The sequence below is a fragment of the Miniopterus schreibersii genome, assembly GCF_964146895.1.
Source record: "Miniopterus schreibersii genome assembly, chromosome: 1".
Classification (NCBI taxonomy): Eukaryota; Metazoa; Chordata; class Mammalia; order Chiroptera; family Miniopteridae; genus Miniopterus; species Miniopterus schreibersii.
Genome location: NC_138101.1, coordinates 67,217,579 through 67,278,526, shown reverse-complemented (window position 1 = coordinate 67,278,526; position 60,948 = coordinate 67,217,579). Strand labels below are relative to the sequence as shown.

The 60,948-nt window shown below is 42.0% G+C and overlaps 2 protein-coding genes across 2 annotated transcripts in view; one reads left to right on the top strand and one right to left on the bottom strand.

Annotated features, from left to right (window-relative positions):
• The first annotated feature begins 750 nt into the window (after nucleotides 1–750).
• Nucleotides 751–19,863, top strand: ETNPPL (ethanolamine-phosphate phospho-lyase). The gene is made up of 13 exons (XM_081161919.1): nucleotides 751–997; nucleotides 3,903–4,021; nucleotides 4,287–4,446; nucleotides 7,360–7,434; nucleotides 9,938–10,028; nucleotides 10,872–10,988; nucleotides 13,313–13,395; nucleotides 13,999–14,224; nucleotides 15,099–15,253; nucleotides 15,888–15,977; nucleotides 16,209–16,339; nucleotides 17,351–17,421; nucleotides 18,583–19,863. Exons 1-13 carry the CDS (start codon nucleotides 942–944, stop codon nucleotides 18,709–18,711), a joined length of 1,503 nt encoding a protein of 500 aa, XP_081018045.1. The 5' UTR covers nucleotides 751–941; the 3' UTR covers nucleotides 18,712–19,863.
• A 35,632-nt stretch (nucleotides 19,864–55,495) lies between these two features.
• Nucleotides 55,496–60,948, bottom strand: part of OSTC (oligosaccharyltransferase complex non-catalytic subunit) — a 13,050-nt gene continuing 7,597 nt past the window's right edge. The window contains exon 4 of the mRNA XM_081131696.1: nucleotides 55,496–56,081. Within this exon, the coding sequence (XP_080987822.1) occupies nucleotides 56,063–56,081 (19 nt within the window). The 3' untranslated portion in view covers nucleotides 55,496–56,062. The remainder of the gene's footprint in view (nucleotides 56,082–60,948) is intronic.

Sequence of the window (60,948 nt, the reverse complement as noted above, 5' to 3'; positions counted from 1 at the left end):
GATGTGTCTGTCTCACACCAATGTTTCTCTCTCTCTCTTTCTCTCTAAAATCAATAAAACATATCCTGGGGCAAGGGTTAAAAAAACAAACAAACCAGCTGTGTTTGGCTATGAAGTTCCTCTTATCTGTTGTTGGTAGGAGGGACTGGTGGGTTAGGGCCTGAAAGATGGAGCAGTGTCTATTTTTGGTGGAAGTGGTGTCATAAGGTGTCCCATACCAGAGACTTGTTACTTTTCTTGAGTTATGGTAATGGAATACTCTGTTCAGTCTTGGTATCTGCAAAGAATGCCTATCTTTGAATGTTTACAAGAAAATAATGAGAGCCCTGGCTGATTAGCTCCGTTGGTTAGAGCGACCTCCCCATAAGCCAAGGTCGAGGTTCGATCCCCTTGTCAGGAACAAATCAATGTTTCTCTCTCTCCCTAAAAAACCAAAAAAAAACAAAAAACAAAAACAACAACAAAAACTTTTTTAAAAAAGGAAAGAATGAGATGCACACAAAGAAACAAAAAAGAAAGTGGGAAGGAGGGAATTCACAGGCAGAGGAGGAAGAAAGGCGAAGGCAAGGTTAGGGAAATAAAAGGCGAGTCCAAAGAAAAAACAGGGATGGGGAGGGGAAGTGAGAATCAGCAGGGAAGGAACAGGAGCCAGTTAGGCTGGGGGAAGGGGTGGGTGGCGAACCAGTGGATAGTCCAGTGACTTGCCAAGCAGGCACCGGGCGGAGGAGGGTGGGGCTTGGGGAAGGGTAAAGGCAGGGCGAGACTTAAAAGCAGATGACCCCAGCTAGTTGATGCCACCACTGACCTCCGAAGCCCAGGGCAAGGGGACCCAGCGCGGGATAACCGGAGGAAAGGCCGGCCGCTGAGGCAGCCCGTGGGCTCGCGAGGAGGGGCGCAGGCAGGAGAGGGGGACCCCGGGAGCGCTTGGCCACGCCGCCACCATGTGCGAGCTGTACAGCAAGCAGGACACTCTGGCGTTGAGGAGGAAGCACATCGGGTAAGGGGTCCCCAGCCCCGAGGGAAGGCGCCCAGAGGGGGAGATAATGAGTGCAGGGCGCTGAGAGCGAGCCCGGCAGGGCGCGGGCCAGCGGGGAGCGCAACCCGAGGCTCCGCTAAAGCCGCTGCCCGCGGAGGGCGAGCCGCGCAGCCCGCCGCACCGGCGCACGCGCGCCCCCTCCCGCCCGGGCGCCTCCCAGCCGCCTCCCCGCGCCTCTCCAGCAGGGGCGCCTCCCAGCCGCTCCCGCGCCGACCCTCCCGCAGGCGCGCCTCCCAGCCGCCTCCCCCGCGCCTCTCCCGCAGGGGCGCCTCTCCAGCAGGGGCGCCTCCCGCCTCTCCCGCGCCGATCCTCCCGCAGGGGCGCCTCCCAGCCGCCTCCCCGCGCCTCTCCAGCAGGGGCGCCTCCCGCCTCTCCCGCGCCGATCCTCCCGCAGGGGCGCCTCCCAGCCGCCTCCCCGCGCCTCTCCAGCAGGGGCGCCTCCCGCCTCTCCCGCGCCGATCCTCCCGCCCGGGCGCCTCCCAGCCGCCTCCCCGCGCCTCTCCAGCAGGGGCGCCTCCCGCCTCTCCCGCGCCGATCCTCCCGCAGGCGCGCCTCCCAGCCGCTCCCCCGCGCCTCTCCCGCAGGGGGCCTCCCGCCGCGCCCGCACGGCTCTGGTTCTGCAGTCCCGGGGGAACAGCGAGGCTGCGGGGCGGCCGCAGGAGTTGCCCTGTGAAGGTTAATGGCCCTGGAAGAACGTTCGCCCTTCCAGGGCTGGGCGCTGGGACGCAAAAGGGTACCTCTCTGCCGCTCCCACCAACTCGAACGGTTTTCAAAACTATAAACTCAGAAATCTTTTTTGATGATGGTTCTGGAAGCAAACTAATTCTGACATTTTGTTTAAAGTGAACTTTTTCTCATTGCGTGCTTGGTTCAGAGGTAAAGGGTTAACCCAACGAGTAGAAAAACTTTGAAACCGCCGTCTGAGGGTAAGATGCTACTTACCCACCTGGGTGTATCCCCAACGGTGCCCTCACTTCAGGGTAAAGTGCGCTGTTCTCTCCCGGGCGCGTTTGTTTGGCCCGTGCTGTAAGTGACTTGGTAATACGCTGGGGAGCCGTGAGCACCGGGACTGAATTGTGTGGGACCTGGCCTCTAATCCTGGTAGGGTCTCCTGTTACCTGTGTGACCTCTGTCAAATTAATTTCCTCCTCTGTGAAAGCAGAGATAACGTTCAGCTTCACAGGTGCAAGCAAATGAGATGAATGAGTGTGATATGGTTTTTTTGGTGGTGGTGGTGTTTTGTGTGGTTTGTTTTTTAGGTGTGTTTTTTTTTAAGTACACGTGAAAAAGGATGATGACTGGGGCCACTCGTGACCCCTAGACCCTGTAAAATCAAGGATCTGCAATGTGTACAAGTAATTAAACAAGCGCTGCAGCGGGCTGGCATGAGAGAGGCCCAGGGTTAGGACTCTCTCAGCCCTGCTGTACCGTCAAAATAGACTCCTGGTTACCTGATCGCCCCTTTTCCTTTCTGTGGTCACCACTCGGTCTGGGAGTTTTCACTCCTGTGTAGTTAGGTTCCAAAGAAAACCTAATGATTTCTGACGTGAGCAGAACAAATTCTGTGAAAGGAGGAATGTAGCCGTGAACTGACTGGAGGAGAATTTTACCCGAAGTCTGAGGGGCAAGGTGGAAAGTACATTATATAACAAGGGAAGGTGAAGTCTGCAGTTTTCAGCCCACATTTATACAAAGGCTTTCTCTGGATTTTAATTCTTAGGCATAAACTAACAGCTGAGCATGAACCAATAAGAAATTCACATTAAATATTAGTTTTACTTCAGCAGCCGATGCTTCATCTTAGGCACTTTTAAAATTTCAGGTGACCTATTCACAATAATCAAAATACTTTCTAAAGAACTGCGTATCAATTTAATATGTAGGGATTTAATTGCCTTCTAAATGACCTTTAATGTGTGTGGCATTTTTTTGTGCATGCAAAATTACCAAAATAAAAATAACATATGCAGTTGTTTTAGTTTCTAAATGTCCATAGAGCCAAGATTGGAAACCCGATCTTGTTTCTACATTGCTAAAATGTATACTCCAGACAGTCATCCAAATAACCAAAAATATAGATGACTTTATTATGCTCAAAAGAGTGGGTTAAAGGGTTAGAAGAATAATTGGATTTTATTATTTAAGAATGGAAGATCCATTGGATACAGAACAAGCACCACTCAAAGTAATCTCCTTCACAGTATTTAACACTAAGTTATTTGTATTTAGCCTTTAGTGCTATTAATTTTTTTATATAAATTAGGTTAGAAGGAGAGAGAGAAAGCAAGAAGCACTAACTTGGGCTATGGCCTAAGACAGTCTACCTACTTTCAAATTCTGGTTTTCTCGCTTACTAGCTGTGTAACCTTAATCAAATGTCTTAATTTTTCTGTGCCCTAGTTTCCTCACCTATAAAAATGAGAGTGATAACCCCTATTTCGTGTAATTGTTGGCAGAATTAAATGAGATATTTGTAATATCTGTCAGTTCTTGACACATAGTAAGCCTCAAAAAAAAAAAATTGGGTTTTTCTTATTTTTCTTGGTAGAATAAAGTTTCCTAAGGAAAATTAGTTATTGGTTCATGTAATTAGAGCTGTCAGAGTTGATCTATGTGCCTCTAAATAGCGTCAAAACATGGCAAATTTAATATAACAAGAATAAGAAATGTGAGCAGTGTCATGAGTGGGGGATTAAGATAAAAGGTTCCAGGCTGATATGAAATGAAAAAAAAAAAAGCATGTCACCCAGGTTGTTTTCCCTTTTCTTTATGTAATTATAATTTTCCACTTATCGTGACCTTCATTGAGAAGGAAAAACACTGAGCAGCCTTAGCAGACTAGATTGTTTCCTTTCATTATTTCTAGGCCCTCGTGCAAAATTTTCTTTGCTGCGGATCCCATCAAAATAGTGCGCGCCCAGAGGCAGTACATGTTTGACGAGAAAGGTGAACAGTACTTGGACTGCATCAACAACGTCGCCCATGGTAACTGTCCTGTCCTGTTGTGCCTTCAGGGATACCTTTATGGAGTAAGGCAGACTTGGCACAGCTGGTATTTGTCCCCGGGATTACCGAGGCTGCAGTTCCTTTGCTGGACAGGGCCGGTAGTCCCAGCAGGGAAAAGTTGCAGCGAAATGTGGAACAGAAAGCAGCTCAACTTTTGTTAGGTTTTCTTGCTTTAGAATCCCCCTCACTTGACAGGCATTAGCATTGTAACTTATTACTTTGGCTTTTGTCTCCTAAATTTTAGTGGGACACTGTCACCCAGAAGTGGTCAAAGCTGCCATGAAACAGATGGAACTGCTAAATACAAATTCTCGATTCCTCCACGACAACATCGTGGAGTACGCCAAGCGCCTCACCGCGACCCTGCCAGAGAAACTCTCTGTCTGTTATTTTACAAACTCAGGGTATGTTTCTGGGTTTCCCACCCGTTCATTTCCAGCAACCTCTTTGTTCACTCGCTCTCACATACCTTTTCATTTTGACTCGTGGTGGAGCACAGATGTCTAAAGGTTTCCTGACATTGCTGCCCTTTGCTAAGTGACCGTACACTGGGGACCTGACCACTCTGGTCCCTGTGCTTTACTCCATGAGTCTGTTGTGGACAGGACACCGGACAGCATGTTCCAAGGCTTCTGAGCACAGCCTAGACCAACAGCCCGATGAGTAATGTGCATGCCACTCAACTTTTCATTACCGTGGTTTCCTCAGTGAAAGATGGGAAGGGACCCCTATAGTATCCCAAAAGGGTTGGTAATTAGGTCATCCACTGCAGAAAATATTCAAGTCTGGTGTTGATGTGAGAAAACCTAACTAGTCAAATGACACTCACCTCGTCCAGTGGTAGAGTAAGTAGCTAACGAATCCATGGGCTTAGTTCTTTCAAAGCATTAATGAGGAAATTTAGCAAAGAAAGAATTCTACTGAACAAGCTATAACTTTTGTAAGATTTTTTTTTCTTTTTGTTTTTATTGATTTCAGAGAGAGAGGAAGGGAGAGGAAGAGACAGATAGAAACATCAATGATGAGCATCATTGATCAGCTGCCTACTGGGGATTGGGTACAAACCCCATATGTGCCCTGACTGGGAATTGAACCTTGACCTCCTGGTTCATAGGTCGAAGCTCAACCACTGAGCCACGCTAGTGGGGCTGTAAGATTTTTCTTTTAACCCTTACCCAAGGATATGTTTATTAATTTTAGAGAGAGAGGGGGAGAGAGAGAGAAATGTTGATGTGAGAGAGAAGCATTGATGGGCTGCCTCCCTTATTGGCCCCGACTGGAACTTATGTGTGTACCCTGACCTGGAACTGAACCCGAAACCTTTTTGGTGCACAAGGTGATGTTCCAGCCAACTGAGCTGCTGAGTGGGGGCTTTTGTAAGATTTTTGAATGATTTGTTTTCTTAGGCAATTGAACATATTTCCACAACACAAACATAAAGGAAGGGAGGAAAAAATTGAGGTAAACAGATACATTCCAACTTTTAAATTTGGTAAATTCAAATTATTATATATCTACTCTATGAAATATTGTGCAGACATTAAAAAGTATGCTTTGAAAATACATGCCTAATGGCATGTGAAAAGCTCACAGTGCAATGTTGTATTGGGAAGAAGCATAAATTTATATATTAAAAATGATATTAAAATATATATTTAATTTATATATTAAATATGTATATATTCATGGGTTAAAATTAGCTATTAGAAATTCTGTCAAAGTTTGATTATATGATTCTGTAATTCACTTTTCTATTTTCAATGAGATATTTTCAAAGCAAATTTTTAGCCAGAAGATCATTCTTTTTTCTTTGTAAAGAATTAAGATATTTTATTATAAAGCAGTCTTGCTTTTAATAAACTAAATATAATAATTGACTTCTACTGCTAAAGACTCCTATACCATCAAAGAGGGATTCGCCCCAAAGAACACTGTCCTCAAAAATGGCTGGAGGCTTTAGAGCCTGGGATAGTACACAGAATAATCTTGAAGTTAAACAGGCTTCAGTCTGAAACCTGACTCCACCTCTTATTATCTGTGAGAACTTATTCTGGTCACTTTACCCTCTCTGAGGCTGTTTCCTTATTCATAAAAAGGAGATGGTAATACTTGCCTGTTGGAATACTTATGAGACTAAATAAAAGCAAAACACTCAGCGTGATGTCTAGCAGACCGAAAGCATTCCACAAATGATTATTTTCTTCCCCTGTGTCTGAGTAGTATAGCTAGATTTTTTGAACCAGATAGAAAAATAATGATCTTCACTTTATAGATAAGAAACTAATTCAATAGTGGGCCCATACAGCAGAGGTTAGTAGCCAAGTTAATGGACCCCACACTCCCATTTCTCCCAAGGAGATCAGGTGTAAGGCAGGCTTCTGAGTGTCCTCAAAGCTAATCACCTACGGATGGGGCTGAAATGGGCAGCATACCCTTCCTTTGTATTGTTCCTTCTGTGGCGCTCACCCTTTATTGAGGGCATCTGGGGAACTTGCATTAGAAGGATCAAGTGAGGTTGCTGGGGCAAGACTGAAGGTGAAGGAGAGGAATTCAACTTATGTATTAATACATTTCTGAACACAATGCTCCCACCCCTTATTCAAGATTTCCCTTTCTGCAGTTTCAGTTACCCATTGCCAATCACGGTCTGAAAATATTAAATGGAAAATTTCAGAAATAAGCAATTTATAAGTTTTAAATTGTGGGCCATTCTGAGAAGCATGATGAAATCTCCCGCCATCTGTCTCTGTCCCACCTGGAACAAGAATCGTGGTTTTTCCCAGTGTATCCACAATGTATATATTCCCTGCACATTAGTCACTTAGTAGCCCTATCAGTGATCAGATTGACTGTCTGATCACCCAGGATATCCCAGGGCTTGTGTTCAAGTAGCACTGATTTTACTGAATAATGGCCCCAAAGCCCAAAGAGTGGTGGCAGTGACAGTTCAGACATACCAAAGAGAGTGAAAAGATGAATACAGTACAGTAAGATCATTTTAGAGAGAGATCACATTCACATAACTTTCATTACAGTATACTGTTATAATTATTCTATTGGATTATTAGTCATTGTTGCCAGTCTCTTACTGTGCCTAATTTATAAATTCAACTATCATAGGTAAGTATGTATAAGAAAAAACGGTAGAGATAGGGTTCGGTACTATCCACGGTTTCACACAGCCACTGGGATCTGGGAACGCATGCCCCTCAGATAAGGGCTACTACTGTAATTAGAATCTTACAACTATTTAATTAAAAGTTTGAAATATTTTTAAAAAGCTTATATCACATTGTTCCCTCTGTGTTATGTTACAGATCTGAAGCCAATGACTTAGCCTTACGCCTGGCTCGGCAGTTCAGGGGCCACCAAGATGTGATCACTCTTGACCAGTAAGCCTTGGACGCGAGATTTCTAAGCAATAAGTTCCTTCAGAGACAAAATCGTATTTACCCTGCCCATACTAATACCATGAGCACATGTCGAGGAGGGTGGCTCTATGGCACAGTGATTTTTACGTGTATTAGGGCATCAAGGCCAGTTTAGGTCGGCAGGACACTTCATTCCATCCAAGTACCTGTGAAGAGGGGAGGCTCTATTGGCTGCTGCGGTTATGGCTTTGCATGAATCAGGGCTTGCTTTTCACACATTAACTATTTGTTGAGCCACTACATGTATAACTCAATCTTTTTCAAAATAAAACTACAATTAGTTTCTTAAATATCCAAGCATTCACCTCACTATTGTGATTATGCACTATAATTGAGTTAAAAGATAATAATTTAGAGCAAATTTTAAAGAAATCAAGAAGCCAAGTAAAAGTTAGTTTATGACCGTTAATAGTCACTGTTTAATTTTGCCTCTCAAACATGAATTTATTACATTTCAAATAAGAAATCTAACAACTTCAATGTTTACTAAGATTTTTTCTTTTAATTTTTTTCTGCCTCTCCACCCCACTAATCTCAGACACAGAGGGCTGCATCGAGCATGCACCTTATTTCTTGCCCTCTATAGGCTTCTCTCTCTTTATGTGTTGGTTGGTATATTAGTTTTCTATTGTTGCTGTAACAAATTACCACTAACATAGTGGCTTAATCAACACAAATTTATTCTCGTATAGTTCTGTGCGACACAAGTCCAAAATGGTTCTCACTGGGCTAAAATCAAGGTGTCAACAGGTCTGGGTTCCTCTGGAGGCTTTAGGGGGGAATCTGTTCCTTGCTTGGTCCAGCTTGCGGAAGCCGCCTGCATTCCTTGGCTCATGGTCCCTTCCTTTATCTTCAGTGCCAGTTTTTATATTACTCCAGCCTCTGCTTCCTTCCTCATGTCTCCACCAAAGTCTCTGAGCACCATCTTCCTAGCTCCTTTCACTTATAAAGACTTGTAATTACATTGGACCCTCCAGGATTCTCTCTCCATCTCACAATCCTTAATTCAACCACATCTGCAAAGTCCCCTTTGCCATGTAACATATTCTTAAGTTTTGAGGTTTAGGACATGGGCATTTGGGGGCAGGGTGGCTACCACCGTTGATTTTTTGGTTCTCTTTAATTCCCGTTCTTTCCCACTTATAAACAACTATTCTAATGTGTCTAATGTATATCTTTTATTTTTGTAAAATGTATTTTATGTGCATCTGCTTTAATTTTGCAAATATTGCTATAGATCTCTTTCTGTTTCTGACTTTTTTCCCTCAACACTGTTTCAAGATTCTATGTTGATGAGTGCACATCTGTGCTTCTAATTCAGTGCTGACCCACATAATTTGAGCCACATAGGGAATTTACAATTTTCTAGTAGCCATTCTATCCAAAATATCATTTCCACATGTTATCATTAGAAAAGGTATCAAGCATTCTCTCTCTCTCTTCTTTAAAATCTAATGTATGTTTTGCACTTACAACACATGTAATTCAGACTAGCTGCAGTTCAAGTGCTCAGTAGCTACATGAGGGAGTGGCTGCCATAGGGAACAGCACATCTACAACTATCGCATATCATTCCCCCCAGTGATGGATACTGTGACTGCCCTTTACAGCTACCGCAAACAGCTCTGCAATGAGCATCCTTGCACATGAGTCCTCATGGACCTTTCCAAGAATTTCTTCTTCTCCCTTTAAGAATATATTTTTATTAATTAGAGAGAGAAACATCAATGATGAGAGAGTCTCTGATCAGCTGCCTCCTGCACGCCCCCTACAGGGAATCAAGCCCACAACCTGGGCATGTGCCCTGACCAGGAATCAAACTGGTGACCTCCATGGGAGGACGCTAAACCACTGAGCAACACTGGCTGGGTTCCCAGAATTCCTTAGGGATAAACACTCAGAAACAGGTTGCTAGGGCATAGGGGTACTATAAACATTGCTAATTTACTAAATACTGCCAGATCCACCTCCAAAATGGTTACAACACTACGCAGTGCATGAAATTTCTCATTTTTCCATATCCTCACAAAAACCTAATAGTATGCTGCTTTCTAATTTTTTCTAATTTTTGCCAGTCTAATAGATATAAAATGATACCAATGTTGTTTTAATTTGCAAGTTTCTAATTATGAGTTTGAGTATCTCTGTATACATAATTATGCATTTGTGAGTTCTTTTCTGAAAATTACTGTTCATATCCTTTGCCATTTTAAAAAATTTGGATTCCACCCTTTTCTTGCTGGTTTGCAGTTGCTTATACATCTAGATCAGAAGATCTCAACCTTGACTGTGCTTTAGAATTACCTGGGGAATTTTTTTTTTAATGTCAATGCCGGGTTCCATGCCAGACCAGTGAAAGAGATTCTCTAGAGGTAGATTCTAGGAAACAGCGTATATTCTTCATGTGCTAGAAAAACACCCTTCTTTGAACAATTTTCTTTACTGTGTTTTTTTTTCTTTTCAGTGCTTACCATGGTCACCTAACATCTTTAATTGAGATTAGTCCATATAAATTTAGAAAGGGCAAAGATGTCAAGAAAGAATTTGTGCACGTGGTAAGTGTTTTAGAATCCAAGAATGAGAATGCTATTTCTGGGAGAATGCCTAGTGATAATCCAGTCCAATCCTTTTATCGAAGTGAAACCATGAAAAAGAAACTAAGATCTAGAGCAGTATGTAACTTGCTAAAGTCAAAGAGCTAGTTAATGACAGGATGTGGTTTAAAATCCGTTGACGAGTACCACAGTGGGCAAATTTGTACAGTGGTAGTGATAGCTGTTGCTCATCACAGATGCCAGCTTGAAACTCAAAGTTGAATTAAGTGGGTATGACTGTCTTAAAAGTAAATTGCTCTATGCTAAATTATTACATATTTATTGAGTAAAAGAAATAAATAAAATAAACCAATTAAATTGGTGAAACTCATTCAGTTTAATTATGGAGCAGTAGACTTTCTCAAGAGAATCATCAATACCTTCTTTCAGAATGTCAAGACCTGGAAGCAGTGCTAAGGCACTCAAGTTTTCTGAATGATTACAATTTGCTATAAAATTGATAAATGTTAGTTTATTTTCAATCTAGAGTAGTTAATACATTTTCCATTCATTGAAATATTCAAATGATATAATCACACTGTTCATTTGAATTTGGTCCCTATGTGGTTAGGGATGCTATTGTGACGTAAAGGGTCTAGAAGCTAATCCAAGCTCCTGTTCACAATGAAAAGATTTCAGCACTCACAGAATTCAGAAATGTTATAGAAAAAGAAAAGAACCTAGAGTCACTTGAATCCACATGGTCACCTTTCTAATATGTTTTTCTGGGGAAATGCCAAATTTTAAAGGCTCATTTGTCCAAGAGGCAAATCATAAGAAACTCTTATTATTTGATGTTTTCAGGCACCAATTCCAGATATTTACAGAGGAAAATATAGAGAAGACCATGCAGACCCAGCCAGAGCTTATGCAGATGAAGTGAAGAAAATTATCGAAGAAGCTCATAAGAATGGAAGGAAGGTTTGTATTTACAGCTTTGGAAACATTTTAACATCTTCTATAAAATGGACTTAAATCATTGCGATACATCGGAGAGATGGAAAAGAATTAGATCTCGATGCCCTTCAGTTCTTCTCTGGTTTCATTTTCACTTGGTTCATATTTCCAAAAGTGCATTATTATAGTCATGCCTCTAAGACTGTTTTTATTTATCCTGGAAATACAATCGCTGTTCCTGTTCCAAAACTGAGGGTCTAACTCTGACCTTCCCAGTGGGATGCAGACTCTGGGCCACAGGGACAGGGGAGAGAGAATGAAGGAAGGTGATGGGCCAGGGACAGATCATTCCAGCACAGAGCAGCGCCAGGGGCTCCCACAGGGTAACAGGAAGGGAACAGGCAGAGCGGCCCCCGAACATCAGGACCAGTGCAGACTCCAGACCCACAAGGGAGCCTTGGCGCTTCCCTTGAACTGCCTCAACTTTCCTGAAGCTGCAGAGCTTGGGTAAGTTAGGGAAGAAAAAGTTTCTTCCAACCTGGGCCTGGACTTCTAAGACAGAACCAGAATCCTTCAGAGGAAAAAGACTTTCTGTTTCTCAGTCTTCATCCTACTGCTTTCAGCTTACTATTAAATTCTCAGCCCATTTGAGGGTTACTTATGTGGCATTTAAATGAAATCTGACACTTGCTTTGCTTTTCAAAATGTTTAGGCATGGACATGGCAATAAAAAAGTCTTAATTGAGCCCTAGCCAGTTTTGCTCAGTGGTTAGAGCATCTGCCCTCGGACTGAAGGGTCCCGGGTTTGATTCTGGCCGGGGCCCATACCTTGGTTGCAGACTCAATCCCTGGCCCTGGCGCATGCAGGAGGCAACCATCATGTGTCTCTCACATCGCTGTTTCTCACTCTCTCTCCCATCTCTCTGAAAATCAATGGAAAATATATCCTCAGGTGAGCATTTAAAAAAATCTTGTGATAAAAATGAAGCCTTTGCTTTTCCCATTCAATTACTTTTTGTCTTAATGACTGGAGAGTCATTTGCATTTCCTTTTTTAATATATTTTCATTGATTTTTAGAGAGAGAGGATGGGGGAGTGAGAGAGAGAGACATTGATGTGAGAGAAAAACATCGATCAGTCGCCTCAGGCATGCACCCCAACCAGGGATCAAACCTGAAACCTAAGTATGTGCCCCAACCTGGAATCGAACCTGCAACCTTTTGATGCACTGGATGATTCCCAACCAACTGAGCCACACCAGCCAGGGCTGCATTTCTTAACTGTTTCTTCTTTGTCTTCCCAACCTACCTGACTTTCATCCCTTCCTCTATTATACCTGTGCAGGTGGACTGGAGCTTCATACACTTTTCCTCTTCAAATGTAGCCTTTACCTCTTTATATAAACAGTGAGCACTGCTTCCAGGAAAACCACTTTCAGTTTCCAAGATCATATGGTCTTTTTGCTGCTAAAAGGATTTGGATAATTTTTTTAGTACATTAGCATTCAATCGTTTTTCAATTGATGCCATCATGTTAACAACGCTGAAAGCAATGAGCAAATATAAAATGGATGCTTCAGAATATTAGATGTGCTTACAAATTCATGGAATTGTAGAGAAGAAATCTCTTGAGTCCAGTGACCGCATTTTACAGTTGATAAATGAAATAGTTTAAAGCGAAGGACTTAAGCTAAGGTATTACAGTTACTAAGAAGTTCTCTTGACTTCATATCACAATATTTCTATGCTTTCTCTTCTTCGCTCAGTGTTATCTATTTTCTACTCTTTTCTTAGCCTCTAGAACACTTCCTCTGTAGTTCCTACTATGAATTGCCTAATTCTGTTGAGTTAGGCCTGGTTCAGGGCAAGAATTAGAAATATGGCACAGTAACTTGTGTGTGGCCTCGTGTCCCCCTCCCATCTCAGTAGTGCAAATTCCAGGCCCAGGCAGTCCCGTTTCACCGAGCTGAGGAATGGGAACCACAGTAATGTGTTGAGAATCTGGGTAATTTTTTAGAGATTCATCTCAAGACTAATAAAAACATCAGTCTTATTCAGTTAGTCCTAATGAAAACACTGCATTTAAATTAACTGTAAAGAAATGGATAGCACCCTCTCCTCCATTTCTCACGGTAGTTTCATTGACACCCTAGAATTTCAAAAACTGATGCTTCAGACCACTTGCATTTTCACTATAGACATAATTTCTTTATAATTAAATGGCCCATTTGCCACTTGCCACAGATCCATTCCCAGCCATTTTTTAAAAACCTGCTCTATAAGAAGTCCTCTTTTTTAGGTGGTATGAGGGGGACCTAATGGACTTTGACCCCATCTTCTCTTGTGTAGATTGCTGCCTTTATTGCTGAATCCATGCAGAGTTGTGGCGGACAAGTAATTCCTCCAGCAGGCTACTTCCAGAAAGTGGCAGAGTATGTACTTAACGTGGGCACCCTTGGTCACACTGAGGGCACCATGGCAATTCTGTAGGGCCATACTGGTTGTTAAAATATTGAAGAACTTCCAAGCTAGCTAGTCAATGGCCACTTTGGAGTTCCTGCCACCCCAGGACTCCTGGAATTCCTTCACCTTCCCAAGATCCATAAAATAAAGAGCTTACACATGGTCCAGCAGGGGGGCCTCCAGGACCCTGCGCCGGCCCCAGGCCTGACATCCTGTCTCACTGGCTGGTGCCTGAGCCTTACCAGTTAGTAGAAATTTGAAGATTAATCCTGCTAAACACTACTTCTTGTTCTCTTCTTTCTCTTCCCACTTAAAATACTGCCGTAGAGCTTACTTCAACACAAACCCAAACAACACAGAATAGATCTAATCCAGAAATTATGTGGTCGTAGTTCAAAGTCAATGACAACATAGATGTCACTAGGGGTTTTCAGCACTGAAATGTTTTTAACAAAGATTCCAGGCTGCGTGTTAGCAATGTTTTTTTAAGTCCTCAATAATCTGTATCTTTGTGGGTGGGCGTGGGGACTCTTAGAGACCTGAAGGCATTAGACTGTCCTTTTGCTTTTCAGATATGTACACGGAGCAGGGGGTGTGTTTATAGCTGATGAAGTTCAGGTGGGCTTTGGACGAGTTGGGACGCATTTCTGGAGCTTCCAAATGCATGGCGAAGACTTTGTTCCAGACATCGTCACTATGGGGAAACCAATGGGCAATGGCCACCCAGTGGCATGCGTGGTAACAACCAAAGAAATTGCAGAAGCCTTCAGCAACTCTGGGATGGAGTATTTCAATACGGTATATCTTGGTCTCTGACTTTAATGCTGAGAGGGTAAAATAATATCTGTTCTTACATTTCTTGCCTATCTAGTAAAGATGAAAGCTCAGTATTACCAGCTAACCACCCCAGAACGCTAGCTAAACTTCAATCTAGCCATGTTTCATTCTATCCGACATAATTCTTGTTTTTTTCCTTCTGTATCACCCCCTTTCTCAATGTTCGTATTAATTATTCCACTAATAGATGGCTGCCCTGCTAAACTCAAGAGGTTACAATACTTCATTAACAGATTATATCATTTCTTTGTTTATTATATTTAAATTTCCAAAATATCTCTGTTTAGATGATTGAGTACTCTAAATATTATATGGCTCTCGTAGGAGATACTAAATTTTTATCTTTGGGAAATTTTATTTCCTGGGTTTTACCCCAAAAACTAATTAGCTTTAAGCTTGGAAAAATTATTATAGTTTGTACAGTATGTGTACTAGCTAAAAGTAAGATTCAAATCTAAGGACATTAATTATTTGGAGAAAATATCATTGCTCAGCTGTTGTCACACAATTATTCAAGGGCAGAAACCCATTTCCCCCTCACTGAACCACGCTCTGAATTCCTTAATTCCCAACACATTGTCTATTTTTTGTTTGGGTGAACCAACACATTTTCTGATAGTCCTTATGCAGCATGGAGAATATAATTTGGAATGCATCTTCCTTTAATCCTGAATGAAAAGGATCATGCTGTGTTCTAAATCTATAAAATTAATATCACAAGAGAAAATTGTATGGAATTTATATCTTTACTCGCTTATGTATGAGACAACTTTCTCATAGATGAAGCAATACCGCTAATTTAACTGTTACATTTTCTCATTTCTTTTTTCTGAAGTATGGAGGAAATCCAGTATCTTCTGCTGTTAGTTTGGCTGTCCTGGATGTAATTGAAAATGAAGACCTTCAAGGAAATGCCACAAGAGTAGGGAGTTACCTTACTGAGCTACTAAATAAACAGAAGGCCAAGCACCCTTTGATAGGAGATATCAGGTGAGCTTACCATGATGCTGTTATGCAGTTATTCATTTTTCCAAATGAAAATAGCTTGTATTTCAGCTTATGATTTAAAATAAGTTACATAAAACTACATCTAGAAAACCCTGAAAACATGAAAAACAAAACTTATCCTTGATCTAGAACCCCGATATCATCAATAACTGTTAACTTTTGGGCATATATCTTTTATAATTTTTTAAAAGATAAAGCTGGGATCATTTCAGCACCCAAAAAAAATGAAAAGGGACTTAAATTAACTTTAAATTATCTTTTAAAAGTATTTTAAATGATATCCAGGAAAACTTGATATTTTGCATATATATAACATTTATCATCATTAAGTGTCCTGAGAAACTAAACAGCCTGAAGAGGTTGTTTTTAAGCCTTTTGCTTTTACAATGAAGTGAGGGAGGAAAACTGGATGCCAGAAAGTAACTTGCTTCCAAACCTAGAAAGGGCTGTGGGTCCTGGATTGGCTTCTTGGATTAGTTAGTCTGTTACAATTACCCTTAAAGGGAGTCACATTCAGCCTCACGTTCAGCTGAAGTTTGGGGACCGTGTTGAGTTTTTTGCCACAATGCATGTTTGTTAGCAGATGTGTCAAGTTTTGTTTCTTCACCTCGCACAGGGGTGTTGGCCTTTTCATCGGGATTGACCTCGTGAAAGACCGGCAGAGCAGGACCCCCGCCACGGCCGAAGCTCAGCACGTTATCTACAAGTAAATGCCCCCCCGCCCCGTCGGTGGTCGGTGTCCGGGCTCCGGGCGCCCACCCTCTTGAAGCTGCTTTTGCTGCTTCCCATCTGTCCAAATAAGGAAAGTTTAAGACACACGCAGTTTATAAATTGGGCTTCTGGAGTGGGGAACAGGAAACTGCTCCACGTTCGCGTTATTCCTAAAGAGCCTGGCTGGCATTTCAATGCGCTCACTGTGTGTCCTGCCCCCCATTAGGATGAAAGAAAAGCGAGTGCTCCTCAGTGCCGACGGGCCGCACAGAAATGTGCTTAAAATAAAACCGCCCATGTGCTTCACGGAAGAAGATGCTAAGTTTTTGGTGGACCAACTTGATGAGATTCTAACAGGTCTGTTCACAGATTTTTAAGATGCCTCCTTGCCCCTCACACCCCCTGCTCTCCACCCCAAGCCTGGCCTGGCCTGGCCTGGTCATACATGACCGCAGAAGTGAAGGAGAGCAGAAGTGAGTGTTAACTTCGTGTTTAGAACTAGGAAACGATAGCTGAAAAACAGTAACTACAGCTGGGACTCAGTTAAATCAAAATGTATTAATAAAATCACAGTCAGCAGGTTAACAATCATTTGTCGTATGCTGAATCATTTGATTTTGTGTATTTCACTTGTTGCAATTTAATTTTTGAGGACTTTTGTTTGTCATTCATAATTATAGCCTGTTATAGGAATTTATCTTTTGTTTGCCTATATTATAGAATTAGGTTGATTTATTTTTCTGTCATGAGCATAAATTGATATTAGGAAGTAAACCATGTTGAAAAACATAAAGCACTGTAGCATTTTTGTTGTTGCTCTAATTATATTTTTAAGATTCAACTTCTCTGCTCCCTTTACAGTCTTTTAGGGTTAAGACAAGGCTAGGAACCAACGTAGCATACAAAATAGATAATTAATGTCTGGGAACTTGAGAGTCAGCACAAGTTATTTGTAATAAGTCACTGCCTTTGGATCAAGAGTATGCTGACACCCAAGCCTGGCAAGCACCCCTCACACACTCGCCTGTCCTCTGGTCCTTTGAAGGATCAGGCAGTGGAAAGAGGAGAGGCTGGGGCAAGTCCATCATTGTTACTTAAAAGTCATCTCCGAGTTTAAGCATTATCGATGATGGGCTGAGGAATTTCTTTTGAATAAAGTGATCGAGGCATAGTTCACACAAGCTCCCGTGCCACTTGTAAATAATGATGAAACGCTACAAGAAAAGCTTAAAAACAGCCATTTGCATGGTGACACATTTTTTAAAAACACATTTACCTCTCTATTCTTAAGAGTATACCTATAGATACCAAAAGGGTTTTTCGAGATATTTATGTTCTGTCTTCTCTATTGTGCTCTCCTGGATGTAGTTTTAGAAGAAACCATTGGAACCAACACTGAGGGTGTGACCATCTCTGAGAAGACGCTGAGCAGAACAAAGGTAAGAGTCAGCTACTTTAGGGGAAATGTTGAAACTTTAGGGATTTCTGAAAAAGGAATACAAATTTTAAAAACATTGCACAATGACCTTTAGCATAAAACCCGCCTTAGTTAGGGTTGGCATAGTACAATTTTTAAGTGTACAATTAAATTTCAAGGTGTGTGTCAGGCTGCTTGAAAGGAATAATCCACAGACCCGTTCTGATAGGATCATTCCCATAACAACCAACAGCCCTCAGGCCCGTAAACAGGGCATCCAAAATTTATTGAGAGGTAATTACCTATCCTAAACACCTTCTTGTTTGCTCTGAAGAGCGCCTGGGCTGCCTCAGATTCCCACACACCACTCTGTAAAATCAGCAGGAGCAGTAGCAGCGTGGCTCCAAATGCCAGAGTTTGATCCTGAAGTGAACTAAAGTCGACACTTCGAATGGCCTCTGGAGTCTGGGAACCATCAGGGACCCAGTGGCCCAATTTCTGCATTGGGTGTCCTTCCAGCAGAGGGCCTTTCCATTCTTTCCCTGAGCTGCCAGGGTGTGAGAAAGAGCTCCCCAGGTCTGGAAACAGTAAAGCAAAAAACTCGAGGCTTTGTTACATAATTTGTTTATGACTTTGACGCATAAAGGAACAATCAGTGCCTTGAGCCCTCCTGCACATCCAGTGTGGTCAGCAAAGTCCTTTTTCTCATTAAAAAACATTAGGCAGCTTGAATGAGAGCAAATGATTTGCTAACAGGACTGCTTCTGTCTCTTGGTACAGCACAAACCAATTCTAAAAACCAATGATTACCTGCTGTTGGAGACAGAATCTGTCTAGGACAGAATCGCAGGTGTGAGTACTGAGCAAGCATTGACAAGGAGCTTCCATAAAAGGGGTTCACCACAGAAAATCCTACTTTGGAGCTAGCGAAGTTAACCCATTTCTGAAATGTTGGCTTAGAGTTCCAGATTTTATGTTGACATCACATTTCAAATGTCTGTGGAAGATACTTATCCGGGTTAGGGAGGAACAGCAGTGTTGTGTTGGGTTGTGTTGGGTTGTGTTGTGTTGTGTTGTGTTGTGTTCTCCCATGTATTATGTGTGTGTGTCAGCCTGTGGATCAGCCCTTGGGAGGCTGGGCTGGTAGAGGTGGAGACCACTGGACTTGCTGCCTGTCTTGCAGATGCCTAAGGAAGCACACATGGAATTGCTCAGTGAGGGTGCCCCGGACCAGAAAGACAATCCCAGCCAGAAGAAAAACGGATTGTGCACAGATAAACATTCACTTCTCAATAAGAGGCTCAAGACATGAAACATTAGTGTTTTAAAGCAAGTTAAATGTCCTGAGTTACAGAGAATTAATGGGAATGCCTTCTTAAAAGATCTCTGTACTCTCTAAAGGTAGAATTTACATTCCATATGGATTGGTCAATAAAAAAGGTAAATGAGTAGTAAGAATAAACCTAGTGACGATCAAACCATGTCAGGATTATTAGTTCAGCCTCTAGCCTGTTAATTCCTTACTTGAACTTTCTGAATGTACTTAATTTATTCTACTAAATTAAAGCTTTAAGTTGAATATTATGTTGCCAGTTTTACTTCTGATGTCTTAATGTTTGAAATGAGCAAAGTACAATAGATTCCTTAACTTTGGAAACTTTGTGCCTTAAAATATAAATTCTATAACGATTTCTTTTGTATATATTTATGGACTATAATAAAATAAAAGATGATGTAAAGCAAACATTTTTTACTAGCAAAGTGTTTACCCTTCTTTTGCAGAGAATATTAAGAGTTGGGTGGTAAAATCAAAGTTATGTGGGGGCGAAAAAGTCACATACAGCAAATGTTAAAAAGTGAATGAGTAATCCAGGCCTCTGGCAGGGAACCGGGGCTAGGTTAATGATGATCCTGCGGGGACTTGGGCCAGGGAACAAGGAGTACACCAGGAACACCCGCAGGAGGCAGCGGGGCCGCAGCAGGAGCCAAAGCCTTGTGCTCACAGTCAGGAGGCTGAGCTTTGTCTACTCCGATTATGTCACCTTGGCAAGTCACTTACCTGTCAGGTAATAAATTAACTTTGAACCAAACACCTTCCTTTTCTCACCATCAAGTCTGTCAAGCGCGCGCACACACACACACACACACACACACACATTTCTAACCAGACACGAGGAAACAGGGAACCTCAAGAGGCTCTTCATTGCATGCTGGTACCGTGAGATATCAGCCCCTTGGAGGGCAATGTAATAACTGGAAGAAATTTGAATTTTAGTATTGACTTATCACTGTCCCTCTATTCCCTTCCTAACAGTTATTAAATTTTGTGTTCTTTGTTGCATAAAAAGGTAATTTTGTTATGGCAATTTCATAACAACTGAGATGGATGTTGGGAGAAAAATTAATTGTAAAAGCTTCCTTTCTTAGTTCATCATAAATAAAAATGCTATAAAAATGCAAGGACTCACCCGGCTAGCGTGGCTCAGTGGTTGAACATTGACCTATGAACCAGAAGGTCACAGTTCAATTCCCGGCCAGGGCACATGCCTGGGTTGCGGGCCCAATCCCCAGTAGGGGGCAGGCAGGAGGCGGCCGATCCATGACTCTCATCATTGATGTTTCTATTTCTCTTTCCCTCTCCCTTCCTCTTTCTGAAATCAGTAAAAACATATTTTTTAAACAGTCAAGGCCTCATTATTAACACTTTTTTCTTCTAAAAGTCTAACTGATTCTGGGCCCTGGCTGGATAATGCTGAGGTTGGTTCCCAAAGCTGGCAAAGAGGAAAGGGAACAGAGGCCTCTGTGGTTTGCTTCTAGAGAGCGAGATACCCCTTACATTCCCCCTCCCTGGAGCTGGTATAGACGCTCAAAGGAGGAAGCAGAAACCCATGCCTGTGTTTGTTTTCCAAGTACAAAATAATAGAAAACTAAGACTTTATTCTTCAATCCATTCCCCTCTCTTCATTACCTAAAAGTGAGTTTTTTATAATTAGGAAGAGAGATACAGAAATAAGTGGCTCCTTCTTGAATGTACCTGTGTGTGATGTCCTGGTAGCCACCTCATTTCTCTGGCCTCAAAAGAGAGGTTGTGTCAGTTTGGATCCTGTGGGACTCCAGGGAGTCCCAAGGTGGATCTAACACCAAGGTAGTTAGAAGTGCAGGAGATCTATAGCGGTAACTCCTATAAAGGGTAGAGAGCAAGGAAACAGGAGTCGTCAGGAGAGACTTTCAGGTCTGACACCTACGGAAGGAGAACTGGAAATGTGGACTGAGTAGGAAGCGCCGGTGGAGATGGGGGTGCAGCTCTGCCAAGCCTCTGCCAGCTCGGGGAGCTCCAGTGCCTGGCTGCCCAGGAGGGGAGCTGTGCTGGGCAGGAATGACCAGGGCCTGCGGTCCCCGCCGACCTCAGCCACCGGCCGGGAGCTCTCAGAGGGAGCATATCCAGCTTAACGGCCGCAGTGCATCCTGAGGACACTGCGCTCTCACCCAGGGCCTCTCCTGAAGCAGAGCTGAGCAGCTCCCACGGCTCCAAGTGCACCAGTTTGGGGACGCAGGTCCACTTCCCCACACGTCTGGGGGAGCAGCTCCTCAAGGGTTCCTCCATGGGCCTCTCTTCCTGAGGGGATACTAGAAGAGTGACATCAGTGGAGCAAACTGCAGCTCCTGTCACTGTAAATAACCTCAGGCCCACAACTGGGACTTCTCATCTCCCTCCTTCACCGTCGAAATGCCACTCACCCTCAGCTGTCACCTCTGGACATCCTAGCAGTCGTGAGACTCACACCCTCAATCCTAAGGAGGGTGGGCCCCTGGAAACCACGCCCTCCCCAGGCCAGGGCTGCAGCCCCAGGCCTTTCACAGTTGCAGTCATGCAAGGAGTGCCAAGGAACACCAAAGCATGTCACCTGAGTTCCACACATATGACTGCCTCCCCCCGCCCCCATGCGACAGCAGCCCTACTGCCAGCATGGTTACTGCACCTGCTCCCCCCACATGCAAGGAGAGCAGTGTGTCAGGTGTCGGGATGCTATTCCAGTGCCCTCTCCCAGTGGCCGCTTTTGATGCTGTGATCGTGATACAACTAGTCGATCTCAGGGTTGTGGGCCCCCCCTACACATCTTCACTGTGACGTGAAATCATTTGTAATCTCCTCCCCCATATACCATTTATATTTGGAGTAGACTTTTTTCTATATAACTTATATATATACTTTTTTGAGAGAAAAAAAAAGGAACCATATAAAATGTTTATATGTTTTTTTAAAATTTAATTACATGATCATCTTTCTATATTGGTAAATATACATTTATATCATTCATGTATACCATGATTTCTTTATATGGGTATATAAAATTTCTTGTAGCAAAATCCAAGCAGGGTTCTAGGAGCGTGGCATAGTACAGTTGCTAAGGTGGTTTTTTCTTGCAGTGTTTCTCACACTTTCATAGCATATGCATCTCATAGAAATTTATGAAAATGAAAATTCTGATTTCAGTAAATCTGGTGAGGACTGAGGTCACTGTTTCTAGGAGCTTCTAGCAAGCTTCCAGGTGATTCTGATGCTGCTGGTATCAGACCACTTTATGAATAATAAAGCTCTAGAGCATGAGGAACTTTTTATAAAAATTGATCCCTACATTATATATGATTATGTAAAATTGAACTACATATAATCCTAAATCCTGAAACTTCTTTCCCTATTTATCTGAAAATAGGTATTTTAGGTCTGTATTTTCTCAAAGTTTTCTCTGTTCTGTGTCATAATAGGGATGTTATTTTAAGATGGATAATGTCTTTTTGTTAACTTGGAACTTTGAGCATACTTAAGATGAATAAATGGAATATTTTTAGAAAAAATAATAAATAGATTGGAGTAAGAGGCATAAAAAAGTAATCAATTAACATAGATGGTCAAATCTACTAGTGAAATGTTGTAAAGACAATTATTTTGATGAATTGGCTTTAGATTACTGCAAGTATAGGGGTTCAGAACGAGTCACAGATGTTCCTCTGTGGTATGCAGATTATTTGGAGCTAAAGTCAACAGTGACCCTGGGGTCTCAAGAGAAACTACTGCCTCCCCTTTAACTACCTAGGAGAATTTGAATTAAGGGCCTTGCCCATTATGAGACTGTCAGAGATAACATTTTTTGACCTCTCTGTATGGCAGGACAAACTTCTAATTCCTTCTTATTGCCCTTCCTCCCCTCAGAAGCCTCAAGACACCTTGCTTTATCCTTTGCTCAGAACGCCAGAGCTACCTTATCTTGACTTTCTGTCTCTGAACCTCTCATGTATGTGGGGTTCCCATGTGTACGTATATAATTAAATTTAGTTATTTTCTCTTGTGAACCTGTCTCACTTAGACTTAATTATTAGACAGCCCAGTGAAAAAACCTAGGAGGGTAGAAGAAAGTTCCTTCCTTTCCCACACAAGCAAAAGCAAAACAGTTGATCAGTCAGTGACAGGCACAAAAATATGAATAAGGAAAACTCACCCAAGTGGCACAGTAACAAACACACAATAATTCTACTAGGTAATACTGACCTGCACATAAAGACACATTGGCCACCAAGTGCTGACTTATGCATCCTTGCTCTTTTTATACCAATAACAATATCACCTGTGAACTGAAATAAATAGCTATGCTAAGGAAAATAGAAATCCAGAGTTCATTTTCCATCCCCTGGAGACAAGGAAATTGCAACAGTAATAGAGGATTTGAAGTGGAAATGGGACTGTGGGAGCAGGAAGTACAGATTTAGAAAGTAAGAACATTTGCAGAGAGCCACGGTCCCCTCACATCTGGTCCCTCAGCACACCCTGCGGGCTCCCTGATTTTCACCATGCCCCCTCATGCCTCACATCCACTTTATGTTCTTTTTGGTGTGATAAGAATTTTTTAAAAAGGAGAAAGAGAGAAGATGGAGAGATAAAACTGAGCACTCAGTCCTTTCATATATTCACTAATCTGCTTTTATTCTTCACTATCCCCAAAATATTGCTCTGTGATATTTCTGAGATTCCTAACCTATGATGACTATTTGGGGATTTTCAATTTGTTTCTTCTCTCTCTTTTTTTTCCTTCCCAAACTGCTTCTTTATATAATCCCTCTTTCTAAAGGGAATCAATAGAAAAGATTGCCTTTCTAGAAACACCAATTTCCCCCTGATGGTCAGGTTCAATCACCCAGGCATCCCTGTCATTGTCCAATGGGATTGTGAAAAAAAGTGTCCATAGTAGCAGATGGAGGTTGTGCATAGACTCAGCAACATGGATTCCCACTCACCAAGGCCAGTCTGCCTTAGAGTAAAACACAAAGCCTCTGCGGTTCTTTACATGTAGTTGGCCTTCCCATGAAATGGTGAAAAGTTGTGGTTACCAAGAACTGCTTTGGAATCCTCCAAAGACTCAATTTGCATATTCAATAGGAAACACCTCCAGTGAAGCATACAAAATTCTCTACCAAATAACAATATCACTAATAATTAAATAAGAAATCCACCACTTTGAAAAGGACACCTGAGAGTTTCTCTAAAATCCTCTAACGTGATGGGATCCAACTATTAAGATAATTTGAATAAATAAGCTTTGCTCCAAAAATGCATGACATCTTTTCACTGTGATTGTTTCCATGTGTCTTTTTGAAAGTTTCACAGGTCAAGTCCAAGAGTGATAGAAAACAGTCTTTTTTTTAATGGCATGTTTGCATTAGATAGTCTTATATTAGTGTTCTATCTGATCTGGCTTGATTCTGGGTGCTATAATTTGGGAGTGCAGACTGACATTGTCCTTGGAGGGGGAGCTGCTGCCAGTCCAGGGAAAGAGAAGCAGAGTATTCTCTACCCTCTACATTACCAGATGAATAGGACAGGAGGTGGGACTTCAAAATGAAAGGGCAGAAAAATGCTCTTATCTCCATCCCCATAATGAAGTCATAACCGTCATGACTGTCCCTAAGGAGTCGCCATGTGGTTTTAAACAATGCCTTAGTTTGGTTTTCCTAAAAGCAGGCCCTGAAATAAGAGGCTGGGGCAGATGTTTGCTTTGGAGACAATCCTGGGAAGCAGAAGTGAGGAAGAGGGAAACGGAGACGTGAAAGGGGGGAAAGCAAGAGTGAATGAACATCCACGCTCATGTGGTGGTGGTGGTGGCGGGGAGGCAGGTGTTCAAAGTACTTTGAAACCATTAGTTAAAGGCTAAATACAGGGTGAGGCAAAAGTGGGTTTATAGTTGTTTTGTGGAAAATAATGAATAATAATATAAGAATAAACCCTGTGTTTCACATACAACCGTAAACCTACTTTTGCCCCACCCTGTATTAACTTAAACAAACTTCCCAGGATTTGAAATTCTTGTCTACCTTTCCTTCCAAAAAAGATTTCCCTGCTGGGCCTGCTCTTCTTGTATGTGTGTCCCTCCTTATGAGGTTTGCTTATGCTCAAATCAAGGATATCCATTGGCCTAGCCTCTCCTGCAGCATTTTCTCTGGCTTGAAAGCCTAGGGCTGAGAGGTAGGTCTGTTTGGCAAATGGCAACCCAGAGAACCACTCTGAAGCCCATCTGCACTATGAAGGAAAGGAGAGGTTGCATGGCCCGCTGGAGACCTGGGGGCAGGATGGGGTAACACAGCCGTAATCACCCATGCCTTTGGCAAATTTCTTGGACTCTTCCAGTGCTCCTGCCTAGGATCAGCCCTTGCCAGAAATGTAAATGGCACAATGTCAACAAAAGATGGTATGTGCTACGAATCATCAAGGTCCATAGAGAGGGTGACGGGAACATTGAAAAGGGGGCGATCGACTCTGTCCCTGGAGTCTTCATAGCTCAGAAGATGTTGAAAGAAAAGAATTTATCAGACAGGGTAAGGCGGGCACCCGCTTCCAGACAGAGGAACATGTGCAAAAGATCAGAGCCTAGAGTGAAAAACAAGGGGTGGGGGGAGACAAGAGGAGGAAGAACGGTAAGGGTTATGAAAGGAGAAATAAGGCAACTTGTAAAAGAAATTGGACAGACTCTGAGAGGGTCTGTGAAGAGCTTTAAGCAAACAGATTTGCATTATACATAGACCTCTCTAAGGTAGCTGCAAGGGAGAGGGCGAAGAGGTGAGCCTGGAAGCAGGGGAAAAGGTAGTATGGTTGCATTCGCTTAATTTGCTGCTGTAACAAATTACCACAAATTTAGTGGCTTAAAACAACACAAATTTATTTTCTTAGAGTTCTGGACATCAGAAGTTTGAAATGAATCCCAAGGAGTTAAAAAGCTAAGTGTTGGCAGGACTGGGTCCTTCTGGAGGCTCCGGGGGAGAATCCGATTCCTTGTGTTTTCCAGCTTGTAGAGACCACCTGCATTGCTTGGATCCTGGTCCACCCTCTCCACCTTCGAAGTGCATCACTCCAACGTCTGTATCTGTTGTTCTGTCTCCTCCCTTTTTGATTGTCTTGCCTCCCTTTTATAAGGACCCTTGTGATTACATCAGACCCAGTTGGATAATCTAGGGTAATCGCCCCCATCTCCAAATCCTTGATTTAGTCACATCTGCAGAGTCCCTCCGGATATAAGTAACATTCAGAGTTGCAGGGATGCATAGGGGTATCTCTGGGGGCCATTATTCATCCTACCACAGTGATAGTTTCCAAGTGAGAGACAAGTCAAATGAACTTGTAAAAGACACGGGAATATCTTAAAAGAAGGGAGCTCTCGGAAGGAAGGCTATGTTTCATTTTCTTTCCCCAGTGCAGAATGAGGAACTCATCAAAACGAACAGAAAAGTAGCAGATATACTCACATAAAAGAAATTAATACCTTGGCCGCTCTAGCTTTTTCCTCTTCTCATCCAATGCTTTCTTTGCTTTTTCGTGTGTATGTGGATTTGTCTTCATTACGTAAGAGCTGTGAGTCCAGGGCGTCAGTGCCCGCGGAGTCATGCACAACGTAACTGTGCTCTCTCCCATGAGACTTTGATTGCAGCATCGAGGTTAGGTAATGCTGTAGTGAAAGCACATCGGTGTGTGGGTGTTCAGGGAACACCTACATCTATCTCAACTCTGCCTTTGACGTCCTTGAGAGCACTAGCTGTTCTCATTCATTCATATTTTTATCTCCCATGGAGTGGAGCACATGTTCTCCACTCCATTTGTTGTCTGCTGCCCCAGATGCCTCCTTCTCTCCCTCCCTCCCTCCCTCCCTCCCTCCCTCCCTCCCTCATCTTAACAGTGCTAGATTTTCAAATGGATCTTAACAGTGCTAGATTTTCAACACAAGTGCACATGCGTGCATGCACATACACAGGCACACACACTTGTTGGTGAAGTCACTCAGCATTTCCATGCCTTGGGCCACAGTGCATGGACCATTGGCCTGGGCTGTTCCCAGCAGTGAATGCTGGAGCAGAAGAGCTCTCCTGGTGTGAGGATGTGAATCTGGAACTTCTACAGACACTGAGCCAGTGTGAGGGTAAAGTACTATCTCTATGGAGAGAAGCATACTGTTAAACCAGAAAAAAAAAAAATCTACCCTAAAGCCAGATCTTCCTCTGGACATTAAATGAGCCAATAAGTCCTTTTTGTTTGTTAAGCTAGTGTGGATTCGGTTTTCTGTCTTTGCAAGTTAATATTTCCTAACAGGTACTTATTTGTTTCTTGCTGAATGAATGTGAATGAATAAATGAATGACAAAAAAAACCTCTTTCATTATAAGATTCTTCTTAATGCTACTCAGAACATTTTTGTGTTGATCTCATTAAAATGTCTGCGTTTTATCCTGGCCTTTGGAAAAGGCGGTCACATAACTTTAGAATTATATGTAACCAAATAAAGGTATTTAGAAGTGATTTTCTAGATGAAGGTTGGACAGGCAGTAATCCTAATAAGACCACTGGAAATTAGGGTTCTGCTCTTGGTGAGGTAAGCACCTTGTTTCTCCTCAGCTTATGTGAGTTTGGGGGTCAGCTCTGGGGGACTGATGGAGATTATGAGGGTGTGAAGATCACTCATTGATGGTTTTACTGGCTCAAAGACTGCTCCTTACTCTTTTTCATTTAATGTAAATAAATAGAAAATAAGGAAATGGTAAAATCATTTGCAGAACTAAAAAGAACTCAAGTTCCCAGGTTACCTATAATCATGTTTAAAAGGAAGGAGAATGTGAAGGGTAGAGCGTCCCACCCTCTTACCCCAACTCCTTCTCACATCACCAGTTCAGTTTAATTCCCTCCATTTCTATGAACACCCATGTGAGGCAGAGAACTGAGCACTTTTTATCCCTTTAAAATAAAAAATAGAATTGCCCTAAGCCATCTACGTGGTGACCAGTGAAAGCCCTTATAAAACCGCCTCCCTCTAGCATTTGAACTTACACAGGCTTTAATTTGCCCTGCTTTTCTGCTTGATTTGTACTGACTCTCAGAAGAAAGTGCAAAACATAGCTTTTTAAAGGTTTAAAATTCCTGCTGACTTTTCATATATGCTAACCACTGTTTCTGCTGTCCTAAATGTTAATTAAATGGTACTATTTCATCCTGGAGTCCTCATTGCATTTTCTCACCAAAGCCACACTGTTATAACTGTGAAGGCATCTAAGCATATTGGACACATTTTTTTTTCACGTGGGTAGTTCATGTAGCATGTATGTAATCCTGTTTTTTACTCTCCTATAGCAATAATATAAAATACCACTGGCAAAACACAAGCAAAACCTCACTTACAAACTATAGACACCACACATCTGGTCTTTAAACTGTTCATAATTGGTGAGTTCTTTTCCTGTTTTTAAATTTTGATTTTACTGACTTTAAAAAGAGAGAAAAAACAACATTGATTTGTCATGCCCCGATCAAACCACAAGCTACATTATGTGCCCTGACCGGGAATCGAATCTGCGACCTTCCAGTACACAGGAGGACACTCCGACCATCTACGCCACACCAGTCAGGGCACTGTTGATTGATTCTTGTGTGTGCCCTGACCAGGGATCAAACCGGCCAGCTTGGGGTATCCAGATGACGCTCTAACCAACTGAGCTACCTGGCCAGGGCTTGGTGGGTTATTTCTTAGTGGTGTTGGGGAAACTACTTGCTTTCATAGTCTCTGTGTGTTTTGGAACAAATCAGTCCTCTGGCCATTTCTGCAAGCCTAAGTCTGGGTCTTCTCCTTGGGACAAACATTATCTACCTACAAGTCCTTTGCTGCCCTCACAGAGCCAGGACTGCAGACCTTCAGGCTCCAATTTTACAGTTTTGGGGCCAATCATCTGTTTCTTTCTGTCTGTGTTCCAACCTCTAAGGTGTCCCCTCCCTCCCCTGTCTCAGGTTGGATCTCCCAGGAGTGTGAGTAGTTTATTATCTCAAGTACTGGCAGGGAAAAAGGGACGTGCACTAGGAAGGAAGGCAGCCAGTCAAGTGCAGTCTGCAGAACACGTCACCACTCTGGGCACCTGGGGCTCAAGCCTGCTGGGAACTTAGGGAGACAGTAAGAAAATGCCTGAGTTTCCCACCCTATGGGGCACAGAAACTAAATGATTTACTAATCTTCCAATCCCCATGCGTCGTTGGCTGAGGGCTGCTTGGGGAGAATTATGTTGCCAATACCTCTGGCTGGCCCCAGGCCTGGACCAAGGGCCAGGGCTCAGGCAGAGTCACAGGTCCTTGCAGTGTGACACCTTCCACACGCCCTGAATGGTGAGGTCCCAGGGGGCATGGAGAGGGCACAGCAGCATCTGCTGCAGCCTGCTTGTCCCAGCTGCCCCTAGGCTTTGATACATCATTACACAAGCATGAGGTCATCCAGCATGAACTCATGTCAAAGACAAGTTGTTCAAATACGGGACAAAGAGCCTTGACTCCAACAGAGGCAAGTTCCATAACCTTCTGACTAGTGTTAGTTAGTACTCATCTCCACTCAGCTTCAGCTTCCAGGGAGCAGAGTCAAATCCATTGCACACGATGTTGCACACAGGAGATGCTATTTTGTGGAGTTAGTCACATAGGCGTAAAGTCGATAGTGTTTATTTTTAAGCACTAGCCTTATTCCCAAGGCTGTTCCATGTTTTTTATCAAGTCTCTCTTACCCTCTTTTCTTCCACGAATGTAAACGCAGCATGAAGGAATGGCACAGGATGGAGAGATTTTTGTTCCTATGTAAGAGCACATCATAGTCAAAAGAGCGTGGAATTTGGAACCATCAGTCTAGTTCTAACTCTGCTTTCGTGTCTTAAAAAATCCTTCCCACCCTGGCCAGGTAGCTCAATTGGTTAGAGCATTGTCCCTGATATGCCAAGATTGTGGGTTGGATCCCTGGGCAGGGCACATACAACAATCAACCAATGAATGCATAAATAAGTGGAGCAATAAATCGATGTTTCTCTCACTCTCTCCCTTCCTCTGTCTCTAAATAAATAATTTTTTTTAAAAATCCTTCCCAATCTTGATGTTGTGAACATGATTTCCAGTGTATTTTGTAAAGGCTTTATAGCCTTTCATATTTAAATATTTAATCCATCTAGAATTGAATTTTGTATATAGGTTTCTTTATTTTCCCATATGGAAACATTTATGGGAAAGGCCATCCTTTCTCCACCAGCCTACACTGTCACCTTACCACATGTGAAGTGGCCATGCGATAGTGAGTCCCTTTCTGGCTCTACTCTATTTCATTGGTCTACTTGTCCACCCTTGGGGCAAAACCACAGTCTTAATCAATATGGCTTGTAAAGTTAATATCTGGTAGACCTGGTTCTCCTACTTTGTTATTTTTCTTCTAGACGATCTCATCAATTCTTGGCCTTTTGTATTTTTGCACACATTAGAGAATCAGCTTGTCAAAACAATTGCTGAAATTTTGAGTGGAATTGCTTAACCTATAAATCAATTTGAGAAAAACTGACATACATATAGTATGCTTCATTTACATAAAATTAAAAACTAAGAAAAACTAATCTATAGTGTCTAGAGATTGATAAATTTTAAATATAGCAAGGAATTGATCACCACAAAAGTCAATGAAATGGTACTTCAAAGAAAGAAGTAAGGGACCATGATTTGAAAAGAATACATAAGGATCCTTTGTTTTATTTCTTGACCTGATTATGGTTATTTATTAAAATCTGTATTTATGATTTATTTAATTCTATATGTATATTTCATAATAAAATATATTTAAAATTCTAACTCTACCTCATTGTTACATTCATCTTTATTGTATTAGTCTCTCTCTCTCTTAGTCCCAGTTTTCCTGTTTGTAAAATAAAGATAATACCTGCATCACATATTTGTCTTCTTACAACATTGTAAACAACCCATAGTACAGTGCTTAGCTCATGATAGATAATTTTTAAAATGCTGATCTCACTTTCTCACCCCCCAGCAATCTCTAGTAGAATCGGTTAGAGAGAGATGAGAGGACAACCTCTGTGAGAATTACACACTTACGTATTCAGGGGTCTGCTGCCTGCAGCCTTGGACTTACACTCTGTCCTGTACAAAAGGAATGTTGACTGGGCAGTGAGGTTATCTCCTGTTCTTTCTGGAAATCATGACATCTGTCAGTTTCATCACCTCAGGTGTAGGGCAAAGTAAAGCTTGTTTAATAATGCTTATCTGTAAACAAGCCTTCTGCCAGAGTCATCAGTTGGCACTGGACTTCTCCCCAACTCTTTCACTTTGTCCTTGGCTCTAGAGAAAGTGAACCTGTAGCCTTTGGCCCTTACTGGTAAACACTACCAGGTTGTAACAAATGGTGGTAGTTTTTAAATTAATTCATTCCGAATTGAGATCCTTTTAAAATATTGATATGGAGCTCCTGTGATATATATATATATCCTTCACAGCTCTTATGAGAGAGGCACCAAGGTTAGTCCCTTAATAATAAAAATTAAGACAATAAGGGTTAAAATGTTTTCAGTTGTTGCTAAATATGCCAAGCAGTTTGCTTAGCATAATGCATTTCAAGTGTATTATTTTATTTAATTCTCACACGATAATGGGTTATTCTTAGTCCCCATTTTACAGATGAGTAAACTAGGTCTCAGAGAAGCTGTGACTTGCCCAATGTCCCACAAGAGTAAATTGGAGAGGCTTTTACTATATATCTAAACTCATGTAATGACAAGTTACAGACTGAAGTGGTGGCTACACACATGTACTCACGTATGCAAGCTGGCTTATATGCCATGCCTTCTGTTTCTGTAATGAATAATGATATGTTCTCAACCAGTGTCATTTGTCTGTGACTGACGGTCACATATCAGCACACTAACAAACGATCATGATGATTTCCCACCCAGACTGGCACAGTGAGTATAACTGATTGTGGTAAAAATGAGATGATGGAGGAAGAGGAGCACACACCTTATAAACCCAGTTATCACAAGTTCCTTTGATGGTCAAATAGTTCCACATCTGCAGGAAATACAATGTCCAACTGCACACAAAATTTGCTGCTGGTTGGGTCTTAGAGAAAGTAATTGTCTGTGGTTGCAATAAATACCTGACCCAAGACCAGTAAGGTTCTCTTCTGCAAAATCTAGAACTGGAACAAAGACCCATTAGTCTCTTTGTTTAGCCAGAAATGTAACACAGCCGGGAATAATGTGCCCTGTGCCCAGAGGACCAGAGAAATGTGTTCACCAGAAAAAGAGCAGAGAAGCAGTGGTACAAAAAGAGGTGGGGAAATGAGGTTAAGAGAAAGAGCCCTGAGGGCCGGGTGGCTACCCATGCCAGCCTCTCCTGGGCTCGCTGCACGCCTGTCCTGGAGTCCCTGAAGTGTCCTGCTAGCCCTTTAATGCAGATCTCTATTGGTTGGTTGGTTTTTGTCTTAAAGTACTTTGAGTGTGAAAGAGGGTTTAAAAGGACACCCCCCTCTCCTTTGCTACAGTGCAGCTTAGGGAATTTTGATTCCCTGGTCCCTCCAGCAGAGCCTCTGAGCTTCCCTGGGCGCCTGCTCCCGCCTGGCCTCTTCATGCTCTTGTCCAAGCTTCCCTTTCAAGCTCCACTTGTGCTTTTGAATGCTGCTTAATTTTTATCAGCACTGTCATGTGGCCCTAACCCTAATATGTCACATGGTGCCCATTTGTACAATAAACAGGATAGACACCCCCGCTTTAAAAATAGACACCCTCCCTTAAAAAATACCACAAAAATACAGCCCCCTAAATCACTAGAGGAGGCAAGACACCGACTATTTTCCACGAAGGAACTAGAGGGCTCTCGTGTGTTCTTGGAAACAAAGAAAGGGTAGAGAATGAAGGGAGTGTAGACCAGGTGCACACAGGAATCAGCCGGGGAAATTTTTTAAAATTTTTTAATCAATTAATATTTATTTATTTATTTTTAAAACTTACCCGAGGATATTTTTTCCCATTGCTTTTCAGAGACAATGGAAGGGGGAGAGAGAGAGAGGAGAGAGGTGGAGAAACATCAGTGTGAGGGAGACACATCCATCGGTTGCCTCCCGCACGCACCCGGGCTGGCTGAGGGTCCAGCGTGGTTGCAGGCTCGATCCCCAAGGGCACGTGCCCTTGGCAGGAATTGAACCCAAGACCCTTCAGTCCGCGGGCCAACACTCTAACCACCGAACCAAACCGGCTAGGCGACTTGGGGAATTTTTAAGTCCCGATGCCAGGGTTCCACCCAGCAGGTTTGGATGGAATTGGCCTGGCCCGCGGCCCCCGGGCATTACCAACGCCTGGCATCCAGGGGACTCTAAAGGGCAGCCAAGGCCGGGACCCTCTAGTGTGGAGGAGAAGTGATGCGGCTGGAAGCTGGGCAGGTTTTAGGAAAAGAAAGGTGATGAGAATTATGTTGACTACACTTTTTATTCTCCTCGGCATCTAGTTTTAAGCACTGACTGTCTGTCAAGCACCCGCTGGGGGCCAGAAACTGTGCTTTATATGAATGACCTCCATTCATCAGAGCGACCCAGGATTTCTTCTAGCCGAGGAAGCTGCAACTCTGGAGGTAAAGTGTCTCCGCTAAGGACAAAGCCCCCTCAGCCTCAGGGTCTGCGTCTCTCCTGATACAACACTCGTTCCGACCTTCCTGTGCGCCAGGGTCATCAGGGGCGCTTGCTGACAGCGCGTCCCTTGGTCCTGTCTCACAGGCCTCAAGTAGGTTTAAACGGGCTCAAGTCTTTCTCCCAAGCACCCCAGGTTAATCTTATGCGTGGTTCACAGACAACTCTGAGAGTTTCCCAATTATACTGTTTCCTCAGTGCCCCCAACACAGTAGATGCTCAAGAAAACATTACCAGAGAGAGGGGGAGGAAAAGAAGGATAGACCTGGGACTTTAGTAATAATTGTGTAATAATAATTTAGTAATAATTATTGAGTAATAACTGAGACGACTGTCACACCACAAAATATTAAGGGATGCACTTCACATATCTGTAGGGCTTGTTTGTCAGCCTTTTTCCCCATCTGATGTCAAAGAGGTCCAGTGAGAGACCCTGGAGGTCAGGGGTTGTGAGGCAGGGAAGGGGCAAAGGCCGCAGTGGGAAGCGGGAGGGTGGGTATGTCCTTCTGCAGAGCCACCAAAGCGGCCCAGGCGCCAGCAACGAAGCATCCAGTTCCAAAGACAGGCCTCTGAGCACAGAGGTGCTTTGTTGTACATCCACCTAGTCTATTGAAGTTGGTTTTTACATCCATGAATAAAACATTCATTACCACACATAAAATTACAGAGGGTCGGGCCTGCTATTGCAGATGGCATTTCAGCTCTGCTTAAAAATATCGTACCATTGACACGGACAATGGGGTGGAGAGGGACGGGGGGAGGGGAGAATGGCTCATTGGGGAGAAAAAGAGACATCTGTAATATTTTGAACAAAAAATAAAATAAAATTATATATATATGTGTATACACACACACACACACACATATATATATATGGAGAGAGAGAGAGAGAAGCATCCAGCAAGAAGGATTCCTTACTTAAAGAAAAGGTCTTAGGCAAAGTGGCAAGAACAAAATAGATTTGGAAATTAAATGACTCTTCCTGCACAAGCAGGAGAAACATCACTCTAAGTTATAACCATCACCCCCCAAATTTCTGTATTGAAAAGTAATAATTACCAAGCCCCAGCGGCACATAATATTTTATCTAACCACATTTGTGGCCAATAAAAGAATCCAGACGGTCCCTCAGAGTCTGTCCACTGCCAATGGCAGAACTATATTGTAATATTGACAAAAGGCCAAGCCACATCTCTTCCTGCCTGTCCCTCCTCCTCAGTTCTCTACCACCACCATAAATTGCCTGTCAAACTCAGTGAAAACAGCTGAACAGGGACCCAGAGATGTAACTTCAGTGAACATTTCCTCTTCCCACCAAACATTCGGACACAACTGGCATATGAAGGACTTTCAATATGTGTTTGTTGAATAAATGAATACATGAAAGAATTAATTAACCTAAAAACAGTCTGGGGATCAATGTAAACGACGTTATGTAACAGGAAAAAGTGAAATGCTTGGCATTGACTCAGAAATTCTGTAGTAGTTGCTCAATAAATGAGTGTTGGATGACAGGGAATAAAGTGTTCTTTGAGACACTGACCCAGGTGAAGTATATTTATTCCAAACCCCAGGGCCATGTTTCAAAAATTCACCCAATACTGAGAAGCATCTGGTGTTTTTATTAAGGATACAAAGTCCCCAGCCTCCTGCCATGTAGATTCTATTTCTGCAGGTCTACTGCAAGGTCTGGAAATCTGTATTTGCAAAATTCCTAAATACCCTAGGGCCAAGGTATTAAGGTAGTTTCCTATTTTTCTTCAGTTTAGTGGAGTCTGACATATTCATTCATTCAGCTAACATTTATTGAGTTTCTACTGTATACCAGGCACAAAGTTAGGCGCTGGGCATATGGCATGACCAAGCAAGGCCAGGTGCCTGTCCTTAAGGGGTTACTCTGAGGGAGATTCGAAGCTCATTAGATGGAATGAAATAACAACTCCAGAGCATCTGAGAGCAGCACAAACAAAAACCACTTTGTCAAGTCCCTGGTCGGTGGATGAGAACAGGGAGAGGGGAAACAGAAAGAAACCTCTCTGAAAGGAATTAAAATTCAGAGTTCAGGAAGATGCTGGAATTTGCTTGACGCCTATTTTTCTTCTCATCAGCACTCCCAGGGTGGGGTGGCCTGAGAGGGGAGACGGTCCAGTGGTCTGCTCTGGGTCACCGCAGTGACAAGACGTAACAATGGGGTTAAGGCTAATGCTCCTGCCTGACCTCCAGAACAGGAATGTGTCCCTCCCTGGGGCCTGAGGGACTTGACTTATGAGAGTTTCCAGAAAATAAATGCTGTAATTACTGCAACAGATGAGTGAAGCTTTCATGGCTTTTCTGAAGAGCATGTGCTGTGAAGGTGTCCTCAGGGAGGTGATGGAGAGAGCCTGGGGCCAGGAGTGTTTCCATCTTTATCACAAGTAGAAGGTCCATAGGTTACACGGCTGAGGCACGAAACAGCACCAGTTTGGGGCTAGGGAGAATGAACTGAAATTCTGATTTCTCAACTCATTTATTGTGTTAGTCAAGGTAAGTCCTTGAGCCTGTTTTTTTGTCCCTCGGGGTCTTTGTGAGCATTTTACGACAGAAGGCGTACGAATGCTTAGCAGAATTCCTGGGCCGCAGTGGGCAATCAACAAATCATTGCTATTGTTTTTTCACAGATGTGCAAAAAAGATAGCAAAGATCTATGTATCTATTAATGCCAGTTTTTGTGGCTGCCATCTTGACAAGTTCCCTCTCTTGGCAGACGGAGTTTCCACACTTATCTTCCAGGATTTCCATCAACAAGCCATTGGTTAAGCTTTCCCCAGTCAGAGGGTGTAAGCAGGCTGGCCTAGTGGGTTCAACACCATCAGAGGAGGATCCCAGGAAAGACCTAGCTGAAGACATGTTTCCGGGGCCTCCGCTTGGCATTGGTTCCTGCCAAGTGAGAACTGTTTCTGGTGGGCAAGTTTGGACTGCGGGTGTCAAGGATTAAATCATGAACAATATTGATTTTTAACTAAGGAGAGAATATAAAGAGTGTTGAGAGAGCTGGTGGGTGGGAGAACTTAAACTTTGAGAAAAAGGTGTTTTTAGTGGGTGAAGGAAATACCCGAGGAGCTTGAGACAGGATGGAAACAAGGGGGACATAAGGTAAGGAGAGTCCCAGAGGGAGACAAGGAGCTAAAGATGGTCAAAGAGAGGGCAGAACACCTCAAAGAGGACCTTGGACACTGAATATTGCCTGAGTTTCACCCTGGCCTTGAACCCTGCCAGGTCAGGTGTTCACTGGTTCATTCATTCATTCATTCATTCATTCATTCATTCAACAGATATTTATTATGGATGTAATATAGCAGGTACATAATAAATTCCTCAACTGGATTATCAGGCCACTTCATGCAATGACTGACTTGGGCCAGGTTACTTTACCTCCATGCCTTAATTTGGTAAAATGAGTTTAATAGTAGTACTTACCTCAGAGATAAGCGATAAGTATTAAATTAATACATGTAAAGTGGTAAGAAGACTGCCTTGAAAATGGAAAATTCTCAGTAAATGTTAGCTGCTGCTTATTATGAACAGAAGGCCATTTGGGTGTCATTTGGGTGTCAAATGAGCAACGCTGTTTTGAGGAGATTTATCGATTCTTTCACCCCATCCCACCACACACCCTTCAGTTGGTGATGGATGACTTATAGTCAGCTCAGCTTTCCCTGACTTCCAAACGTCAGAGCTTTTCCTTTCCTTCCCTTTCAAGCCTCATATAAGATTGTTCTGTCTCACCTCATTCCCATTCCTGTCTCTCATTTTAGCAACTTTAGGATTCCTGGTAAACTTTAGAATTCCTGTTTGTTTTTGTTTTTCAAAGTATTCACTTTATTCTCACACTTCCTGCTCTCTTTAATGAGTCCTTGCTTCTCTGACACCTATAACTGGAGACAGGTTGAAAGACCCAAATAGAAAGTGCTCAATAAATTTTCTTTTCTTTTCCTTCGCTCTCATCATTTCTTCTAACATGACTTTCTGTTCTTGAGATCTGTCATACAAGCTTAAAATGACTGGTTCATCATAAGGTGATTAATGGGCTTTAATTCATTCGTATGTCCCTAAACTGATGACTCTCCCAGGACTCAACACAGGATTTACTTATATTTGAGCTATGTCTACAATTTTTTTTCAGTTCTCCCTGTCCCCATTAGTTCGCCATAGAGAATGGAAATCTCATCAAATTCTTGCCGACCCCACAAGAGTATTATAAAGGTTAATGAGGCAATTTCCCAGCAGTTCTTTGAGTGCTGAGAGTGTACGAATATTGTTATTGCAAGATTATTGAGGACTTTCAGTGCTTATAAAATAGCAGACATTTCCCTCAGGCTATTAGATAAGAATTCTTCTTTTTAAATATTCAGATTTTAGTGAATTCAATTTCTTTCATCGTCAAAGCTTGTCAGGCTTTTTTTTTTTTTTACATTTGATGAGATGGAATTCAGAAAGTCTTTTATAAATTAGAATATGTGTAAATACAAATACTTATATGTACTTATATATGTGTGTAAATGCTTATATTTCTATACCACATCAGTGATCTTATATATTACTAAAAAAAAACACCTTCCAGACATAAGTTTCTGAAAGAATAAATATTAAAGACTTGAGAAAGTCTCACTTAACCATCACTACATCCTTGATCTGGTACTTGAATTCCCCCTAGGACATCACTGACAAATGTTATCCTATCTACGCTTCAATCTCTCCATTGACAACTAGCTCCATTTAACATAAACTTCCTAACATGTAGAGAATTCTTCCTTTTGCCAGGAAAGGTCTATTCATGTTGCCTCCTCTCCCCTGCAACCTCCAGCTCTTCCCCCGTCTGCACCCAGTGGACCTTCTTGCCACCAGCTTTGCTAAGGAAACTGAAGCAATGAGAGAGCGGCCTTCCCCAACCTCTCATCACCATCCGCTCTGCCTTCTCTCTGCTCTCTGTGGGTGGATGAATTGTCTGTACTCCTAGCTAAGGCCGCCCTCCATCATCTGCTTTAGGACATCGCACCACCATTCTCTCTTCTGTGATATACATCATCCATTTTTCTCTCTCTACTGAATTATCCCCATCAGCCTACAGGTATGTTGCTAATTTTCCCATCTTAAAATAACTTTAAATCCCACTTGCCCCTTTGACTAATACTCATTTTTCTCTTCATCCCATTTTTGGCAAAAATCCTTGAAAGTCTTGCACGTACCCACTGGTACAATCTCTGTTCTCCCATTCCCTCACCAACACCCTTCCCACTCCTCTGAAGCTGCCTTCCCAAGGCCACCAGTGGCCCCCACGGTGCTGAGCCTACTGATTATTTCTCAGTTCTCATCTCGCCTGGCCTAGCAGGGCTTTGACCCAGTGGATCTCTCTCTCCTCCCTGAAATACTTCCTGCACTTGGTTTTCAGGGCATCCCCCTTACCTGGTTTTCCTCCCTCTTTTCTAGCTGCTTTCTCAGTCTCCCCTGTTGGTTCTGCCTTTGACATGAATGACTTCTAGCCCCACCCCCGCTGCCCCAGGCCTTGTCCAAGCTACTATCATCTCTCTCCTATATTATTGCAACTCTCCTCATAACTGGTCTCCCTGCAACTGCTCTTGCAAGATATTCTCACCACAGCAGCCAAACTGATCCTGTTAAAATATGTCAAGTTGAGTCACTCTTTTGCTCAGAATGCTCCAGTGGCCTCCCATCCCATCTGAACTAAAAGCAAAGTCCTTGCTCTATCCTATCAGGCCCAGCATGATATGATCCTGTGTTATCTTTCCAATCTTTTCTCTCCTACTATTCTGCCCCTTACTCAACTGCAGCCACATGACCTACTTACAAACTCCTTGAACTTGACCTCCTGGCCTTTCTACTTGCTCTTCCTATTTTCCCCCAAATTGCCTCACACCTCAACCTCACACCTCACTCCCTCAATTCCTTCATTTCCTTACTCAAGAGCTACTTTCTCAGAAAGGCCTTCACTGGCCATTCTATCAAAAATTCGCATCCCCATTTTCTTTTTTCCTGCTTAGCATTTCTCATATCTAACCATATTTTGCTCACTTGTTTACTATCTGTCTTCCATCCTCGAATGTAAGCTCCATGATGATTAAGATCTTTTTGGTCTATTTTGTTTACTTCTTTTGTTGTTGGTTTTGTTTGTTTTCGTTTCTTAATCGTCACCCAAGGATATTTTTTCTATTGCTTTTCAGAGAGAGTGGAAGGGAGAGAGAGAAAGAGAGAGAGAGAAACATCAATGTGACAGAGACACATCTATTGGTTGCCTCCCGCACGTGCCCCCACCAGGGCCAGAGATGGAGCCTGCGATGGAGGTACATGCCCTTGACCAGAATCAAACCCAAGACCCTTCAGTCTGCAGGCCAACGCTCTAACCACTGAGCCAAACAGGCTAGGGCTATTTTGTTTACTGTATTATCAGTGCCTAGAACGATGTCTGGAAAATAATAAGCATTCAATATAAATATTTGATAAATAAATGATAAATGAAACAGATAAGCCAGTTTGTTGGAATTGGTAAATTGTCAGAAAAATAAAATTCAAGTGTTGCATCAAAGCATCTTTGCTGTGGACTAGGGCATGTATGTGCCCTGTCGGTTTCTGGTGTTGATGGAGCACTGCTGGATGACCCTCACCTCAACCCCTCAGCAACACGGGCTGCCAACAACCTTCTTGCAGGAGCTGGTATGTGCTCAAGGAGGACTGGCTCTCCACCAGGAGGAGTTTGCCAAGTTTATCGCTGTCAACTAATCAACAGAGGCCAGTAGGAGTTTGTTCTTTTTCAATATTCTACTAGGTTATCAGGTCTCAATCTCCTTGGCTTTTGCCTCTTAGTTTTGTTCCCAAATCCAATTGGGGAAGATTTCTATTCAGACTTAATTAAACTCTTAAGGAATTGGCTGTGTTATGATTTTCTGCTCCTATAGTTTGTCTCTCTGTGTCAGCAGAGCATAAACATTTAAGTAAGATATCATTCATCATTCAACAACATTTACAGAGCTACAAGATTCCAAGTACAATAATGGATGCAAAAATAAATAAGGCTCAGTTCTTGCTTTTGAGGAGATCAAAGTCTAGAGGGGGAGGGAGACTTATAGACTAGTTCAACACACTGTTATAAGCCCAGTAACGGTCAAAGGGTTGTGGGAACGCTGAGCAGAGAGCAGTGAAGTCTGAGGGGAGACGTGAGCTTTGAGGGAATCGGAGGTGCTTGCTGAAACGGGAAACCGCAGGAGAGTCTGCCACCCACAATGACCCTTGCTTCATTCAATACGACACAAGCAAGAATCACCTTCTGCTTGCCTGGAGGCTCAACAGTGACACAGTTAAAGTTAACTTGATCTTTTTTTAAATTGTATGTTTCATATTCATGTCACTTGGTCCAACCCCAGGAATAAAATACCATAAGATAAAGCAAGCCGAGGGGCCTGTTGGCTCGGTTTTCCACCTTAGAATCACAGCTTTGCCTAAACGTGATTCTCTCTACTACTGAGGAATCCAAGGCCCTGAAAGGGTGACTGTCCTCCCCAGGTGAGTATGGTGAGTTAGGTCACCCTGTCTCTCAACAGGAACTGATTTGAACACATATCAAGGGAATTAATCAATTCTTGCAACTTATTTTCTGCATTTTCCAAGTCATTCTTACTGCTTTCTGGACCTGAAATAGGCAACCTTACTCTGACCCATTCTCCCTCCCCACTCATTGTTTGGTTGCAAAGGGCCTCTATAGACAAGAGAAGCCAGAACCAGGACGTCTGACATGACCACTTTCCCACATCTAAAGCAGTCCATAAGTATCCCAAGCTTTGCCTTTAAAGAGGCCCTAGAGTAGCTTTTAAGGGCTGTCACTCAAACTCCAAACCTAGGTCTTCATTGGGATGTTAAAACCCGTCACATCTTGGCATTAAAGATTTTTTCCAGATCCTCCAGGGTTATTCCTCATTGAACCAGATTCCCCAGGTTTTGTCCTGATCAGGAACGACAAAGGGGATGTCCTCTGCTGAGAATCTTGCCTTCCCTACCTGGTCATAGCTCCATAGAGCAAAGGTTGACAGCCGTGTGTAGACCAGCATCATCTAGTGGACATTTGGCTCTTTTAGCTTCAGTTACTAGGGAGTTATTTTAAAGTACCAAAGGGAGATAAACACAGGAAGCCTTGTAGCCGTTAAGGGATCAGCCTTGTGCAGTCACACAGAAACCCTGGTAGACTAGCCCCCCATCAGTTCCCAAGTCTGATCACCTAGTCATCTTGACTCTGTTACCTCTACTATTCCCCTCCATTTTGCCTGCTTCTGTCATTTTTATTAAGATTCTAGCTGCCTCTCTTGTTGCTGCCAACTATCATTAAAAATATCTGATTACATAAGTGTCCACGTATGTAGTCACAATTGGACCTGAATGATCATTCTCATCTTCTGGAGTATATATGCATTCACGCATGTAGAGTCTTTAAGTAAGCTTGGTTCCTCTTCAACTAAGCCATGGGTGGCTCCTGCGGACGAGGTTAGAGGGAGCAATAACAACACCTAGTGTCTGTTCAGAGCTTTACCTGCATTAACTCCTTTAATCTCCATAACCTTACTCTGATTCATAACATTTGTCTACTTGACATTATATATTTATTTGTTTGAATATGTCTCCCCACTCTAGAATATAATCTCCATGAGGACAAGATCTTTACGTTGTTTACTGTTATATCACCGGCATCTAGAAGAATTCTTGGCAGTTAGTAATGTTCTTTAAATATTTTTGAACAAATAAATTTAATTCCCCTGACGAATCTCTGATATAGGTGCTATGCCGGCCTCCTGTTTCAGGTCACAAAACTGAGGCACTGAGAAGTCAAGTACAATGCCCAAGGTCACACAGCTAGTAGGTGGTGGAGGCCAGATTAAAACCCAGCTGACCCCAGCATCCTCGAGCTCCGGCACTGTGCGGTAGTGCCTCTTGGCATGTGGCCTGGGTGCTCTGGGAAGAAAGCCTTCCTTTCAGCCCCTGCCTATTTGAATCAGACTCAGATTGGGTTTAAAAATAAATGAAGTAATTGTTCCCTTTGGAACTGATGCTATTTGTGACCAGCAGCAGCACAACCCTCGCCTCCCACTAGAGGGGGGAATAGCATGGCAACCCCTGCACCCCCAGTGGTCAGGGCCGTAGCCACATCCAGAGAAGCCAGCTGACAGCACAGCCCTGGAATCTCGGCTGGACGGATGAAATACCAGTATCTCAGAAAGGCAAAGCCGATGATTCTGCGCAGGGGTTGCCCAGTGGGGCTGTAATCTGAACACTTGTACAAAGAAGGCTATTGGTCAGTTGATTCGTGTTTTTCCAAAAGATGAACCATCAGCTCCTCATAAACAATAAGGAAAAATATGCCCCAGGTGGATATCCCGAGTGCTGAGTTTCAAGTTGGCTTCATTTGCAGCCCATTGGAACTGTCACGCCAAGATTGCCTAAGAAGACAAAACTTCAAGTAGGTCTCAGTCAACATGAACCAGTCAAAGAACCCAAGTGGCTGGGGGCAAAAGTGCTATAGCTGGGAGGTAATACTTTTGTCACAGGTAAACATGTCAAGAGAAGAACAGTGACAGAATTTTAAATAGGATCAGAATTACAGTATTTGAGCTTTATGACATAGTATGACTTTCCTTTTGTAACAACTTGTGAAATGTGACTGGTATGTATGGACTCTCAAATGAATACTGTAGTTCTGGCCTGATAGCTCTATTCTAATACATTTATACATTCAAAAGGATTTGTTTACAGATAAATATACATCTCATCAGAGATTCACTGTGAGCTAATCCGGAATGGGAATGGGGCTGTGGCAATGCCATCGATGGAACAAGCTTGGCCATGAGTTCACAATAGGTGAAGCTAAAACTGGGTGAAGGAAGGTTTGCTATGCCTCTCAGTCCTCTGTTACCTGTATTTGAGAGTCCATAATAAAAGTGAAAAGATAAGCAGATAATAAAAGTAACCTTTACCCTCCGGTGTGCACAGAACTATTCCGCGTACAGTAGAGAGAGCATGACACGGTTTCTCCTCAACAAGCTTACAATGCCAGCAGGGAAAATTTGTATAAAAACATTCTAAGTTCCACCAAATTAAAGGAATTTCTTAAATATCTGTAATTAATAAAAAGTGGAGTGATTTGGATGTATTTTGTAAAGTTTCATGCATTCTCCAAAAGTTATTTCTACTTAAGTCCCCAAACATAAACCAAGCTCCTATTATATGCTAAACTCTGTGCCTATTTCTCAGATGCAAATGGGTGAGACCAAACTGATGAAATGTAGTAAGTGCTGCAACGGGTGAATATGGATGTGTAACTAGAGCTATGGCCCAGAAATTTTTGTAAAGAAGTAAAAAAGAAACAGAGTCAGACCATGAACTCAAAAATAATTTCCACTCTCACTGATTCTTTTTTATAAATAATAAAAGGTTCCTATTCCTCTGAGGTCTAATAAGGATGTGTTTCTGGAACGCTCCATCGTGGTTAAGAGCAGAGGCTCTGGATCCAGACCACAGGTCAATCACCTTGTGTCTGTGCAAACTTTGGCAAGTGACGACCTCTCTGAGCACCAGTTTCCTTAGCTACAGACCTCAGAGCATTGTTCGGAGGATGCAGGGAGATGATTGACACGTGAAGAGTCCTGGGCACAATGCCTGGCACACAGTACACTGTCAACACACATGAGCTGTTTTTAATACCTATACTTCCTTGAACAACAAAGCTTTCCACAGTAAAAGAAAATCTCCTGGAGGACACAATTACGGATTTAAAGGGTTAAAAGTCCTAGAGAATGGAGCACTGTACCAGGCTAGTGAATCAGCACTTGTCCTTATTTATTCTCTGTCCATTCAGAAATACTGATTAACATGCTCAGGGGAAGAGACCCAAGAGGAATTTGAATGACAGGGAAAACAGCAAACTTTCTTGACGTAGAGGCAATTTCCTCATTAAAGTTTTACAAACAGGTTATGTGACATGTGAGGGGTTGGGAGAAAGGGAGAGAGAAAGAAAAAACAGATCTTCATGTGCCAGACCCCAAAGTCCCAGATGGAGTGAGTCTTCAGCTTTTTCGGGTACATCTGTCTGCTCTTCTCAAAGTGCTGACCAGGCGTGGCCCGGGCAGAGGACACCCAGCCACGTGGTCCAGACGCATGACAGGCTTGTTGTGAAGACCTGCACAGGTTACTGAACCTTCGTATCTCTGAGAAGAGGCTTACACCAAGGGGGGACGTGGCCTTTCAAGCATGTCCAAGCTTAGCAGATGAAAGAACTAGTAGTTCGTCCTGGTCTGCCTTGGAGAGCTGACTGAGAGACTTGGCAGATCTTCGATTTGACTGTGGAAGCAGTGGGAAGCGGTACCACCAGCTGAAGTGCACTCGTCTCCAGACATCTCTTACATAGCAGTGTGGAAGTACAATTTAACCCCCACCCTACAATTGGACGTGGCTGTATATAAAATAATAACTGATACTGGAAAGCCCTAAGAAAACTTTGAGAAAAACAAAAAGAAAACGAAGGTTCAGAAACACCTGGATTTTTCGGCCTCCTGGTTTTAAAGCATCATTTAGTTGATACCTGGGGGGGGAAATGATAGTATTAGTATCAGTATCCATTAATAGAGAAAAGACACTAAGTATTTTTTCCTTTGTATTGAACTTATTGGGGTGACACTGGTTAACAAAATTATACCGGTTTTGGGTGCACAATTCCACAAGACATCATCTGTAAACTGTATTGTGTGTTCACCTCCCCAAGTCAAGTCTCCGTCCATCACCATTTATCTCCCCTATACCCTCTTAAGATATTAAGTATTAAAGACATATTTATAAATTGAAAATATTCTTGAACTCCCCATGGCTTCTGCCCTATTGATGACCACAAAAGCCTTAATAAGATGCATTTCCCAGCTTCTGATTTCCTGGAAGGTATTTGAAGGCCACAGAAGATCAGATGTACCAGTTTCTTCCTTTACAAAGGAGTTGGGGATACTAAGGTCCCTTAACTCTGAGCCTCATATTGTGGCACTTCAGCATGGAGAGATGGCTCAGTGATCACTGAATCCAGTTTTAGACATGGAGAGGTTTCTTCTTGGTAAAATGGTAAGTGTCCCTTTGAAACCTTTACCATATGTAAAAACAGTAATTTGAGATAGGCCCAAGAACAGAATCATATAAATTAAATTTGAAGCAGCAGCAATAGGATTGTACCCAGGCACGTGGTAGGCGCTCAATAAATGTCTCTTCCTATGCAGTTGTCAAGAGCCCCATCTGCTGGTCAAACGGAATTCTATTGCAGCCCTGTAGTTACTAATTAGAAAAATCGTGTGTCAGAAAATTAGGAAAGATGAAAGGAATATCAAAGGTGAAAGGTTACAGATCATCTGGCCCACTTATTTTACAAATGAAGTTTATTATATATCCCTAACTAGAAGAAATGGAGAAAGTAAAACAATTTGTCAGAATTATAGTTCACTTATAGTAAGTCTGAAAGAAAATTGTGAGATAGACACGCATGACATTTTTTAAGATAAAAATAATCCACATACTGAAGACGATTTCTGACTTAAAATTGCTACCTGCTCTCCTCAGGAAAAATGGTAAATTGGGAGTTTGGATTTGAAGTCAAACTAATGTTCAAATCAAGGTTCCACCCCTGCTAACTTGGGTGAGATAGTTACCTCTCAGACTTAATATCCTTCATCCTTAAGTTGTGAGTCATAATTCCCTGTTTGAGGGTGAGTGACCCTATATCTAAGCCATAACAGCAGTCACACAGTAAGAACCCCATGACTGGAGAAAGAGGAGGGGTGGTGGGGTTGTTGCTATTATTAATATTGTAGTTTTCCTACATGCCTAACAGTGGGATTGTCAGAATTGGGGTAATGCATATGCAAGCTCTTTGTAAAATGAAAATGTGCATTGCAACTAAAAGTTAGAATTATGAGTTAATATAATAATGATTGCACTTCAAAAAAAAAATCCTTACCAGAGGATACTTTTTCCATTGATTTTTAGAGAGTGGGGGGGGGGGAGAATCATTCATCTAAGAGAGACACATGGATTGGTTGAGCCCTAAGGGGGCAGGATCAAACCTGCAACCCAGATACTTGCTGTAGACCAGGAATCTAACCCTCAACCCTGATCACAGCATAATTACGCTTTTAATCAACAATTTAACAACAAAATCTTTTCAAAAGAAAAAATGAGGAGCATTTCTTGGCCAAACTGTATTTTAAATATACCAGCTTTCATTTCCTACCTGGAAAAACTGTTCTCGGCTCTATTTCTCTAAACTTAGCTCAAAAATGGAGCAATTCCTTTTTTGGTTCAGCTCTCTCCTCACATTTCATCATCTGTGGTGAGAAGAAGCCGGTTCACACTTTCTGCCTAGAATCTCCCTGGTGGAATCTATGCATTCTTAGGTGCCTTTTGGATTTTACCCGTTACACTGCAGGCAGCAGGGTTAGCAAATTTGCAGCCTTTATGTAACAAGGGCCCCTTTTCTTCAGCCTCCAAGGTCATTTTCCTCACTGTCTGCAAGCTCACTAGCACGTCCCTGAGGACCTGTGGCCTGTCACTGTGGTCTTCCCGAAGCCCTTCTAGCTTGCCTGCTTCAGCTCCTCCAGATGCTATCAGTTTCCATCCACCACTCAGTCCCAAAGCCAGTGGGCAAATATGTAATCAAATATGTAATCATCACAATTCCTAAAAATAGCCAATACTCATTAAAAGACAAAGACTGTTGGAGTAAAACACAAATAAATAAAGCTTCATGATACACATGAGAGACACCCCTAAAACCTAAAAACAAAGAAAGATTGAAAGAAAATGATAGAGCCCTGGCGGGGTAGCTCAGTTGGTTAGAGCGTTGTCCCAATAAGCAAAGGTTGCAGGTTCTATGCCCGGTCGAGCACACACAGGAATCGACCAATGAACTCATAAACAAGTGGAACAACAAATCGATGTTTCTCTCTTTCTCTCTGATCAATTTTTTTAAAATGTATCTTTATTGATTTCAGAGAGGAAGGGAGAGAGGGAGAGAGAGAGAGAAACAGCAATGATGAGAGAGTCTCTGATCGGCTGCCTCCCGCACGACCCCCCCGGGGATCCAGCCTGCAACCCGGGCATGTGCCCTGACCAGGAATCGAACTGCGATCTCCTGGATCCTAGGTCGATGCTCACCTGCTGAGCCACGCCCGGCCGGGCTCTCTGATCAATTTTAAAGAATGACAGGAAAATATATGTGCAGGCACATTCTAACCTGCAGAGGACTGAGTTAGGCACAGTAACCTGAGATACACAGACTTTGAGACCAAAAAAATTCACTGTCAAATATGAAGAGGGTCACTACATAATAATGGAAACTTCAATTCACCAGAAATGATCAAATTTTATAAAATTGCAAATATATATTTTTAAAAGTATAAAGGGTTTTTTTATGAGTACGTAGGCAAAATTATTTAAATTTTTATGTAAGGAATTTTACATGCTATGATTCTTTCCACTGCCTTAGTTTCTCCTGAGTTTGAGTCTTAATTGTCAAGATAGCCCCTTTAAAAAGAACTTTTGTTCAATCCACAGTTGTCACGTCCATCAGTCCATAATTTCTTTAGTTGGGCTTCTTTGATCTTCACTTGACTGTGGACATAGTTCAAAAATTCCCCACACCTTTAGGATCAGAGTAGGTGGATCTGCCTGGTTCTCAGTTTCAGACACCCTCTAAACATGAGTAAATTCAAAGCATATTCACTCCTAAGCTCACACACCTTGGAATAGTAAGATCATCGGGATATTCCAATGCCTAAGATAAAGTAATTTTTTTGACTGTTATGTCTTTCACAGTTTTAGCAGCTCTGTCTTATAGTTCCTCCCCACAGATCCAACACTTATTTACTCTGTCAGGCGTTTCCAACAATGTAGGTCTACAGAAAAAGCCCCATCAAGATAGACCTCAACTGAAAATATTTTTTTAATTATGATCATAATCTCCAGGTCCAGTACCATATGATCTCACTTATATGTGGAATCTACTGAACAAAATAAACTGATGAACAAAATAGAAAAAGGGCATGGATATATGATGGATCTATGGAACACACTGACACCTGTCAGAGGGGAAGGGAGGGGAGGGGAAGGGAGGGGAGGGGGGGAAGGGGAAGGGATTAGCCAAAGAACATATATACCTAGCCCCCCTACGAACAACAGTTTATTAGCTTTTCCCTAGGCCATGGACACAGACAACAGAGTGGTGATGGCCAGAGGGAAGGGTCCAGGGGCTGGGTGGAGGTGGGCAAAGGGGGGAGGGGGAATGGGGACATCTGTAATAGTGTCAACAATAAAATATAAGAAGAAATAAAAATATGATCCTAGTGAAAGATACCATACACAATTTTAAATTACCAATGTGTTACTCAGTAGCTCAAAAACAAGCAAGACTAAATGATACATTATTCTTTCTTTTTAAAAAAATGTTTTTATTGACTTCAGAGAGAGGCAGGGAGAGGGAAAGATAGAAACATCAATGATGAGAGAGACTCACTGATCAGGTGCCTCCTGCACGCCCCCGACTGGGGATCAAGCTCGCAGCCCGGGCATGTGCCCTGACCGGGGATCAACCGTGACCTCCTGGTTTATGGGCAGATGCTCAACCACAGCGCCACACCAGCTGGGCAAATGATACATTATTTAAATAGTCATACAAATGTGGCAAGACTATTTTTTAAAAAACAAAGAGGTGCTCAATACAAAATTCAGAGCGGTGACCACCTCTAGAGAAAGGGGAGGGGAAGGATGCAATACAAAGACAGACTCAATGGTATTGATAATATTCGAATTCTTATGTTGGGTTATGGGTTCATAGGAATTTATTGATTTTATTATGCTTCCGAATTTACATGTCTGTTTCGTATTTCTCTGAATATATCACATATTATATAATAAAATAATATAAAAAGGACATGAATTAAGTTTTACAAGGAAACAAAGAAATGTGAAATATCAAAACTACAACTTTATTAATAATTTGAGTGTTTTTCCATAGTCCAGTCCTTTTTGAAAAAATTTCCTGTCATTTTTTTCAATCTGAAAGGGTTCTTAAAATATGTCTATGGATGATGTACTTCAGGAGGTTCATGAATTCCCTGAAATAACAGGCGAGTGTGTGTGTGTGTGTGTGTGTGTGTGTGTGTGTGTGTGTGTGTGTGTGTGTGTGTTGGAGGGGGAGGAGGTGAGGGAAAGATTCCATTCCCTTGACAAGTGTCTAGAAATAAGCAGTGCCTAATAGTTAAGGGGATGGGTCTGGGTGCCAGAAAGACTTGGGTTTGAATCTTGAATTAAACATTCTTTTTAAAAAATTATATCTTTATTGATTTCAGAGAGAGGAAAGGATAGAAACATCAGTGATGAGTCACTGATCAGCTGCCTCCTGCACGCCCCTGACTGGGGACCGAGCCCACAACCCGGGCATGTGCCCTGACCAGGAATTGAACCCCAATCGCCTGGATCCTAGGTCAACGCTCAACCGCTGAGCCACGCCCGGCCGGGCAAATTAAACATTCTTCAGTGTGCCATCTTGGTCAAGTTGCTTCACTGAGAGTCGCTTCCCACCTCACAGTGTTATGTACAGATGATGCATACGAAGAGTTTGGCACAGTTCCTGATGCAGAGTGTATGTACTTTATTATTCTTTTTATTGTAGTTTTAATCAAATCCTCAATTGGTCCGTGACTCAAAAGATTAAGCAACACTCAGAAAAAAGCAACACTTTCCCTGATTATGTGAATTTGGCTCCCACTTCTCCATTGTAAGTGAGCAAAATGCTCATGAGCTCACTCTGTCCATTGCGGCAAACAGCACTGTTAGATTCTGGGGGTAAGTAAAGAGCTCACACTTTCAAAAGAAAAGCTGGCTTACAAAAACTTTTTACTGAAATACAAGCTTCACAGAGAGCACACATCATAAGTATACAGCTCAAGGCACTTTCCCAAGTACACACATCAATCCAAGTGGTGCCCAGATCAAAAAAACATTACCAACAACCCAAGCAGCAACCCCAAGTCCCCTTCTAGTCCCTACCCCGCCTCTCAAGACATCTGCCATCCCAGTCTCTAACATCATGGGAAATACCTGCTTTCAGACAATAAATGAGAATATAGGATTAAAAGTACATGGTGTGCTGGCAGAGAGCACAGGGATGCAGAGCCAGGCACACTTCAGTTCAACCCTAGTGGATGGCTGTGAAGTGGACACAGCACTACCTACTAGACTGTGTTGTGAGGGCTGGAAATACCATGGACCAAGCACCCAGCATGGCACCTTCCCTCATGGACTCCGCTCCTATTTTTTCTTATGACACTGAGAGATCTGAATGGTGGATAGGGTCCTTGTTAGGGCTGAGTGAGAGAATAGATGTGAGGGCACTTTTAAAAGTTGAAATAGGTTCTTATACAAAGTGTCATGTGAAAAGATACAGAACGTTTGCTAGGTGGGCTTAAAATTGTTAGGTAATTTCCTGTCAGTTAAAAAAGTGTGCCAGTTTGGGGACTGAATTACAGCTGTTCTGACCTATCAACCTAGTTACACCTCGAGTGCTCTGCGGTTAGACTGGTGCCCACTCTGCTGTCAAGAGAAAATATTTTTTCGGAGGTGGAGCCACTGCCAGTATAAGCACTTAGGGCCCGTGTGATGGCTCATCCTCGACGGGAGCATCTGAAGAAATAGGCTATGAAGAGGAGAGGCCATCCACTAACCAAAGGCTCCTTGGCCTTGCATCCAGGGGAGGAGTCACGCTGCAAGCTGCACAGAAACTGTTTCCACCTTGCAATGGATACATGAGTCATAAAACATTATTTCAGTTGGACATAAAAATAAAAGCAGACATTCCACGCTTCAGCTCTGTGCCACTCAAGTCCCGAGAGGAGAATGTATACTCATGCATTAAATAAAACTACAGCGTGTGAAGGGACAAATAACTACAGATAAGTTCAGAGCTAACATTTCTGGAGCACCTACTGTTCCAGAGGCTGTGCATTATCTCATTTAATTCTCAGAACATCTCTATGAGGTAGGAGTTGTTAGCTTCATTTTCCTGTGAGGAAAATGAGACTCGCAGAATCTAAATGACTTGGTGACACAGCTAGTAATTGCCAGAGCTGGAATGTGAACCCAAATCTGATTGATCCCAAATGTGAGCTCCTAGTAACTCATGGTATTGTCCATCTAGATGTGTAGTGACCATTGCTGACACCCTATTAGCATTGCTTATGAGAAGTATGTGGCCACAGAAATGGCTCTAGGTATAAGCATCCCAGAAGCAGTACATAATCTTTTGGGAAACTTATTTTTGAAGGAATATATACAACCTAGAGTGCAGTGAGAGAATGGTCATAATGGAAGCAGACCTCATGTTTGAGCCCAAAAAGCTAGAAATGGTAAGCCTGATAAACTGGGGGCTTCTAAAAGGGTCTTAATATCTGAAATGCTGGCTGTCAGGACATAGTAGTTATATATATCTAGATATAGACACAAGGGTGTACCTGAAACCAATGAACTAAAGCAAAACAGGAAATAGCTTTCTAAAAGACCAAGAGATGTGCAGATGGAATGGGCTGCCCTGAGGTAAAAAGATTCCCACCACTGGCAGGTTCAACAGAAGTTAGAGGACAGCTCATCATGGATAATGAAATTGAGATTTGAATTGTCTCACATACATGAACTCAATTCCATAAACTTGATAACTGAACTTTGGGCAAAGAGGTAGTTAGACCTGGGTGCAGCAGAACTGGGGAGTGGGTTAAAGAGGGACAGCCAAAGACAAGGTAAGGGGTAGGAGTTTCCATTCAAGGAGGTGCCATTAAAAAGTTATTGAGCAAGGTAATTTCCTCTAGAGTGGCTGAAGCTGTCAAAAGTAATGATCAAGGCAGGCTGGCAGCCATGATCCTCACCAATCTGACCTAGAGTAATAAAAGTGACCAGTTTTACAGAGAAAAGCATGAAGCAGACCCATAGAATATGTCAGAAATAAACAAAGTCCTATATTACCGTATTCTCAATTCCACTACTTCCAATGCCCAGCAGCATCCCTGTCTTGAATATGGTAATAGTCAAATATCCTAATAACCCTCTTCACTTAAAATAGCTTGAGTGAGTTTCTCTCATTTGCAATTAAGAGACTTAGTACATAAGTAAAACAAGGAAAAACAAGTAAAAAAAATTGGGGGGAAAAAGTGTATTTGTACTTAAAACTTTTAGGCAGATGAGTAGCCCACTGTTCCAGAAACAAATTAAAGGCTTACCTCTTCCCAAATCTGGGTTTCAGTGCTCTGCCGTGAGCTCCTATAGCAGACAAGTAGCCCGTTTGTGTAGATTCACTAAATTATAAATCCCCCATGAACAGAGGCTGTGCTTTTCTTGCTCAATGATATAACCCAGCACCTGGCAGTCTTCTATAAATTAGCATATGCTTCTTATTACTACATTCAAAGAGAGACCTTCTGTACCCAGAAATAGCAGCACGTGATGGAAACAATTGGTCTGTTATACAGAAGACCTGGGTTCTACTTCAAGCTCCACAGCAACACGTCTCAATTTGCTTACCAGCTTTACACTTCAGTACCATTTACTGAGGACCTGTTACCTCGCACTTCCCAACTCAAACGTTAACCACAAGCACAGTCCGATCTTTCTTTTATAAGCAAGATGTATAGGATTTCCTCTCACTTCTAATCCTGTAAAAAGGATGTTTTCTTTATAAACCGGTGGCAAACAGAGATGTGTGGCTCAGATCCCCTTGACAGACTCACTGTTGGCTGCAAGGAGTGAGTCCAGCTGACAGCCTTGTGGTTAGCTGTCAGGGTTCACCTCAGCTTTGCAGCCAAGACATGCTAAGCTCGAGGTGGCCAAAGACCTGAGAAGCCAATGGTACCGGGGTCTAGCCATTTTCATCCTACATACTACTCCTCTGATAGGCAGTCTTTGCTGCTCTGGAGCTCCCCACTGGGCTAACAATGTGATTTTCAACTGCTATGCCGTGGCACACTGGTGAGCCGTAAGAATTTCTAAAACATGCAATACCTATTTAGTCAGGGGCACTGACCTCTTTTCCCTTAGATTGTCAAACAAAAAAACAATAGCAGTCAACACGATAGCCATCAAGTGTGAATGAATCAAAATTATACCTTTTTTTGGTCAGATTGGCAAAAAATATGTTTTGGTGTGCTGCAGAATTATAGCAGTTAGTTTATGTGTGCCGTGAGGTGAAAATGGGTGAAAATCGCTGGGCTAAGGGCAACTCTGTCAGCTATGCTTCCCCTGGTTGATGCTGCACCCTTCCTTTACTTCTCACTGGTGTTTCTCTCCGCTAAACCATGCTGCACTTCTAAGTCCATTGCAGCACTTACTTCCTAGAGAATCCTGTGATAAAATCGAAGACTAGTCTTCTTCCAATCTAGTCTTAATTTACTCTTTCTCTCTCTCTCACTCACTCACTTCACCTCTGCTTGGAGGTTTTCTGTCAGACTGTGACATTTTAGTTTAGTATCCCCAAAAGCATTTTAAGTTCAGTACAAGGTACAATTATTTTCTTCACATAAAACACTGCAACTTTACCAGAAAATTATTTAAATATATTTCATTGTGTTTAATAAATTTATTTTTATTTTATTATAAAAATCAAAACCAAAACATTAAGAGCTGTGCCATTAAAAAATACACTAAACCTTAATAGCACCATCTGGTGGTGCTTAACAGGAACTGTTCACTGTTCAATCATTTAGGAAAAGAACTTTTGAAGCCATAACACCTTTACCTTATGCCCTGGTCCACGTTGCTCAGTGGTTAGAGCATCGGCCCACACGCCAAAGGGTCACAGTTCAATTCCAGGTCAGGTTCAATCCCTCGCCCTGATCAGGCCGTGTGCAAGAGGCAGCCAATCGATGTGTCTCTCTCACATCCATGTTTCTTTCTCTCTCCTCTCTAACAAATACAAGATACGGCCAAATATGCCCTGGCCAGTGTGGCTCAGTTGTCTGGAGCATCATCCTGTACACCGTAAGGTTTCAGGTTTGATTCCTGGTCAGGGCACATACCTAAGTTGCAGGTTCAATACCCAGTCGAGGCACATACAGGGGGGTAATCAATCGATGTTTCTCTCACATCAATATTTCTCTCTCATGCTCCCTCCCCCCAAAATCAATAACCATGTCCTCAGGTGAGGATAAAACATAAAAATTAAAATAAAATAAAATATGGCCAAATAACAAAAAATGTAATTAAAGTTAAATCAAGTCTTTAAAGTTGGGGAGTATAAAGGTCTTGTTTTCCATTTTCAGAGCTTTGGAGCATAGCAACCTCTTCCCACATCTCTCTTCACTACAGTACAAACTATTAACTTCTCTTGCTTGATTTTTGTGGCATTTATCAGTATCTGACACTTTATAAACATTTTAATCTTCTGATTACCTGGCTTCCCTACAAGACTCTGATTATCTTCTCTCCCCTCAATGAGGAGAGTGTTTGTCTTATTCACCCCTATAATTCTCAGTGTTCTTGCCATATAATAGGTACTCAAAACTTTTTGAATAAATCAACTTTTTTTTTTAATGAGCGGCTACTCTTAAATCAGCCTTGGAATTAGAAGGGAAAAAAAATTACCTGAAAGAAAACTTTCCTGTAAACGTAAAGATTTTAGAATAAGAATTGAGCCACTAGAGAAGTAAAGTTCATGGCCAGTCAGGGAGAAATGAAAGCGATGCAGCAGAAACGAAGGGGAGACCACACTGACTTACAGATGTTTTCAGATGTGCTCAAAATTGTGTTAACTACTGAAAACAGAAAGCTGAAGGGAACTTTCACGTGACACGACGCATTTCCAACAACTCTGATACAGAGATGCAGCCACGCTTGAATACATACACGACGTGAAGTTGCTACCTCACAGGCTACCCTGCCAACTACATTTTGAGACGTTAGGCCACCTACAGTAGTGAAAGTCACAAGATGCAACTGAATAATTATAGAGCAAAAGGTTAATATCAATTAAAAAACAAATATAAAAGGTATTAATTAGAAAACTTCTTTATTTCTGCTCCTTTCATACACCTTAGTGTTCAGGAAACAGTCTCACATGCGTATCTTAAGTAATGTGCTATCACACACTCTGCTTAAGGGCAAAGCACCACAGTTTAGTAAAGCTGATCAACTGTCCAGAGGTCTCAGCTTATGGGATCCTGCTTTCTGATTTTACATTCATTTCTGAAAGTCAGAAATGTCATCTCCAAAAAAATGCTAAGAGGGTTGTAAAAATAATCACTCTATTCAATATTATAGGTATAGAAATGGAGTATATTTTAAGAAATTAAAAACCGAGAAGAAAATGCCACTTAACATCATTGGTATGTCAGTGAAGGTCAGCAGGAAAAAACACTGGGCTAAGCTTGTCTCTGATACCAAGATGACATTCTAGTCCAAGCTTCAATATGCTCCCCATGTTCCCCTCAGGCTTCTTCTCTGCTGCTCCCAGCCTTTTCTTCCCATGTTGCGTATCAGAGGTTTGGTGCAGCCTTCAAAACTTCATTAACAGGAACGAATCTAGTATCCAGAGTTCTTCTCAACAGGCACGCTAGCCCATCAGATAGCCCCTACAGAAACAAAATTTATAAATGCAGGAAGTAAAAAGGAAGAACCATTTCAAAATGCCCCAGCAAATTTTATGATGAATCAAATGGCAATCTGAAAATGTAACTGTGTGATTCCTTTTTATGGTTCTTAGTTCATATTTTGTTACCCCTCCCAGTGTTTTACTGGGCCTCAGTTCCATTATTCTTTCCCCTCAAAGGATAAAGTTACAAACCAATATGCTAAACAACACAAAATGAGGGGGGAAAAGTAAATAAGAGAAATTGTTATGTAAAATTTAAAAGTCAGAATCAATTTCCTTTGGCCTCTCACAACTGCAACAAAAATCATAAACCTTTTAATGGAAAGAAGCTGGTTTTGATTTTCTAAAAACCTTAATATTACCAAAGGAGAAGGTGGGAGATCAGGAGCTACTCACACCTGGGAAGTGAGCCCTTGAACCCTCGAGAAACAATGTGCAGAACCGTGGGCCCTGCACCCCTGTTCCTTTAGGAAATGTTTGGACAGCAGGGAGGGGCCTTAGTGGCAGCTGTTGAGCAGGTCAAACTTTATGTGGATCAAATAGGAGATCCTTTTAATAAATGTACAACTTAGGCCTGGAATCCCTTTTAAATTGAGGAATTAAATTTGGTTTTATAAAGTTCCAAGCTTTTCCCTTTGCAATTAATCCTTGCAACCTATTAGCAAGGATCTGCAACATTGGGGTTGGGGGGCAAGGAAGGGAAACGACACGGGACACACTGCAAAAAGCTATCTACATTTAATACACCCTGCCCCTACTGATGCCTTCAGACCTTCTCTCCTTTGGACACTGCCTCTAACACTTCTATAGTAAATGCTACTCATGATAATTAAGCTCTTGACAATGTTAGCTGTTGTTATTAGTTCAGCAGAATCAAGTTTCTTTATTTCTAAGGTAAGGAATCAAAACTCTTCACATGGCTGAGATCTACTACAGTGCCTGGCACACAGCAGACACTCAGAAATGTGATTCCAGCTCTGGACTCACTTGAGCTATAGTGCTTAGATCTATGTGCAGCCAATGCAATCTCCCTAGCACTCATTCTCACTTTTTTCCCTGCTGTATCAGTCTGGCTGATCTAAACTCAGTACAGAGGGAACTTATATCTCACACAACCATCTTTGCAACAACTCTGATACAACCCAATACTTCTCACCCCTACCCCCCCTCCCTAGACCCCAGCCAAGAGAAAAACAGAATAAAAAATAAAGGTCCTTAGGATATATATTAACCTTGAAGATCCCACATAAGTTTGCTACTATAATGCCTGACACTTCACAAAAAGCTTACTTTAAAACATAAACGTCACAAGAAAAAAAGTTCAAGAAGCTTGTAAGGACGTATCCACTAATATCTGCACCAGCAGAACTTACTCAACAGCTAGCTCACACTTTGTAATCCTGATGTACTGAGGACTCTTTGGGGATAGTTGCCTGTCATCCCCACATATTGACATGTAAGCACACACTTTTGGACACTGATCTCGATACAGTTATATGTTGTGGCATTCTTCCTTGTAACTAGTGTGTGACCTACACTTATATACTATAAATCCACGGATTACTGTCAACCCAGATTTAGATGGAAAAGAGTATTTAAATGAACAAATCCTTGTTCAAAGCTGCCAAACACATATAGTCCTACCTTAGGAAAAACTGGGGGAACATTAAGAAATATTACAATTCTATAACAATACCATGTTGAAAGAAAAAAGAACAAATACACTTCTTGGTAGGAAATAAAAATAAACTTGTTGAAACACATTTACTATGGTTTCTCCTAGAATCACTTAGTCCCTTCTCACGGCCTAGAAATTGTCATAACCTTTAATTATTATATTTAGGCTTGTGATCATTTTACACAGTAAAATTATTGGCAAATACAAGTATCTGGCTAATATAAGCATTATAAGTAAGTAAAGTAAATCAAGCACTCAAAAAACAACTGGACAGAGAAGCCAGAATGACCTTCTATTTAACCATTACTTTAAGCCATTCACTCTTTCAGAGTGCCTTCTGTAAATGAGGCAGGTACTGTGTCAGGTTAGCACTAACAGAAATTTCTCAAAACACTATGACATGCATTCTTGCATTTAACCCTTGCAACAATCTTAAAAAGGTGGGTGAAACAAATACTGTTCTCATTTTGCAGCTGAAGAATATAAGACCATGGGGGTAGTAATGTGGTTTGCTCAAAATCACAGAACAAGCATGAAAACGCAAGTGTCCCACTCCTGGTCCACTATCTCCTCCAATGGTCCTAAAACAGAAACCTCACTTTCTTCGTTTAGAAAAAGAAATTGCTTATTTATTTATTTTTAAAATGGTGGCCATAATTCAATTTGAAATATAAAACTTTTAGGATTCTGTTTATTTTTACAATAAAAACACTAATAATTAATATTAATATTATGCTTGAGAGCACACACAACATCCTCTCATTTAATCTCGACAGTAATTCTGAGTCACATAATTAACTTTATTTAACAAGTCTGGCATCTGAGAGTCCACAGAGCTGATCTGAAGTCTCAGAGCGAAGCAGCAAGCCCCACATGGCCTCCAAATCCCTCACTTCTCCTATCACACACCATCCTCAGCAGCGCTGCATCTTGTTTGGTTAGAACTCCTTCTCTCCTCTGCTAACAATGACCCCTGGGTAAGAGATTTCACTCACTGAAACCACCCAGTTTATTCCAATGCCCAACTCTCTACAACCTTAGTTTTTGGTTTTTTTTTAAATCCTCACCGAGGACGTTTGCTGGTTTTTAATTGTTTTGAGAGAGAGAAAAAGGGAGAGGGAGAGAGGCAGAAAAATAGAGAGATTGATAGGTTGCCTCCGATTGCATCCCGACAGGGATCGAGCCCTGAACAGGAATTGAACCTGCCACCTTCTGGCGCACGGGACAACGCTCCAACCAATTGAGCCACCCGGCCAGGGCATCTACAACCTTAACTTTCTGAATAAAGCTCCAAACCTGGAAGCAAATGAAAGAGACTCAAACACCTAAAGTTCTGTGAAAAAGCCGGGCCATCCTGCTCTCCTCCAGCCAGGCCTGATTCAGGATGCAATCAAATAACTAGGTTATCTACTTCCTCAAATCACACAATAACCAACCAACTGCGAAGGAACACCGAAAGGACGAAATCAAAACAGCTTACAGTGACGACAATGAGAAGCGACAGGTTACACTGAGGAAACACACTAAAAACTGAAAAGCACTATGTCTAATATAAGTGTAAGTGTAAAATGACTGAGTCAAGAAGGCAAAATTATGCTTAATGTTCAGTGTCCAGCAAATAACAGTTATCAAATAATATTTGCTAAATACAAATGCGAGCATGAAGGAGGCAATTAGACAAACACTTCTGAAAGTGGTCTGTCAACGAAAAAGATAAAGTTTTAGTATATGTACGATTACATTTCACTTATATGGAAGAATCACATATATGCATCAAACTATTCCCTAAATGATGTTAATCTGAGTAAAATAGTATTACATTCTTATTTCTATTTTGCACCCCACCCCATCCCCCATAGGAAAACTTCTTTTCTGAACTGATCCCATGATCTTAGGATTTACTCAGGGGCGCCCGCCTAGCTTCTCTCATCAGGTTTAATTAACACTAGTTTAAATTACTTTGCCAGTCTGAGCAAAATAGGCCTTTTGTCTTCAATTATATAACTGTATCTAGTCTATTTTATACAGTTTTACAAAAGACTTGCCTAAATGTAGGAACCTAACCCTCCTCTTCCAACTACTTTGCCTGATTTTAGGCCATTACACCATGACACAGCAGGCATCTTTTATTTCTTTTAATTTTAAGATTCTCCCACTAGGTCAAAAATACTTTAATAGGGAGGCTAAAGAGAATCTAATGACTATTATTTTTTAGAAGAACCAAATACAAATCTTTTCCAAAGTCTTCTACCCAGTGTACAAACATTACCTCTTTGAACCTGTGCACATTTACAAGGAACCTCACACACACAATTTCACATACATTATCTTATGAATTATATTTTCAAAATGAAAATCTCTCCTTTGTAACCTTGTGCTAGTACAATAAAATATTAGGCACTAAAATTTGATTTTTTCATTTTAAATGTATTGTCATGTATGCAAATGGTTTCTTCAAAGGACAAGGTAGCAAAGCCATGTTTTAATTTGTAAAATTTTATCAGTAGGGGGGAGACATCAGGTCTTTAAAAAAGCATAAATCACAAACTATAAAATTAGTAGTACCACCCTGGCTGGTGTGGCTCAGCTGGTTAGGCATCATCCTGTGCATGGAAAGGTTGCTGGTTTGATTCTCGGTCAGGTCACACGCCTGGGGGGCGGGCTCAATCCCCAGTAGGGGACATGCAGGAGGCAGTCCATTGATGTTACGCTCTCACATTGTTCTCTCTTCTCCCTTCCTCTCTCTAAAAATCAATAAACTATTCTTAAAAAAAAATAGCATTTCACTGCTCTTGTTCTCTCCTTTTTAAAGGCCCCTCTTGCTAAAGAAAATAAAGTTTTTGTGAAATAGTCCAACACTGGAGGCTATCATGATGTACCTCCTAGCATGGTCATCTTATCTCAGATGCTAGCAACTTACCTAATCTGAAAAAAATATGGTTACTGGTGTTTTTAAATGTCCTTTTGTTGTTGCTGTTCCACTTATTTTGTATCAAGATGTTTATATATGTTGGGATCAAAGATAATGCATGTGCAAGAAAGACACATACCCTCCTTGCTAGTGGTACAAACCACAACCCTACTGTGTACAATACACAGATTCACAAACTTGGCTCGGCTCAGCACTGCGTCTGAGGCCTGCAAATATTCCAGAAAATGCGACACTGTT

Excerpts from the sequence above, each read along its gene's own strand:
- ETNPPL (XM_081161919.1), top strand. The coding sequence starts at position 942 with ATGTGCGAGCTGTACAGCAAGCAGGACACTCTGGCGTTGAGGAGGAAG. Across the intron at positions 15,254-15,887 it reads CCTTTGATAGGAGATATCAG|GGGTGTTGGCCTTTTCATCG; the intron begins GTGAGCTTACCA and ends CACCTCGCACAG. Across the intron at positions 16,340-17,350 it reads ACTTGATGAGATTCTAACAG|TTTTAGAAGAAACCATTGGA; the intron begins GTCTGTTCACAG and ends TCCTGGATGTAG.